Here is a 51,681-nt window from a genome sequence, read left to right as displayed (position 1 = left end):
CATAGCCATGCTGAGAATACATATATATAAAAACAGATTTCATAAATTTTTCAGTCATAGTTTACGGATTTCAAAGCATAATTTTCAGAAATTTAACATGCCAGACCCATTTTACTAAATACAAAACATATTTCAGAATTTAATCTATTTATCAAATAATTTAGAAATCACACTCGAAGTATTAAGTTACTTACCTCTTCTCGCTTGATTCCTACTTCAGGTAGACGGATCAGGTTCACCTGTTAAAGTTTAATTAATTTTTTGTTAATTTCAGACTAAGCAAAATTTAAAAATAATACTATTGGACATGGTCCAACAGAGCCCAAAGTTGGCCCATAATGGGCATGGCCTGATAGGGCCCATATCGGACTCGGCCCAATGGGCCCGCATAGACTCGGCTAAATAGGGCCCCCATGGTTGGCTTCTAATTGGTTCATTTATGCAATAAAATTTATTGCAGGGACTAATATTTAATTACAGGGTAATGTTCTATAATAAAACTTGAGTGAGAGGACTAAATAACTATTGTTGGGGACCTTTATGTAATAAGTCTTTCCTATAGGGATCAAATATAAATTACTGAAGATCCTATTTCTGAAATAGCATACTGCCAAGGGCTTAACTGCAAATAATCTGTTTACTGGTCTAATGGGTTTGGGTTTCGGGTTCGGGTTCGGATTTCAGTTCAGGTTCAGGTTCAGGTTCGGGTTCAGGTTCGGGTTCGGATTCGGATTCGGATTCCAGTTTAGGTTCGGGTTCGGGTTCTCGGGTTTGATCTGGGTTTCGGGTTCAGATTTTTTTTTTTTTTTTTAAACCGGGCCCATGTTGGGCCCATAGTGAACCGAGCCCAGATCGGGCCCACTGTGAACAGGTTCCATGTTTGGCCCTGTTCGGCCCGTAAGGTCGTCCTCCTCCCCCAATCCCCCCCACGGCAGGAGAAGACCGAGAGGGAGAGCGGAAGAGGAAGGGGCGGCGGCAGCGGCGGCGGGGTGGCCGGAGGCCACCCCTCAGTCGACGGCCAGCCGGCCGCAGTGGCGGCCGGCGGCCGTTGCGGTGGCTGGGGTCGAGATCAACCGAGAATGCTCTCGGTTGATGGGGCCAAAACAGATGGAGGAAGAGGGCTTACCGGCGGTGGCAGAGGCGGCGGAGGGATCTCGGCCGAGGGAGGCTCGGTCCGGTGTCAGGCGGCGGCGGCGACGCTTGAATCCAAGGAGATGGGTCTCAGAACAGGGGGTGGCCGCGAGGGGGATCCGGGCGGCGCTCGGTCGGGAGGGTACACCGGTCGGAGAAGAGGAGGAGGGAAGGAAGAAGAGGAGGAGGAGGAGGAGCTCGGGATGCCCTAGGGGAAGGAGTAGCTGGGGCTTTATAGCCCCATCGTAACGGTTCTCCGCCGCGAAAATCGCGGCGGTCAAGCGAGATCCACGGCCGTGAATCGGCCGTGGATGGACTAGGAGGGGCGCCGCGGGAATCTCGCGGCGCCCTTGCCTTGTTTGCCCCTCCGGAGGAGCCAGAGAGGATCGCCCATGCGATCCTCTGTTCCGGCTCCTTCCCCAAATGAATCGGGGCTGAAGTCGGCGAGGGCTGCCGACTTCAGCCCCGTATCTCACAGAGAGTGCCTCCTATCTTTAGCAAGTATGTCCACTTCATCTTCTTCTCCTACTGGGTTGTCTTCTTCGCGACTTGCACCCATTGGAGCCAGGCTGGCCGAGTTAGACGGAGTCCTCTCCGAAGCCAACCTCAGCCGGATTAGAAGAATATATAATATTCTGACCTTTGTGGGGCTTAGGTTCCTCCTTCTTAATGAGGGGGTCTTTGATCATAGGGCAAATCAATTACCCTTGCACGGGGATCCATATTCACCCATTATTGTCAAGATCAATTACCCTTGTATGGGGATCCATATTCACCCATTATTGTCAAGGTGTTAGGTACCTATGGGCTTGCCCCTATGCAACTCATCCCCAACAGTTGGTGAACGATCGTAGATTTTATTTGTTTGAGTAACTTACAAAAAAACTCCTAAGGTTTATGTTTATTATACTTACATCTAGTAATTTATAAAATCTATACTTATACCCAATTAAATTAATGGCATTAGTGAATCCATTTACCTCATGTGAAAAGTCAAAATTGTTCCTAATTGAGGATGAGGATGCATATATTTTTTATGTCCTTGGGTGGTTGTTATATCACATAAGATTATTTTGGTCATTTTTAAATTTTCCTGACATGGCAAATGGGTTCCTTTTAAAGTTAACAGTTTGACTAACATTCTGTTAAACTATAGATTAAAGTATTGGATAAAAATAAGCCTCAGGGAGTTAAGTGTAGATTTTTTATAATATTAGGTGTAAGTATAATTTACTTCTAATCTCAAAAAAAAAATTGTAATTTATTTTATTTGTTTTTATGCTTTTCACAACTTAAAATTTAGTGTAGATTTTTTAAGATTCTTTTATATTTTAAAAAGGCATCCTGCCAAGATTGGGTCGTGGTATCAGACCTTGAGGAAAAGCAACATATTTTTCTAGGCAAAACAAAGGCATTCCACTTAGGATATCTTAGGAGAACTTTGAGAACGGCTAAGGGAGATAATATCCTTTTAGGGGATCCTCTCCTAGAGAACTTTAAAATTTAACAAATGATGCTAGAGACAGATTCCTCCTTCTAGGCGACATGGCTTCTCTCTTGAAGATTCCCACAATATATATTCAGACCAAGGCTCTGTTTTGGCAGAGCTCTTCGTTCACCATTTGTAGAGATATATACCCGGCACATGGTGGAGGAGAGTGGAAAGGCTAGCAATCGGATGGGGAGATGAACCCACTTTCTTTATTCCAATGATGAAAATACCCCTTCAAATAATCGATCATCTCCAAGAAAATATTTCATATAATGATTCTTAAAAAATATTTTTACTAGTAATATTTTAAAAGATTAATAAGGTTTAATAATATATTAATATATTAGTAAAATTACATATTATTAAAAAATAACAAAAGTATTTATTAATAAAATAAATACTATATAAATTAATAAAAATATTTTTTTGGCTAACTAACTATGTAATTAATAACAAACAATATTTTAGAGGTGCTATATTTTCTAAATAAAAGAAAGTACCCCGCATATCGTGGGGGTTATATGCTAGTTTACATCATCTGTTTTGCATATTATATGTTTAATTTATGTGCTGTTTAATTTTTTATGGCAAATAAAATATTGTAGGGCCAATATCATTTCTTAATGAATGATTATATATGTATTCATACTATGTATTGCATATGAAGTTGATCAACATTGTTTATAAAGGATAGAAATTTTTAGTTTGATTGCGCGATGAGATTACCAAAATGACCTCGGGCATAAAAAACTTGAAATTTTTTATAATGTATCTTGATAAATATAATTAATCTAATAAAGCTTTTATAGTGTACAATTGGGTCAAAGCTATTGAAATGTTGAATCGCTCCAAAGCAGCATCTTCTTGATGGATGATTAGATGGGTGAAATTGCAAGTGTTCATTGGATCAAGTTGCACTTTTATGATGAAAGGTATGGTATTTGCTTGTACTTGATATGCATGACTTGCTAAGTTCGCCAACGATATTGAGATATCGCTAATCAGATATAGCATATTATGACACTCGCTTAAAAAAAGAATATAATGGTGCATCTGGTTATCTGCCAAAGTTAAATATAAACAATTTTAATTTATTTTGGATAAAGCATAATGACTAATTAGTCTCATTACTTAATGATAACATGAACATGTATTACTTATTTGTAGCATTAGTTCATATAATTACTGATAGCAACATAAAAAAAATTCCTTTTCTCAATGGATCAAATTTCTTGGAGAGTCGCTCAAAGGACCGTGGCAGTGTGCAGCGATGTGCAAATAGACTAGGGTCATTGCATGAGAGCTTGTGGGGTTGCATGGATGGTAGAACCTAGGAGAGCTTGGACGGCATGGTCAGCCATGGCTTCAAGGGGCCTATGGGGCATGCCGACTTGGTGGCTTTATTAAGCGAATCTAGAGGATCATTTGCCTTAGTCTCATGCTTTGCATGGTCATGTCATCTAAGTTTGGTCTATGTTCCCAAAGGGCAGCATGAACACTTGCGATTCGGTAGCGCAATGGTTATGTTGTGGCATGATGTTGTGGCACGAAAACATCTTATTAGGTGGCCAGGACTTGGCTTATAAACAAAGCCACAGAATGCGCACAGAAGTTCCTAGCTACGATACACTCTTGATGAGGGTCAATGCTTTAGCATAAAAGGCGTGCATGAGCATTATAGTTGACCCGAGGGATGCATTGCTTACAAAATATGTCCATACTTGTTTCTTGTTGAAAAGGTAGAAATAATATTCTCCACAATATGCTGGGATTTGATTTAGTTCGAATATGTAAAATAATTGCAGGAATGAAAATAATTCCTATAATATGCCTCTTGATTGGATAAGATTTTAGATTAATCTTGATATAACCTCTTTGATTCAACATTATACATAAACTGAAACAAATGTGTCTTCTAGGTCGTTGATATACATCATTCCCATGGATTAGAGAGAATTCATTCTCGAGGTGAAACCCCATCTTCATGTGATCTTTAAAGAAGTCCTTGGTACCAAGGGCAAAATTACCATCTCCATCATAAGCACTATGCCGTCTCCGTTCCGGAACTTTTTTTTTTATTATTTTATTGAATATATTCATATTAGATGAGTATGGCTCGTTCGGCCTATCAAAAAATAAATAAATAAATAAATAAATCCTTGGTGCTGAATAATGAAGACCTATCTTTTTAAAAAAAAAATCATTATCATATTGGTTCAAAAATAATCTTTGCGCCATCTTTATCAAAGATGCAAATGTTCCACCTTTATCATTATCATATCGTATATCGCCTCTCAATCACATTGCCAAAGATGACCCTATAATATGTGAGAGAAATCCTTGTATATTACACCACACCGTAAGCATCACCAATTGAAAAATTAATAAAACATTTAGATAAAATTACCATGCTATCTTTTTTTGAATGAGGTACCTTTGTATGGTGAAGAATGCTTCTCTATTTTTGTATGAAGCTTATTAATGGCTTTTTGAGATATAATATTTTCATATTGTAGATACGTCCACCAAAATAGCATAGTTCCTCTTCCTCAACTTGAGGTATATGTATCGTTCACCGCAGGATAAAAGGCTCTGGCCTCGACCTTGAAGCTTAATAGTGGGTTCATTGCCTGCTGTATTCATCTAAGATAGGTTCACTAATTAACTCCCGCACTCACATGACCATGGTAAAGACTCAAACAATAAAATACCACCTATCAGCAGCTGGGACAGGAACACTAAAACATTAATTTATTAAATAAAGCGAAACAAAAAGGCATCGCAACACTCACAATAACGTCAAATCTACAGGGATCTCGCTGTCACATAGCAGCTAAAACGCGTGAACTCGCATTTGTTAGCATGAACCCGCTTTGAAGTAATATGAGAAAATTGGAGCTCAAAATGCAAATATCTCACTGAATATCTGATAACCACAGGAGAGGCTCAAACAATTGAGTACCACGGTACCACCCAACAGTGTCAAATCTGCAGTAGCTAAACGTGTGAACTAAATAAATCAAATAGAACACTTCCTCACATCAACCTTCATCAAAATATGGTTTCATCAATAACAAATAACATGAATACATTTTGAACAAGCATGTTGGATATAAATCTAGCACAGGTTTATTTATAGGAACTTCAAACGAACTGCCACATCACATCTAAAACTTCTGAACCTGAGTTGTACAAAGGACACCTCCTTACAAAGTCCAGGCTCGGGGTGGCGCTACCTGTCACCTTCTTGTTTCACTCAGGGTCTTTCCCTCAAAAAATTCACTAAGCATTCGCTCAAGATCTTCTGGAGTGTATCTGATGTACTTCTGTGAATTCTTGCCATTCTCAACCAGTGGCCTGAAAGGTAAAATAATTTGCTGACACTGGATCCACAGCAAAAAGAACTGTTCCAGGAATATAAACATAATAAAACCAAGTATTCTGTCTGCAAGGCACGAAGAATTATGGTGTACTCTGAAGGATGGTCTTAGACCAGGTGTGGAACCAGGAATTTACTCTGTAGGTGGGGTGGGGTGTGTGTGCTTGTGGAGAGGGGGGGGGACACAATTTTGTCCTTTCTGGTTTATTCTCACAATTAAAATGACAGCGGAGAAAAGACACATAGAGACTACAACATTTCATATGTATATTAGAAATTTGAGACATGCTGTATATAAATCTAATTCTTCTGATCATATCTTTAGCTAAAAAGAAGATTAACATGACTGAAAGAATGTGAGACAGACCTACCTGCCTTCTGTGCTAAACCAATGTTCATCCTAGTATCTTGCCATATGATCTTAAATATCTAAGAGTGGGGGTGGGGTCTGGAGCTGACATAAAAGTAAGAAGTCCGCTAATAGAAAGTAAGATTTTTATTGAATCTTACAATAACAATATCCAAATTTTATAGATAGCAATCTAAGTACCCACTTCCTTGTTCTAAATACACAAAATTTGACCTTTCTGGTTTATTCTCAAAATAGAAATGACAGAGGAGAAAAGAACAAATACAAATACTACTACATTTTCTCAGTAAATTAGGGATGCGAGACATGTTGTATATAAATCTAATTCTTCTATTCTTATCTTCAGCTAATAAGAAGAGTAAGATGACTAGAGAATGTGAGGTGGACTTAACTTCAGTGCTAAAACCAAGTTCTTCCTAGTATCTTGCCTTACGATCTTGAATATCCATGCTAACAAGCTGCTTTAGATGTTTCCACAACCATAACCAAGCAATATGTATTTGCTATATATTGTAGATGACACTGGCATGCTTAAAAGGATGGAGAAATGGTGATAAACTTGGAAATGAGATTAATAACCAATGGGATTGGAGAGGTGTCACTTTTTTTCTTGGTATCTGGATCATTTCATTAAAAAGAAGAAACAATTAATTCATAATACAAATGAAACTTTTTGTGTTGTAAGACAAATCTATGAATATTTATATAGATAGGGTACGACAAACCATCATGAACTGAGCAGTTTGGGCCGTACCAAACCAAACCAATCACGAAACAGGATGGTTCGGTCCCTTAAAACCCTCTCGAGCACCCCATTGATGCCTCCACCCCTCCATTCTCTCCCCCCTCTTCCACCATGATCAAAGCTTCTAAACTCTGTCATGTGTGTTATCAATCACTCAATCACCCATCTCGCTCCTCTTCAATGCTGACCAAGGCCGATCAATGCCTAGGATGCCCCTACCCCTCTCCCCTTCTCTTTCTCCCTCTCTCCCTTCCTCTCCTTGTTTTATTACAACACTTGACCACAATACAGTATAGACCCAAACTATACCGAACCAGTTGCTACTCAGTACGAGCCTCGATACCGGTGCAGTATACCTTGTATATAGATATATAAAGAGATGTGAGCTGCTTATAATGTGTACCTGTATGCATGTGTGAGGGAGATAAAAAATGGCAAATGGAAACAATTTCTGAACAAACAGCCAGCCTATTTCTCTAGGCAAAAGAGAGCGCATTTCTCTCCACTTTTTGGTAATTGTAATTTACTTATGGATTGTGATCATCTCTCAACAAGAGCTAACCAGGTTGTGATGCAAACACTTTTAGATGGGTTCAGATCCGAATGCCAAAATCCAAGGCAAGGATCAATTTCATCACCAGATTTTTCCAGTTGTGTGCTAGACATTTGAAATATACCCAGTTCCAAGGAGCCTAGGCTCTAGCATCGAGTGGATGAATACACTGAAACAAAGAAGAGTCCCAGAGTTTCAAGAATTGGAGGGGCGCACCTAGGGTGGGTTGGGGTGGGGATGGGTGGTTGCCATGGACCAACCCCTTCCTTGAGTCTGCCTCTGTATTAGACAAGTCATATAAGTTTGCATCTCAGCATGTTGGGACCTGAGTGGTAGATTAAGTTGGAAGCAGCTCATGTCAGAAGACCACAAAAACATGGATTTGATGGCATCGACCTGGGAGCCCAACCATGCTTCCAATCGGAGTTCAATATGACAATTCCAAAGGTTGGTTCCTATACAACAGAACAGCAACTAATCTGACATTTTATGTAATTACCCCAACTCTACAGCATTCCATTTATGACTACTAGTATGGTTACGCTAGCTATTGATTTCGTCAAGCAGAGTTATTTGCATGGGGTTACCTTAGGAGTACAATAGGAGATATTGAAGACCGACATGGCATGAATCACCGAACCTGCACTCAGGAAGAGTAATGCTTTGAGGTAACAAAAAAGCTAATGAGACCTTTAGTTTATTAGGGAAATGCAAGGATTAGATTGAAAAAATCCATGGGTTAGGACACCTCATGCTCTTGGCCACATCAGGCTCTCTAATTAGGTGCCATCTCACTCTTAGCCACTATGTTCCACCTCATGCTTGCTACCACCTCTTGCTTATTTAAGAATTGCCGCCTCATGTTTGACTTGCACCTCAAGCTAGTATTAAGTTGACACCTTATGTTGTTTTACCTTAGGCTGCTACCTCATATTTGTACGCCTCATGCTTAGGACTACTAAAAGAGCCATCTCATGCTTACATATCAACCACCTAGTTGAACTTGAGCATCTAGCTACCAGTACATTGGGATGGACACCTCATGCTCCAAGACCTATAACTCGGAGGCCTCTTTCTACTGTGCAACTTTAGAAATCATAGAAACCTTATAAAAGCAGCTAATGAAGTAAAAGAAAGAAAATAAAGAACAGAGGCAAGCAAGAAAGAGACGATGGTATTGTTTGATAGTTTGAACCTTTATAAATCTTCTATAGTTGTAAGTATCCTTGCATAGTTAATAATCCATTTTATAAATGACTATTTAATGTTACACCAGTTCAGGAATTCCATGTCTACCTCATTGTCCATAATCATTTTTGAAACCATATTCCTATTTGAAGTCTGAAGCACCTTGTGACCTCCAATTTCAGCAAATTGTTTGAATAATGAAAGTTAAAATGCTATCTATCTTGTTTTATATAAATTGAAGAATAGCTTTCATGATTTTCTAATCATTTTGCTGTAATAATTGTCCATTAAGTTAGTCTTCTAAACTTTGTTTTTCTATAACTAATCGACATCTAAAGCTAACAAAATTGAGCTATTCTAACAGAAATCTATCTTACTGTATTGAAGTGATTGCTTTTGATCTTCACTCAATCATATGGAATATCTGTGAATTATTATAATGAAATGAAACTTCTGGTCAGTCAAGGAACCCCTACGAACAAGTATAATAGTTGGTTACCAATGAGCCCTAGCCAGCAGGTATAATAGTTTGCATCAATGAACCCTTTACCAGCAAGTACAACAGTTAGTCTAAATGAACCCTTAGCTAATAGGCCTATTAATCAGTGAACCCATAATAATGGTATCATAGTTGCTTAATGACCAATTGTTACTGAAATGATTGAATATTTTCTTCTTAGGTGCTAGTGTATTCAAGTATTTTCAAATGTCTTTCAGTGTATTCAAGCATTTCTAAGTGTATTTCAATGTTTTATAAATGAATTTTTTCAACAATTTTGCACAGAATGGCAATGATGACACTAATTATTTCAATAAGCATTGATTCTTACTGCTTTTATTATTTTATTTTTTCTTGATTTTACATTGTTCACTATATTTGGGTACTTCCTTAGCAGTGTAGCTCATCATTGAACTATGATATTTCAAGGTGAGAAAATGGTCAATATTATGCTCCTAGGAAGCTTAAAAGTGCTTTTGGTGTCCATAATGAAGCCACGTTGGTGACAAGCCAGCAATTCTGGATGCGGGCAGAGAGGGTTGTGAAGGTTATCAAGCCTTTAGACATCGTGCTTCGGGCTGTGGACCGTGAGAGGTACCCACAGATGAGCTTCCTTATCACATGATGATGACTGCTAAGGAGCAAATCAGGCGGATCTAGTGAATTTCTATAAGTACATAGACATCATTGAGCAGAGGTGGGGCTACCAGAGGGTAGAAAGCTACATCTAGTAGGTAAGAATATACATTAAAATAGTTGTTCATTGTCTAGTCTTATAGTTGGTCACGTCATACTAAAACAATTGTAACTTGTATTTGTAACTTACTACTTGAACCCAAAGTTTCAATACAACATCCCTTGATTTGCAATGGACAGTGAAGTTCTGTCCACCCTGTGCAATATGACATACAAGATGGAGCCTGATCCAAATGTAGCGTAGTGTCTTAAGGAGGTTAGTTAATTTATGTGGAGCATGTCTTTCATAATTTTAAATTTATTCAACATATTATAACATCGCAGGCCATATCTCTTTTTCACAAACAACTATTTAGGGAGAGCTTCCACAGCTTTGGTGAACGAGATGTTATGCTCAACAAGGGCAGTATCATATGATTCCAGGTATATTACATATGAACAATAGCTATTAAGTGGTGGTTGATATTTTATAGCTACCACCATCTTATATGTAATTTTGTTCAATGCTTTTACAACTAAGTGGTGTTTCATTTCAGGAGGTCTGCTCAACATCTTAGGTGGTTTGCTCTCTGAATCTTCTCGTAGACGGTGTCCTCCAGTGGCTAGGAGCGCAACTGCTTCATATTTGCCCTAATCTATCAACAAACAGAAGAACTATCTCACAGAAATGCCTAAGCGATCTACCTGCACTACAATCTAAGGTTGAGGGGCTTAAGTGTATCGAGGAAGTGGAGCTCAAGCATAATGATCCACTCCACAATGATTTTGTACAGGATGATGAGGGTACGATGATCGGTTGGCTTAAAAGCCAGCAGCAGGAGCCAAAACTTGACGACCTAGGATCGCCTCTAAGACCAACTAACATTGTAGCCGGCGAGACTAGGGTGGATGCGGAGGAAGACAAAACGTAATATCCCATGCTCACATCCAATAGATCAAGCAGAGGGGTTAGTGGGAATTAAACCGTTAGATGATTCCATATCCAAGAGATCCTCCAGCGATTTGATCAAGAGATGCTCGAACGAGACCACCATACTACATGGTCCAGCCAGTCAGAAGGGCATAGTCGATCATTCCAATAAAGCCAGTCAAAGGGGTGGGACAGGAAAGAAAGCAACTGAGAAAAAAGGCAAAGCCCTACGTCATGGTCCAAGAAGCCTTCACGCTCATGGTCACATGGAAGTAGAAATGATGATGTATCTAGTGGCTAGGGAGGTCAGACCACCACATATGGTTCATAGCTCGAGAGTAGGATTTGATTCACCGGAGAGTCTCAATTCACTCACGCCATGTAGGATAGGGACCACGACGCATGGCTAAAAGACCACAAGCATACGATTGCATATAGAAGATGGATTTCTCGAGATCATAGCGGACACAAACAAGGCTGCCACAGATGACATAGTATATAGGGTAGAATCCCTTGACGTATCAAGTTCGAAATCCTATATGGAATTATATGGATATGGTGCTGGCTACTTATGAATATGGTGCTTCGGAAACGTCATCCTCCAGTGACTGCCATCCTACATAGCTTGAAGCACCTTATAGATCGGAATTTTCTTTCAAGCTATTTGGACAGGTCGCTCCACAGCCACAGTATCAGGCAGATGACTCCTCCCAAAGCAACACCATCACCCACAGCACATACAGAGACCATATGGATTACGTATTTTATAAGGGCCCCACAAGCTTACAAGAGTAGGGCGCTATGTGGTTGGAGAATTGGGTTGAGGCCCCTGCATATGAAGACAACCCCGATGTCCACAAGAAATATCACCATTCGATGAAATTTTAGATGTAAGTATATAAGTTGTACTTAAATACATCTAATTGACTATATCATTATATTTGGTATTTCACTAATTGATTTAGATGTTGTATGTTGCTTTTCCTGGCGTACGAAGCTTGGATCGCTTAAAACATCAAATTAGGGTTTTAACCCTAATAAAAATATCAAAGACATCAAGAAACATCAAATTAGACTTAAAATCAATCAAAAGGCAAAAAAAGTATTACTTTTCATTAAATGTTAAAAAAAATAAAAAAACAAAAAAAATAAAAAACTGGCATGCAACATCGTATACCGGCATGCAACATCGTATATCGGCATGCAACATCATATCGTGTGTCGGTACCATACCATACCAAACTAGTAGATAACCGACATGGGGCAGGGCACAATACCAAGTCAACGTACCTTGGTTGCAGCCCTAAGTTTAATTCAAGTAAAATATATTCATGTCTACATGCATAAATGAAAATATGGATGCATATGGATGATAGTTTTGATAGTATAAGTCTAACAGAATATAGAATGAATCATTAAGAATGCAATGACTCTAAGAATACTCAAGAATAGAAGGCCACATGTAGAGAAAAACATACCCAAATCGTTTAATAAAAGACCTATATGCAGGTAGTAGAACTTCAGCAACTGCAAGCCTCAAAGACTCGCGCAACTCTTGATCTGGGACTGTCCATTGACACTGCTTTTGATGGAGCTCCTCAAACTGCATGTTGAATGACTTAAATCTGATGATAGCAAGGTGGGTCAGTTTTGTGATACATTATAACATTATTAGCAAGCTGGAAAACCTAATCTACTTCCTGACCTCTCTTTCACAGCCGATCTTGAGACTCCACTGCTGGTGCCTCCATCACTTCCAACCACACTACTACCTCCCGATGAAGTCAAACCTTGACCAGAGAGGCTCTGCAATACCTGGAGTTGATGAAAAAGTACAGTTATACAGCCTGAAAAGTATTTCTGTTCAATATATGAGGATATTCTGTTTGACCATGGTGACCAATATTTTTGGCTCACTGAAGATCCTTAGATAAAACCATTGATATTTTGTAACTCAGCAATCCCCACATTAAATTAACAACAGATATAAATCAACCAATAATTTAAATTTGAGAAGAAGCAAATGAGACATAGGAATGTGCATAAGTAGGTCATCAGTCGGAAGATGAGATAAAAAATCACAACCTCAAAACAACCATATCTATAGCATATGTTCGCTGTAGTCGCATCTTCAACCCACATAATCTTTCTACAGTTTGATATACGATAAATTTCTTTGCAGTATGGTATGTCGTACCGGCCCGAACAGAATGGTATAAGGCGTACTGTACCATACCAATTTGATACCGGTATCCGGTACGGGTGGCATACCGACACTCGGTATGCCAAACAAAATTCGTATTGTACTGTACCGACACTGTGCTAGCGTGGCACCGATACGGAGTTTGATACCGAGACGACGAGCCTTGCTTTGCAGGATCAAGATATATTGATATTAAATTATTTTGTTAGGGTTATGGATTTGTAGAAAATGAGCATATATTTATTCCATTATTTCTATTTAAAATGTTAATTAGAGAGAGAAAAAAATAGATATATCAAGTACAATAAAAATAATAAGCAATCAATATGAGATTGTACACAGCTAAGCCAAGCCAGGAGCCCATTGCATCAGAGAATATTTAGTGCTTAAGGATTTCCACATCCACTTTTTTGTGCACATGGAAAGACCAAAGTCCATGTACTCTCCATTCCAGCATCTTGTGGATTGATTTGTAGGTCGAACATACATATCAGGGTTGTTAGGTTGTATAATTCTGCTCTTCAGAAACTGTGGTTGATTAAAGGATTTGGAAAATTATAAAGGAAGCACATCCAGCACACTCTAACGAGATGCATCACTAAACTCTCTGATTTATTTAGAATTCTAAAATCCTGCACTATAGTTACTTTAGCAGATTATTGCAGATTGCTAGAATTTTGCTAAATAAATCATGCAACATTTAAAATTTACTCTATATTTTCAAAGAAATGGTTGCATTTTTTAAAACTGATATATCTCAATATGTACAGGAGCATATTGATTTAGTATAAGTATATAATAGCATACAGTAATAGCATTGTCCATATAATGTTACCAAGTGCGGCTAATAATTCAACATCTAGTGTGTTCCTCCATCAAAATCTACTGTGACTTAGAACTCAGTATGGCTCAAAAACATGACTAGATCACTAGCTCATATTTATTTTTTTTTCTGAAAAATATTATCCAGGTCTACAATTAAGGCTGCAAGCAGGTCAGTTTTAATAGGGATTTGCAGACCCCAAATCCAATCCATATTTGAATCAAATCAAAAAATTGAATCCGAGCCTAACTCATATCCATTTAAGATGGATTTGAGATTTCTATTATTGATCCATCATTTTTCTTTTTTTTCAGTCAAATTGTTTGAGGAGAATCCAAACAAAACTACAAAAGACAGCATAACTTTGTTAATTATATCAAATTGTTATTCAAGAAAGTAACAATTACACAACATATAGACACTACCAACAACTCATTCCAATAAAATTTGATTGATAACCACAGTTATTATAATCAACAACAAAACTTAGTGATTAACAAAACAGAAGTTGCTATTGAAAGTAAATTATTTTTCTCAAATTCAAAGAGGGTTGTAAAACATGTAGGGTATTAGTTTCAGGTCAGTTGGGTTTGGTGTTAATTTAATAGTTGTTCCTAATGATTGAAATCCAATTTATTTTCAAAATGGGTCGTATTTTTCAATCCAAGCCTAATCCAAATTCAGATTAGACCAGGTTATTTTTCGATCGGTTCCTGACTGGAAGTCCGTCAATCCAATCCACTCATGGGCTTCCTGCAAAAAAAAAAGAAAAAACAGCAACAGACAAAGCACCAGGGTGTAGGACAGTGCTACCATAAAATCAACACTGAACACAAGGTAGGATATTTTGAATGCCAAGGACATTAAAAGAGCATCAACCTAAAGTATTTGAACAAAAATACATGACATTTTCGAAGAGGGACACTTGTATGCTGAGTTAGGTTTAAGAAACCAAACCTTCGCCCAAGCAACCCTTCTATACTGATTTGCATTTTGCTGCACAATCCTTCGATGCCTTTGAATCCAGTCATCACCCAGTAAGTCCTTTGCTTCTGATCTGAAAATAATAAAGAGGCATTGTTTTTATCCAAATTAAATGCTCCAGTCATCTAATTGTATAACATACCTGCGCACAGATCTGACCATATAGTGGATGTTATTCATCAGAAATAGGTACATCAAAGCAGGATCCTTGTACTGCTTTGATTTTCCATCCAAATTAGTCTGAAGAGCTTGCATAATATGCATTGTTACAGATGCCAGTTCGGAGTTTGAATCATCCCCAGGTTTAAAGTCCTGGAAAAGCTGCTTCAGTGTTGTTTGATAGCTGTAAATGTTTGGTTAGTTGCTTTCTCAAACAGCTACATGGTGCATTTTATCTTGCTGAAGATGAAAGGTCACGAAATAATCAAACAAAGCAACAGGATAATTTCATAATCCACAGATTAAGCATATAAATGAGTATCTACAGAGCACAAGATATTTGTCAAGTAACATTGCATGCATATGAATAATTTGAAATACATTTAAAACAGGTCAAAGAAAAAATTTTCCAGGAGAGGAGAAAAGATCCAGAAACAAATATAAAATGGAAACATTTTCTTCCAAAATAACCATCCCTAGCAAGAACTCAATAATTCCATTAGCACTAAGTTTTACATGAACAAAACGTCATATCAGCAGCCTGTTGATTGTATGAGCAATAACCCAATTAATCATGATCTTAGATCCCATATATGACTAGTTTCTGCGTAAGAAATTTAACTGCTGCATGAACATTGGATTCATTCATTTTTAGAGTTTCAAAGAGGGCAAGAAGAGTGAATCTGGAAGATCTCTAATGCCAAGAGTTTCAATTAGAATATAGCTCAAGACACCCCCTCCAGAAGCAACATCCAAATCATTTAAAACACAATTTCTGAAAGAAAAGAAGGGCAAGGCATCTCCAATCATTTCTTAGTACATATTCAGGCATGTGCCTGCCCCTAAGGGTAGTCCAGTCAATGGTTTAAAAGTCATGACATGATGGGTGACATGTCAACCAGTGGCCAGCACGGCACATGATGTGTGACATGTCCCATGATGCGGCAAGCCAAGACGCATGCCTTGTTGTGCTGGAACACTCATTTGTGCAGTAGATCACTATCAACTGGAAGCAACCCAATGTTGCATGCTGGTGTTGAATCAGAAAGTTACAAACTAGCCAGAATGGACAGGCAAGACAGCACTTGAAGCCCTGTCCAGTAACAATCATTTGTTTCATATTAAAAGATATTGTAATAATAGCATTATTCATGAGCATAAACAATGTCCTGATCACCCAAACACGAGTTTTCATGACAAAAAAAGGGGAGTGGATACATCAGTCCTTTTCATGTTTAGTAATAGCTTCCAACATGATTGAACAATTGTGTGACAATGTTTAGACCTAACTCTATAAATACACCCTCTTCTATACTAAATGCATCTTTGTGCATTCTCTCTCCAGATAACATTTAAAAAGAGAGAGAGAGAGAAGATCAATCAAAAATGAGAGCAAAAGTTAGCAATTCATATACAATGTGTACATGTGTAAGGCCAAAAAATACTAAATTTATACATTTCAATAATTGACGAGATTACAGACACCCATTAAACAGCCTCAAAGTCATGTCTAATCACAAGACTGGCTGTCAAGAATCATTCTTATTTAAAAACAGCATGTTCCAAAAGAAGGCAATGGTTCTCAAGAATCTAAACAATGGGCCTTCACAATATTTTCCCCCCAAACATACCTAAGTTAGAACATGGTCCACTTACCCCTCGACCCCTACACTGCCTTAAAACCACCTAAACATCCTTAATCATCTGATAACCTAACCCGAGAACTATTATTAATCTCAACCAATTCTATAAAACATCTTCAAACCCTACTCCTTCTAAGAGCACCAGAACATAAGATTGGATCTTGAAGACAGCCAACAGAGGACATCAGCACAACATCAGGATTTCTTGCACATGGCCCACTGGCCCGATGAAGATTTCACGCTGAAGTTTGACTCATCTATTAATCTTTGGTCGAGTAACTTTGGCAATGCATCATGTACAAGAGATCATGTTTCATTGCAAGCTGGATTATTGTCAAGTAAATTCTGCATGCCATCTGATTCCAGACCGATGATATCCTATACCACCAAATCCTTAGAAACCTACTTGCTTCTTATATCACCATTTTTGCATGGATTTGACATTTTTTTGCATGCACTCCAATAAAGTTGCATTCAAAGACATAACCTGACCCACTACATATGCCTTTTTCAGACCTTACTCACTGTCCTCCTCTTTCTCTCTCTCTCCTCCCTTGGATGGTTTTTGGTCTGACTTGGATGTGAACCCTGCGTACCTACCCTCCTCCCCCTTGCCTTTTCAATTCAAGAGGGTGCCTCCCATTCACTCTTTCCTTTTTCCTTGTTCTAGCCAGGCATCACCAGGCTAGTGGGGCAGCCAGAGAGTAAGAGAAAGAGTGAGGAAGAGAATGAATAAAAAAAGGAGAGAGAATGAGGAAGTGAATTAAAGAGGTGAAAGAAGGAAATAAAGAGAGAGCTAGGGAAGAGAAGAGTTGAGTTTGAGAGAACAGGGACCTCCTTTAAAGTCTAATTAAGAGCTTCTTATCTTTATTTTTCAGTCTACATCTTTCATTTGCTGCCAACCCAACTCTCTTTTATCCTCGAAGTTAGTTTGATATGAAGCTTTAAGTAGCAATTCCATCTATTCATTTTTCACGTTCTTCAAATTCATCTTCGGAGTCCAGCAAACTATTTCATACTTGGACCCTAATACATCCTAGAATTTTCAGAAGGACAAATATCTAATTTCAGAATCCAAACTGAAATACAACCATGTGAATCCAAGCAGCATAAAATCACTAATAGATTGAAACAAGAGGCAATCAGCATGCAATAATTGAAGCTAGAAGCCATGAACCAGTTCAACCGGCACCAGATCCAGTAAATCAGCATTAATCAACCATGAACAACAACTTAAAGATTTGCATGAAATAAACAACTTCAATAAAAGTAACTAGCATACAATCCACTAAAGTGCATGGCCGAGAAATGAAAATCATATCTAAAAACTAACTGGCATCCAGAAACTGCTCAAACAAGAATACAATATGTTCTCTCCAGCCCTAGAAAACAAATAATGCCGAAAGGTAAGATGGTAGGTGTGTTTGAATCAACAAGGGAAGTGAAAGATGTAGAAGTCAGAAAGAAATCCAAGATAAAAGAAATCTCACCAAAAAAAAAGAACCTGGATGTACAATAGTATCTACATCCATTTGTCCCACAAAGTTTTCAAAGAAAAGTAAAGAGATAAGGAGAGAGCATCGCAGTCTTTTCTTATCTAAAATCGATTGCTTGATCTAGTGTTTAGAGCACTGAAACTCAACCCGTGCTGCTCCATAACTGATTTATCAAGATCCTAAGCAAGATACACCATACCATACCGAACCAAAAAAATACAGTGTACCGTACTGAACCAGACAATACAGGACGTACCAAATCATACCGGTTCGGTACCAGGACGTGGTATTGGAGGCATACCAGTACTCGATATGCAGAACTAGCCCCCGTATTGGGCATACCGACATACTAATAGGGTAGCACCGGTACAAGGCTCAGTACTGAGACGATGTACCTTGATACTAAGGCTAATTACTTATCTCGGTGTTGCATGACGGACAATGTGGACATCATTTAAATATGTTGTACACTCAAAAATAGAAGAAATAATGATGAAATCCCACTAGGGAAACAAAGAAAGACATGATCATTCACCTACATCATGATGCCCATGTCAGACCAAGAACCCAAGTCCTCTCTTAACAGCTGAGTTCTATACGAACACTTTGTTGCAATTTTTGGTAGAAACATGCTACCCACTGTGTTGGTTTCTGCACTTCAATGCCACATTTAGACATGAATCCATTAGACCTTAGCAACTTAGTGTTAGGCTGTGCGGATAATATACAGCTTGTTGGATCTTGCCTCATTCTAGATTTGATATGTCATCCAATCCAGCACAATCCAATCTGAAGCGATGGGTACAAGATGGTAAGTTTGCAGATATAATCAAATCTAGTAGATTTGGTGTCAGCACACAAATGAGATAATTCTTCAGACACCTCTGAGATGCATAGTTGATAATATTTACAGGATCATGACTAGGACACATATACTAATGCATGTTTTTTGGGGGATTTATTATTGAAACCCTTCGAGCTTGTTAGGTTTGGCAGTGGACATTGACTCATCTTACTAGTGTTCAGACCAAATACGTTAGTGTTTTAAAGGCATATACACGCATGGTCGGCAGAATCATCCCGAACCGGGCAGTTCTGCCCGTTCCAAGCCATATCGGTGGCTCACTGGTACAGTTCGGGCTATAAAAACAGCACGCTGCCGGAGCCAGAGAAGAAGAAGAGAAAGAGAGAGCGAGCGGGGGAGGGAGGGAGGAGAGGTAGTGGACGCCAGCGGAGGGCCGGTGGAGGCCGCGGGGCCCAAGGCCGCAGCTAGTTCTCCTGTTTCAAACAAAACAAGGGTCCGGCCACAGCTAAAAAATTTTGAGATTTTTTAAGTGAAGTCGGCAAGCGATATGCCGACTTCACTTAAAAATTTCAAAATTTTTTAGCCCCAGTCGGTTCCCCTGCGTCCGCCGCCTCTCCTTCTCCCTCCCTCCCCTGTTCTCTTCTCTTTCTCTTCTCTTTCTCCGGCTCCGGCAGCGCGCCCTCTCTCGGTACGGGCCCAGCATAGCCCACACCGAGTCGTCCCGCTGGAGAACCGGTATGGTGCCCAGTACCGGTTCCTCCGGCCTTGTGTACATGTGTCACGTTCCAAAGCTCCCAATGAGGATAATGATTTAAAGATAAAGAAGATTTAGAAGTGTATTTGCTTCTTGATTAAAGTAGACCTCTGGTCAAAACTTGAAAATGAAGATGTAGATATGAGTAAATTGGAGCAAGTTTATGCTTGACAATTATACAAACAATACAACGAGGGAGAATAATCTAAAATGACTTTGGCATATGCAACATCATCCAAAAGCGACAACCAGCAGGAGTAGGGGCCTCAAGTTCAAGTTGAAGAAGTTCAAGTTGAATTATCAAGAGTGAATAAAAGACTTCGAATGGATGTGATGAGAAGCATTAAAAAATAACCAAGAAAGATTTTGAAGAGTCCATTTTAAAATATTTGACACGGGATACCACTCCATGGTTGAGATAAGGCCTCTATAATTCATAAACCAGACCTAAAATAAACAGAACAATGCTTTTGTTTTTTGCCTATAGTCACGTTCCAAAAACTAACTGAAAATATAGCTCTATAATAAGTAAATACAGCATCTGTATCGAAAGATAATAGATAATTCATATTTCCTACTTTACAGATAAAGCAACAGCTGCAATCGTATTTAAGCTATATTAACAAGTAAATAAAAGGGACTAGCAAAAGGATTAAAGGAACATTTTTATAAAAAAAATTTATGACCGTAAACAAATAAACTCAACTCAGATACAGCCACATGCAAGAACAGGAATAACTATAGTCAAATTCCTAGGAAAACACATGAATTATGAAAGAGGTGCATCTGTTATTGCTAATAAATTATGTAATTTTCATGGCAAAATTTGGTATCTAAAGGTAGAATAAATGAAAAGACTTACTCAAAGAGGAATTTCACATAATTAATGACATAGCTAGTTAAAGGGTGGACAGTTCCATCAGCAACAGTTGTTTTTGTTGCATCTTTCTCAACTGCCTCCTCAAAATCACCAAAGGTTTCCTTGGCAGTTTGAGCCAAGTGTCTTGTCAAACCCAATGCAGATTCTCGCATTTCAGAACAAGCTTTGACCTCAAATATTGTTTCGACCTGACCAATCAATTAAAGGCAATAGTCATGAATCCCATCATTTACTATTTGGTGAAAAGAATGATACTTTCCAAATATAAACAGCTCTCATACATATGCCAATAAATTAAATAATTGGGATGAGCTTAAAAAATGTAAAGCGAACAGGTATAGCATGTAAATGACTATAGCCTCATACCAATTACCCAAAATGTCAATTCCCATAAGTTTTATTAAAGCAATAGCAAATCCAATTCCAACGTTTCATTGGGCATATCAATCTTACATGATATCCTTTATCAGTTATTATTTGTCTGTTAAAATGAGCTAGCCCTGTCATAGCCCTACTCCCCTTACCAAATTAAAGCACACATAAGCACAAACCTACACATACAGATAAAGATATCAATATATACATGCATATATTTAAAAATGGCAGCCTAGTGCACAAGCCTCCCTCAACTGCTAGGTCTGGGGAGAGTCAGATTTACGCAACCTTACCTCGTGCGGAAAGGTTATTTCCATGTTTCAAACTCGTGACACCCAAGTTAAAATGGAGCAACCTTGCAATTGTGCTAAGGCTCACACTCTGCGCATATTTATCTATTCTATATAAAAATAACAATTTTGAATTTGAAGAATATTCCATTCTAATATCATCTATCATTTTTCTACCCAAAAGCTCTTCCATCTCTCTTACAATACATAAGTAATTCCTATTCAAATAAATTTGACTATTTTTTAAAAATTAGATATTCGAATCCTAACTTTAAAAATTAATACGTAAAAATTGTATTCTAATCAATCTTTTAAGCAAAATATGCCATTTCGGTACCAGGCCCGTACTAGTACCACCTTTTACTGTGTCGGTACGCCCGATGTGGGAGCCGATTCGGCATACCGAATGTCGGTAAGCCTCTCGTACCACATACCGGGTTCAGCACTGATACAATACGCCCTGTACTATCCAGTTTGGTACAGTATACATATCTTGCTTTTAAGAGTGACAACACAAGAAAAAAATATAAGAAAAATCCCACTATTCTTTTAAAGTTATATATAATATAATCTAAAATTTTATATTTATTTTTCTTCTCAAATATGCATGGCACACATGAGGTTGCTAGTACATAAAAAATGATATTGACACATTTAAATATGTTTAATATGTCTTGCTGTTTCCCAAAAAGCCATTAAGAACTATATAAGAAAGCCTTATGTAAACATAAAAATACATCATGTCTTCCCCTTGCGACTCTCTGCCTCTTACAGTTCTCCATCTGCACGCTTGTCAAGATATGGCATTTCTCTTGCATTTGCTTCCCCCTTCTCATGAAATTCAAAGCTCTCTACCTATACACCTGGTGGTCCACTATTCTGTTTGAAAATAAAATAACTTCATGTAGTCTATGTTCTGCCAACAAGGTAGCAAAGTTAATATAAACATTCTCTCTAACATTTCAATTTTTCTTACAAAACTCTAACCCATTTTGTCAATATGGAGTCTAGAAGCACTATATTTCCTTATTTTGAGGGAAGCAATTTACAAACTAAATCTTTTCTTCTTCCACCACTCAGTTTTTTTATTGATATTCTCTTCCCAGTTACATGCATTTCCAATCTTCTTTCACTTTTTAAATTTCTAATTTTTTATTTTTTCCAACATTTTAGCATTGTTGTACAATGATTTATCTTCTTTTAACTTTAATCTCTTCTTTTTCCAAATTGTGTATTTCAATCTAGTACCTTCATTTGTCATTTTTTTGGGTATATATTCATCTTTATTATCTAATTTGAAGAAGTTTTCATAATTATGTCATTTTTCATATCATCATGAATTCCTGATATTTCTTAGTCCATTTTTTATTTCTATTAATTCCGCCTTACTCCTTTTCTTTAATTTTTTTTCATTTTCAACTTTGTTTTACAGAACCTACAATATATGTGTTGCTTCTAGAGAACATCATCAAAAACAGAGTAAGCAGCAGTACAAACAACTCCAAAGCAAAACCTTCATTGTTTAAAATGTTTTTATGCAGAACATAAAAATACATTTTTTTCCATGCAATAACCATCTCAGTTGATGTTAAAACATATCATAATATGATGGTGTTGGATTACAATCAATGTTGTCATCAGCAATCTTCTAGGCACTAAGGGGACCATTTGAACAGATATTTAGTTACCCTTTTAACAGATATTTCCAAAAATAGTATTTAGTTATAACATACAAACAACATTTTCCAACTTCCAAGAATTCCACTAATAAATCGTACAAGTCAAACAAATTACGCAAATTCATTAGTTAAAGGAACAATATTAGTTAATAGTACTTGCATAGTATAAAATATAATAGTGGTAAGTTAACATGTTGCTTTGAGTCTTCAAACTCCAGAACTTTTTCTGAAGAATCTATGAAACAGCAAGAACTATAGAGTGAAACTCAACTTGATGAAACTAACGTCAAGATTTTTCAAATGCCCAAGCACTTTAAGTATCTTGACTGTGACATGGAACAATGCTGACAGAACCCATGATGGCAATTGTGCGATCCCAAATTTATAAGAATCTGACTCATAGTACAAAGTTCAAGAACTGGCACAGCTTTAAATGATAAATACAATATGTACAGATACTTTACCTACTCACATAACAAATTGGTAAGAGACAAGGCTTCAGAAAGCATTACATCACGTGAATGTCGTGTGTCATAAGGACAGTATAAATTTTGTCACATAACTGTGGCTGTTGCACAATGTAACTAAAAGTTACAACAAGCAACAAGATCACCACCACCCAAGTCAGGAGGTAAAGTATGCTCATAATTGTGGTGTTCAAAGAAACATATATTATACCTCAGGTTGAAGTTCCCTCATTATTTCATACATGTCTAGAAGAACAAACAGCTTTTCTGGCGACCTTTTGCTTTTAGCAATAGCCTCTCCAAAACTAAGTAGCACCGCTACACTGTTTGCAGTTACTTCAGCAAAACACTGATCCTTGAGAGACGCAATGCCTTCAAAGATTTGATCACATAATTGACGTTCCCCAGCAAAAAGCAGCTTGACCTGTTTCAAGCATGGTCAAAATACTTGAGAAACAAAAGCAATACACTCTAAAAGTGATTTTTATACAGATCATTACTGCAATTCGCATGAAGTGAATCCAATTGCCAATTTTGGCCTCTAAGGACTCCCACTGCAACTTCTGCACCTCATCTTTACTGAGTTTTTCCACTCCCAAACTTGAAAGGCTCTTTTCTAAAGCCGAAGCACGAATTTCCCTGAATGGAAAAAGCATAATGCCCTGGACATAAATACTTTGTACTGAATCAAAATAAAAGGTCTCATGAACATGGATATACGGTAAAACATTAAGTTCATGTAATTATTATGGTTAAGGTTGCTCCTAAAGGTGTACAAAAAGCAAAGTTAGAAAACAGTATCTTTACGTAAAAAACATGATACAATCAGGTTGTGCAGAAAGTAATATTTTTAAATGAGATGACACCATGACAAGATATGTTCATATCAGTAATCATCAAGGGAAGCCATCTGTTTAAAGACATGCTTAAGGTTTACAAAGTTAACATGCATAGTCACTGAAATTCAACTGCTCAATCTTCGAGTAGGCCCACAAAAAATGCAAGGCAGCTACAAGAAACTTGGATATATGTGGACATATCACAAGCTATTTCTTGATCAAGTGAGGCCATCAAATAGGTCAGAATTTCAGCTGGTGCCCACAAATGTAGCAAGCATATCAGCCATCATTGTGGTCATCATGATTGTGAACCTACTTCATGTGAGGCCACTTAGAATGCATGGCATCCTCACATCAAACCCATATGCATTGGGTACTAAGGTAGGGGTGAAAGAAAACCAACCAAACTGCAAAACAGACCCAAGCCAGTTATTTCGGTTCGGTTTGGATCAGGTTTGTTCACAATCAATCTGTATTCAGTTTGAAATTTATTGGAACCGAAAAAATCAGTTCAGTTTCTGTTTAATTAAAAAATAAAAAAAAACCTTAAACCAAACCAACCCGCATATGTACCATACAAATTGCAATAGGCGAGCCAGCTCGACATACCAGTCGCACCAAAACCAAACTCTCGCTACCGAGCTCGGTGATAGGCCTTGTGAGGATTCTTTTTTAAAGCGAGAAAAAAGAGTGTAAATAGTCGATGTGAGACTAAATAGAACCGGCACCATTCAACTCTTTTAATCCCAATATTTCTGAGTCGTCCGATCCATGGTATGCCGTACCGGCCGGTACGGGCCGGTACGTACCGGTCCGGCCTGAAACCGGTAGCGGATCAACGTGGAATCCGGTACCGGTAGTTTATTGTTGAAGAACCGGTACGGGACCGATACGGGACCGGTTCGGACCGGTACGGGACCGGTACGGAACCGGTGCGGGGCCAATTTCGTACCAGTCCGGACCACCACCGGTACACCGACCGGTACCGGTACGGCGGACCTTGGTCCGATCAAACATCAATGGCTATAGTGACCACATCCCGGTACACACACACACACACACACACATATATATATATGAAGCCTTTAAGTCTTTAACCTAGCCACCGCTCTTGCCTCTCCCCCACTCTCCTCACTACTCGGCCTCCTTCCCTCCAAAAATCGCTACATCTCCCCCCTCTCACAGTTCCCTACGAAACCCCCGGCCATTCAAGGCCGATCCGCATTCCGACACACCTCCTTGATCTCCCTCATCTTCATCCCATAGCTATTGCCCCATCCCAAGCCACAGCAATTGCCGCACATCCTCAGCCCTGGTGCCTCATCACCCTCTTCATTGACCCCCTTTACTTCTACCTCCTCTATACCGGTGTCCTATGCATCAGCCAAATCTAGAGGAGAGGTACCCCTATTTCTCCTCTGCCTCCTCTAGTTCAAAGGCTCGCCATCCAAGCACCATCATCACCATCTCCCACACTCCCTTCTCTATCTCGCAGTCTTGAGACCACAGCCAGTCGCCGTCGATCGCCAATCGAACCACAAACCAGCTCTCTTGTTTCCAACCACACCAAACCTCGATGCGACCAAAAGTTGGACCAACACCACCCTCTATCCACTGCCAGGTCTAGCTAGCATGCAAGCCTAGGTGATTGAACGGCAAGAACCCTAGCCAACTTCCCTTTTGTTTCGCTTCTCGTTGTCTGCGGCCTTGCTACATTAGCGCCTCCAAGCCCCGCCACCATCACGACCTCCAAATCCCTTGCAACCGGTAAAGCCACCGACCTCTCTTGTCCCTCCTTCCTCTCTTCCTCTCCCTCCCCTCCTCTCTTCCTCTTCCGCACCATCGCCTACCTCGCACACCTCATCCTAAGCTCAACCCAATAAACCAAACTAAATTGTTTGGATCGGTTTGAACTGGATTTCGTATTAGGTCGATTTAGTTTCGGTTTCGGTTTTAGGAAACTGATTTAAGTTGGTTCGGTTTTAAAAGTACCTCTAAACCAACCCGACCCGAACCATGCACACCCCTACGATGAGGTAGGTTCTGAGCCAACATGCACTCAATGTGAACTTATAAAATTAAAATAGGGTTACTTCTATATGGTTGAGATCTTTGAAAAATGGCATGTTATTGCTAATAAATGATGCAAAAATCTCAACTCCAAAGGAATAACAAAGAACCAACAAACATAACCTCGGCCATTCGGGATTGGTTTTATGAATCAATTTTCATCATTTGATCATAATGAGATATGTTAGGTTGCACATAATGGATCCCAAAGCAACACAAGCCATGAAGTCCACATCGCATACAAACCCAAGAAGCTAATATAATTTGCATGTTTGCCTACCAAATTTTGGAAGTGACTCGAGTTCATTAAGTTAGTATGTCTAGACTTTTGCCATTATATCTGACTAAGATGATCCTAAGTCCTAACTAAATGTAATGGCATATAGCTAACTATAGTAGACCACATTTGACCAAAGCTAACTAAGTCATCTTTGCAACTTCAAAAGCCTACAATTGGTTTGTTGCAAATCCAGAACTGGATCTTATCTTCCAAAAACTCACTTTCAGTATTTCTTACACTACATATGACAAAACTAACCATAAGTATTTCTTCTAAATCATTAACACAACTCCCATTCAAAAATCTCATATCTCCCATCAAAACTTCCTCCACATTATCACATCTACCTATGATGCTATGGAAGCTGAATTTGTACAGTTAATTGTGGGCAGAGAAGGATTTTTGAAAAGAAATCTGCAGAATGGCAAAAATTTCTTGTTCCTTGCAATACGGTCATGTTTTCCAAACTAAGCCTCTCCAGTCACTCTCTTTAATCTTGCCATTTCAGAATCTTTTGTGAAATAGCAGACAGAAAAAGATCCTATATCACCTTAGATAAGACTAGGTTAATAAAACACATATAGAGTCATCACCAAATTTACGAAATACAATCTTGAACTTACTGGAAAACTGATTACTAGCAGTGGAAGCAGATTCTACATAAAAACAGTTAACACATGTTCGGATGGTAGTCTCTCCTCATAAAGTTCACAAATACATGTATCCAAATTTCACCAAAATCAATTTATCCTTGCTCTTACTAAATCAAATAATTACCTCACTGGCATTCCATGTAGAAATAGTTAACACATGATAAGATGGTAGTCTCTCCTCATAAAGTTCATACATACATCTATCCAAATTTCACCAAAATCAATTTATCGTTGCTCTTACTGCATCAAATAATTACATATCTGACATTCCCCTCCACACTTTTCTACAAATTTATAGATGTCCTCATCACCCTATTAAGAGCAGACATATAATCTATGAGCAGACAATGTTTCATTATGTTCCACTTCCTAAGGATAGGTATCTTTTCATTAATACTGCCATTTGAACCTCCAAATAAACACCATGAAATTTCCATATACAAGTGATACTAATGTTTAGACGTTTTCTAGAACACATAGTTACATTTTAAAACAACCCAAATCTAAATTTGTACATAAACTGAACTAACAATAGTTTGTAATAGTGAAAATGCCTAATGAATAATTCAAAACTCTATACAACAATTAGATATTTATTTCACATGATATTTTTAAAAATTTATAAAAGATTATTTCTGCTCATAAAATCAACATAAAGCACTCATCATGTTCTCATATAAAACTGGTTGTCTGTATCCCCTTCAACAAAATAAGAAGAAAAATAGTTGAACGAAGGACATCCAAGTGAAATCTATACCTGTAAATTTTTAAACATTGCTGTTGGTATCCAGCTTGAACCAACTGTTGAGCTAACTTGTGCAGCAGAGGCAAAATCCTAGGAGCAATGAGAGTTGGAGGTGTGTATACAGCAGCTTCTGAGTTTTTGGCTTGATGCTCAGAATTAGTGGTACCTGATGGGTTTTTACCACCATCATCACCCTGCTGCACTGGTGACCCTGATGATGGTCGGAGGGCATCCGGAAGACAATCAAAAAGGCAATCAGGTTCCACTGGTTTGCTGAAACCAAATTGAAAAAGAATTTGATTCCAGAGCAAAACAGTTGCAAATGAATTCACTTCTTTCCAATCAAGCACAAGATACTACTTATCAGATATTAAGGGGAAAAAAATTTATAGTTTAAAAGCATGTGCAAGATAAATCAGGCATTAAACGAACAGAAGCATTAAATCACAGGCATTCCACATCAAACAGAAAACATGTAACAAATTAAAAAGATTATCCTGCTAATTACTTCTACACTAAACTGGTGGATCCATATCAATATTTAGAAGGTTTTTTCTGTTATGTCAAGGTTAAACTTCTACAACTTAGCAAAGAGATCGTTTTCTAACTAAAATTCAACTGAAGTAGGTTACTCATAACTTAATTTGTCTGCAAGACTGGATCCTTCTACAGGGGAACAAGTTGCTTCAAAATTTGTAAGCTCTGAAAGTGGAAGAACAAAAGACTGAATATCATCAACCAGATGGTTTTCCCACATTATTGTTGTTCTGTGGTAAATTATGGGGCTTGTCACTTGCAACAAATGTCCAGAGATCATCTCTCATTTGATGAGTACCTCTCTCGCATCTTAAAAGGAATTAAATACTGTAGTGAATGGATGGTCTTGTCAAAACAATCCATTAAGAATGTTTTTTTTTGGGGGGGGGAACGGCTACTTTACAAAGCCCTTAAATAAATATTATCCAATGGCATCAGACTGCAAAGTATCCCGAAAATTCCCGGGTTGAATAGAAATAGTCTCCCACAACACCGAGATTGTATGATCTGTCGCATAGAAAGTCATCCAATTTGTTTGCCTCTTTGAAAACATATCCAATGGATAAAGAAGAAATATTCGATTTGAGTCTCTAAATATCCATCATCAATGGATGGGCAGACCTCTAATCCTCTGCTTCTGTGGTAATCCACAATATAATTGTTCTGGAATTCCCTTCTAGAATGATATGATCCGCATGTAAGACAGTAATATATGATCCTACACATCATTTAATTGAAAATGTTTGTTCATTGGTAGTGAAATGATGGGAGCCATGATATGGACACCATGATGGTCTTTATTCATCTTTTAGTGTTAAACCTTGCACTATTTTGCATGGATATTTAAAATAACACAGTACCATTATATTTGTCAAATATGATGAATAATAAATGGTTAGAGCAGTAAGTACGATCCCACAACTTAGGGCGATAAACAGGACATGCAGTTCCATGTCCAAATCCTAGATCTAAAATCTAAAAAAGAAATTGGACAGATGCAACCTAATGGTAATATTTTCATAATTAGTTAATTACCACAACATGATGCATAATTGTTGATTGCACCCCCAACATAATCGCATCAAGTATTGCTCATATAGATTTAAACATGAATTATCCCACTTAAAACTTAAAGAATTGGGCATTCAATGCTAGTATCAAGAAAACAACAATGACCTAAAATAAGAACGAAAGAACAACAACAACAAAAGAATTCACAGAATGAAACCTGTGCTTGGCAAGAAGTCCCCTGAATTCATCCTCCAGCTTCAGAATGGCCTTTCCAAGCAAATTATTGACATTGCTAAGTACTCCATCACTGCTCTTGAAGCTTTTATTTGAGTTAAAAAAGCGCAAGACAACTCTCAATTGATCAACTGCCTCTAGATAACTTTCTATGTCCTCATGCGGTCCCTTCAGCACTTTGATTTCCGCCTACACATTTGACAGATAATCAGCATTGAAATGAAACCTCTAAACAGACCAGCACCACATGAGATGAACTACAAGTTGCTTAGCTTTGAAATAGTCAACACCAATGTTTTGGCACAATAAGGCCATTTTTTTGATGTCCAGCAATATTATTAACTACTAAACAGCAAGTATACTATGCCTCCATGTATCCCATATTATATGCCATAACATATTCTCAACCAAAAGTCACTTATTTTTGTTCCATCTGCGGACAGACGCTCGGAATTAAACATTACCCAATGTCTTGACTGCACCCAGGCGTCCTTGTAACCATTTTCATTAAGTTTTTGTCCATTACACACCTTAGCTTAGTATACTTGATAGCATTAACACTAAACTAAGGGTATTTCGCAAGAAGAGGTCGAATCTCAAACACATATTGCCTGTGCCTCGATTCAACAAAATGCATCCAAGCCCTTCACATTACTGGGCGACAGAATACAGAGACAAAATCAATTTTTGAAGTAAAACTAGTGCACAGAGAGAGAGAGAGAGAGAGAAGGGGGGGAGCAACCTCCCGTGTGCGGTCGAATTGGCCCAGTATAAACTCCGCCGACTTGAGTGTCTTGTCGATGTTCTCATGCGCCACCCGGACCGCATGCGTTCTCACCTGCATCACGCAGAAACGAAAGTATGATCAAACACTTCAAAAGAAAAGAATGGGAAACCCTAGAAATACCAAAATAAAAACTAAAAATCTCAACAAATCGACACCAAAATCCACTAGCATGACAGATGTAAATATAACGAAGGGGACCTGAGTGGGGCGCATGGCGGCCTCGAGGGCGGAGAGGCGATGGTCGAAGGAGCCGAGGATGGAGACCATGCTGTCGGTGATGGTCTGGCTCTTATGGAGCGACTCCCGGAGGAACGACGCCCTCTCCGTTAGCGTCTCGATCGCCCCCATTGTTGGCGATCTCCTCCTCTCTTCTTCGAACGACGGTATCTCTAGATCTCGAGGAAGGGTGGAAGTGGGGTCGCTACCGGCTCTTCCAGGATGGAAGCGAAGCGAAGCGGGGCGGGGCCCGGAAGCAGCGATGCTTTTCACTTACTGTTACGTCCTTGGTCTGTCTTTTGTTTGTTGAGGGGTCCCTAGCGACGCCTAACCGGTGCTGCCTGGCTGGAGTATCAGGAAGGCTGATAGGGCTGACTCAACATATTAACTTGATCCATATTCAACATGCCATAAATAAGGTTTGGATTTGAGCTAAATAGATTTAGATCGTAGCCAAGTTGGCAGGTTAGGCTCGTGTTTCAAACATCTAACCAGTTAACCTATTCAACCCGTTTAATATTCCGATTAAGATAAATCAAATAATTCGTTTAAGACTTATTTAACCTATTTAAAATCTATTTAACTTGCTTCTATCCTGTATAACCCAACCTGCTTAACAAGTTTAATCAATTTATATCTATTTAACCTGTTAAAAAACCCACTTAATCTCTTTAACTCAATTAACATGATTTGACCTGTTTAATAAATGGGTTATACAAGTCAGGTTACATGTTTAATATGCTGGTTGGATATAGGTCTAAATTTTTAACCTATTTAATAAATAGATTGGATTTGGGTTGATAAATTTTTTGATCCGACTTGTATTCAATACAACTTATATCTGATCTAACCTGACCTAATTGCCACTCCTAAAAGCTGGGCAATTGAGAATTTTAGATTACACTGTTGATTGAAAGCGATTGAGAGCAAAGTAGTCCGAGCCTCCAAAAAGGGTAGACACAAGTCCACAGGTGAGACATGCGAGGTCTATGTGAGATATTCGAGTGTGCATGGGGGGCAAGCACGGATCACAAGTAGGGCAACACACCATAAAAACCAATCTAATCTAAGCCTAAATTCCGCCAGTGGGGGTGAGCACACATCACAAATGAACTATGCAACTAGAGAAATATCTTTGTTTCGTACAGTACGAAAAGATATTCAAGAATGTCAACAAACTGATGCCTAACAGGGCCGATCTCAAGTAGCATAATGCACTGTAGAATTCAATCCAATATAAATCGAAACTCCACCACGGGCACGTCGCAAATGAACTACAAAGCTAGAGAAATATCTCCAAATCGGACCATATAGAGAAATATTCGAACATGCTAGTGGACCGTTACCTATATTAACTGAAGTACACTGGCTACTAAATGTATCTATTAACAACATCTATGAACATTTTAGCAATTAAAATGGTTGGGCTGACAAGTATGAAACTGTTACTGTCCACTATTTAGCAAAAAACATTATCCAACAAAGCAAAAAAGAATTGTTGGAAATATTGATGAGAATTCTATTCGAGTAAATGAACGCATGGATCTTTCTAAGTTTGGTTATGGCAAAACCAACTTTGGTGATTCTTTTCTCGCTAAGTTATAAAGCATGAAACTTTTCTTTGCTCAAAAGAGCTTCCATTAAAGGAGACTGAAATTGGAAAATTACAAAACAATAATAGTTAAAGGAAAAGAAAGTTCAATAAGCATTCACAATATTTTATTGTTGATATGTAAAGCATTTAAGTTCAAATGAAATGCATTTGAATAACAGAAAATTAGGGATATTTTAGCCTTTACAAGCTCACATAAATTTGCAGTTTCATACCATCTCAAAAATTTATCATGCACATCATGTCTCCATATCTACTTCTTACAAAACAACCAACTCTATAATATTTATTTGATAACCTCATTACAAGTTATTCTGTTATATTCAAGCTTCCTGCATCGCTCATATGTCATAGGTCATGATGACTCCACTTGTGAATGTTTTTCTTTTTTCTAGGCTTGCTTGGATGAGTCTTCGTGATAGAAGGTAGAATATGAATCTCGTTTGAGGCACTCTAGGGCTCCTCGATATGAAGAATTGGATTGAAACTTCGGCATATGTTACTCAATATACTTCTTCCATAAAAGTAGGTGCATTCCTAGAGGTTAACCTTGCATGAGTAGTTCATATCTTCTACGTCATATATCATGATATTTGATGTAAACATGACAACCTCCATCTCTCTTCAATGTTTCTCTGCAAGACTTTCTCAGGATTACAGGAAAGATGTGTTTGGATACTATAACCTCGATTCCATCAATCATATATTATTTGTATAATTTGGAGCATGATATAATCAACCATCTAAGGTACGGAAAGATTCCGAGCCTCTAGGATTCAACTATTGAAACACTCTACCACAATAGATGTCATGGTCCTCAGCATGGATCTAGAAAGATTGCATTTGCTCAATGCTCCGACTTCGTATGCATGAGAAAATTTCTTGTTCCTGGGGCATCAACTATTAGTTTGCTAATTAGCTTTCTAAAAACATTCAGCCTTGAAGTATAGACAGCAGCATTTAATAAATTCAAGAGTCTCTTCCTCTTAGCTACGTGATAATGAACAAGCACCTACATGGAGAATTATCAAAGAAGCACATATGGGGCCAACACTATCGTAATATACATAGATATTTTAAAGTTGGAGTTTAAAATTTTGAAAAATAATGCTATAAACCTGATTTTTGAAGTTATCTTTGATATGATAGATACAATATGAGTGGTAACTACCAAGAAAGAACTTTGATGTTGCTTTAATAAATTCTTATAACTGCTAACCATGACAGTCACCGCAAGTATCTATCACTCCTTTCAAAATCCAATAAAACCACTTCCAATTGTCATCTATTTTTCCATCAACCACATCACATGCTATGGAGAATATATCATTATTTGTATCTTTGCAAAAAACACCAAGTAGTACTCCTACATATTTATGCTTTATAAATGTTTCATCCATGAAAATCAGAGGCTACATCCTTTTATGAAATCCTTGATTAAAGCATGAAATAAAATGAATAGACGGGTGAATCGATTTTCATTGGTTTCACACTCCGCTATGCTGTCGGGGTTGGTTTGAAGAATGACATCACAATACTAGCATATCCAGTCATAAAATAGTGATCTATGACTATAAAACTCCTTTATAGCGACATCTTTCTCATGCCAAGCTTTATGATATGATAATTCTACACTATATTTTCGACGAATATCATTTACCATATCAATCAGCCTACAAAATAGTATATCTTGAAGTTTATCTTTTACAATATTACAAACCCAATGCTTTGAAGCCTTAAGATAATATCAAACTTGCAAACCTCCTCCACATGTATGATCATAATTCATTATTTTAATTGAAAAGTTATCTTGATTTCCAAGTCGAGAAGCATAAATATGCCATCTACACCCCTTGTATGCATATTCCACGATCACACACTGACGATCATTCTTCATAAACTCAAAATCTCTACAATTTATGATGTAGAAGTTGTGAATTATGTTACAAGAGATTTCTATATCCTTTAACTCTTGACCATGGATCGTCTTAAGCATCCAAAGTATTTCTTTGACTTATTCCTCTTCAACTATAGCTCTTGTCTCTTCAACAACTTGACGAAAAGTACTTCAGCCGCCAAAGGAGGTAAAACAAGGTGAGCTATTTTTTCAAGCAATTTTGCAACGGATGCCTGCTCAATATTTTCGATAGCCCACTATGCCTGCAACATAAAGAGACAATTTCTTCAACATATTAGCAAACGATTTTATACTCAAAATAGATTATACATATATAAATCATAATTATTATGTACATGCAGCCACTAGATATGCATAACAAAACTAATTAAAAACAGAATACAAAAAAAAAAAAAAACCAAGAATTCATATGTTACTTTATGTCAATCACCATGTAAGTGCTTTCAGTCAAGCTTGACTGATAACCATCTCAATTATTACTACATTTAACTCGATATGTACTTCATGCATATTCCTAATATCTTTGTTGGCTCTGGCCGCCACAAGTATATTAGGATTGTTTGGAACATAGAATTTTACATCTATCACCGTAAGAGATAGATGCTTTTATCTCCCCACTATTTCATTGTAGATATGAACGAGAGTTGTCTTGTGAGATGGAAATGATGAGCTTCATTACCATAAAAGCGCACAGTCATGAAAACCAAGCTACTTATGTCCTTTGAAGCCATGACCGTTTGAATGCTGGATGAGTCTTTTTGAAGAGCAGGGATGAACTTTTTTTAAGAGATTTCTCTTTCCGAAGGAGGAAAAGGTGATTGTGAAATATATCTGTCTAGAGTTTTTTTATAGATTTTTTAAATGAGCTAGGATAAAAGAACAGTGCAATAGTGCCGGTGCGTGAGTTTTTTACAATTTTTTAATTGAAAGAGAAAAAGAGAATGACGAAACAGAGCTTGTGAGGAATTTCTCTATACAATTTCTTAATCATGGATTAAAAAAGAATGGTAAAACAGAGTATGAGAGATTTTCTGCAGTTTTTTAATGATGCAGGAAAAGAGAATGTTGAAACAGAGTGGGAAGAGTTTTTCTACAAATTTTTAATGCAAGTTGGGATTAATTTTCTACAAAAAATTTTTAACAATCGATGAAAAGAGATTGATGAAATAGAGTGATGAGGATTCTTCTTTAGGAACTTCTTTTAAGGATTGATGGAATAAGCAGAAGGATTTTGTTGAGAGAGGAAAGAGATAACCAAACGGGGAAGAAAGGATTTGGGAGTGCATGGGTGTGCGTACTTTCCTTAACGGAATGCCCAAACGGTGCTCTCCTGTCGGGAAACGTAGGCCGGGGTTATCACGGGTTGGAGGTATCGTTGGTTTTTTAACATTTAAAATATGATATTAGAGACTGCGAATTATAGCATAACATGCTCTGTGGATCGGAAATAGGAAAAGCGGTCAGCTCCGTAGATTTTTGTTGCAGATTTTGATGCTTCTTCTGCTTCGCCTTTCGTTTTTCCTCAAATTTTGCGTGCTATAATACTCAGGCTGCTTTCTGTTGGAGGGTGCCTTCAGATTTTGTTTTGTTTTCTCCTTTTTTTTTCTCTGTTTCCAATTTACAAAAAAAAAATAAACAGTGGCAAATGATATGATAAACAAGTAACAAAGCCATCCATTCCAGCGTGAAGCTTGAACATAGTACATGGTGAGTGTCTGTCTCTTTAGTCCATGCAAGTTCATAAAATTTGGAGAGGTTGGGAGCTTTAACACTGCTAGCAAAGCTAAGCATGAGTAGTGCTGTTAAGAAATAACTTGGATGCAAAAGTAGGCAAATAGCTCGGAAACCTTTCACCGATTATTACTTGTTAATATCAGGAAACCTTTTCTCACTTCCTCCAATTTACATCAAAACGAAAACAGGAAACCTTTGCCCATCCTTTCTGAACATAATCAAAAGCAGCTCACACAAGATGTTTTGCACGTGTAGCAGCCAGACTTGCCTAGCAAACTTTTGATCACCATCACTGCCGATTTCCATTCTCTCTACGTGAGATCACGAGCATCCTTTAGATGTTCCTTTCTTGTGTCTCAGTTACTTGTTAGGTCTTAATTGATATTTAATAATTTAAATGAAAGTTTAGTGAAAGCATCAATTGAATTAGGGGGACCGGGTAGTCCATGGTTTGCTGGATCTAGTAGGCATCTACGTGACCTAGAGCTTCTAAACCTTGATGGGTTGTGTTGCCACTGGAACCCATCCGACCAAGGCACCGAGCTGATAGAGTCACTAGAGAGTTCGGCTTATCTGTCATCTAGATTGGAAGGATCGAATAAGAGTCACTGCACACCTCCACGGTAATGATCTGGCGGCCGTTGCGCTTAAATGACGATGGCTGAATTGATTGCCCTTTCCCACTCTCCACATTTTGACCATTCTTAAGAGCTACAAGTGCTCGGGCACCGATCGGCCCTTGTGACTGATAATATGGCTAACATTTCTTGGTTTGATGAGTTCGAGCTCTTGTTTACCCAACTCTAGCTCCTTGATTGCCAATTGCGAGGTATCACTTAATTTTTTCACCATGCAATCCTTCTATTTACTAACCGATAATCTTTTATAGTTCCTTGGCAGTCTTTCTATCTTCCATCCTAGCTAGAGCCAGAGCCGAGCTGTTGGCCCAATCAGCTGATGCTTGTATTGGCCACTCATCAATCGATACTACTATAGAAGCGAGGATGGCCAAAAAGTTATTGCAATGCATCCTACCCATCCTGATTGACGGGCTTGTCTGCTCAGATAGTATGGATGAGTTTTTGAACTCAATTTCAATCTTAGAGCACTCAGCTTACCTTTCGGCAGATCAGGCTGATGATCTTCAACATAGACTAGCCAACATCTATGATATTCAACATCCATTGGCCAACTTGATTAAAGAAGTAGGTATTTTGAAATCACACACAAATGAATTGGAGGTCAAGGTCAATTCCTTAGAAGAAGAAATCAGGTTTGCTTTGAATACATACACTTCGGTCCAGCACAAACTTCACCCTTGGAAGGATTTGGTTGCATAGCACAGCTGACCGACACTTGTTGAGCGGTACAATTCATGAAGGAAGAACAACTAGAGCTAGAACACAACAACAAAGATAAATATATAACCTTGGACGTAGGTCAGCAACAGCTAAAAGTATGCAAATCTCAACTCCCAACCCTTTTGGATAGGGTAGTTGCTTCCGAGCTGATATCCCAGGCTCTTCAGGAGTGGGAGAGGATCAAAATTATTATGAGAGATCTTTAGGCTGCAGTCTAGCAGAGTAGGTTATAATTATTTGTATTGGCCTCTTGACCAACAACTAGTAGAATATCTTCTTGCTATCTAATATATATATATATAATTATTTTATTTTTTTTGCTTTCAGACCAAATTTATTATTTCGTCCATCTTCCAACGATCTTTTGCATAGTATTTGGATCCATGTTACTCATAACCTACATGAGAATTCTTGACTAATCGAATGGTCAAGCTTTATACCTTGTGGGATCTCCAAGTATAGATAAAATGACAATGTCTCCCAATATCTGGCTTCAATGCGCATAACAACCGAGCGATACATAGCATTTTCCTTGATGTGGTTGCCCTTATAATGTTTCCCCCATCCATAAGGGGACGACTGATTTCCTTTACCAAAACATGCACTCCTTCCTTGGTCCAACATGATCTCCTATACATAATTTAGGCATCTCGGCCAAAGAATTCTAAGAATACTGGATAGTTTTCGGCTTTATTTTCTTGATTGCCTAAAAGCAAATTGTTGTTCTGCTTTAAAAATTAATAGGCCAATTTTCCTTCTTCAGCTTCTTTATTGGTCAAGTTCACCATAGTCTTTATCATAGCCTGTCGTGGCTAGTGACTTTTGTTGTTTAACAACAAAACGAAACTTTTCACTATTATTCTGATATGATCCAGCTCAAGGACTTTGACAAGGACAAAGAAGATGCTCAAGATGATGTGGAGATTCCAATTGGGCCAATCACAAGAGCTCGGGCCAAGAAACTTCAAGAAGCTGTCCAAACTTTATTAACTCAAGCCCAAAGAGAAGGTTCTAGTCTACATGAAGATTTGAACTTGAAGATGGTTAATATGTGGCAAGTCCATTTCGACAATATTCAGCCCAATTAATTATTTAAACATGGAAAAGAAGAGTCTAATCCTTTCAAATTTGGACTCCTCTTTATGGTGCATTTATCATAGGCTTTTAGAAGGCTGAAGGACATTTTTGAGGCTTGCAAATGAAGGTTGAACCTAGTCAAAATGGTTGGGAGTTTTGCTGCAACTTCCCAAGGTTAATTAATTGCTGCCAAGACTTTAAGTAGTATTTCTTTCATCTTCACCAACTTTCATTTAATGTTTTTCTAGTTGGTTCAATGCACCCAAGGCTTGTTTTACCTATAAATACTTGGTGTTTTCACTTGTAATCAAGCAATTCCGAAATATAATCTTTTTTTGTGAGAATTTTCTCTCTATTGTTCTTGTGTAGAACTTACGGTAGTTTCAAGTACAACCACTTGAACCTCCAACCCTTGATAATATTGGTTTCTGACTCTCTATAGTCACGGGGTCAATATTCCTAATCCTTTGATAATATAGGTTCTTGCTCTTTATAGTAACGGGGTCTATATTCCTTTCCTTTTAACCTTTTTGGACGATCTGGGAATTGATTTTTTAAACTATTGTTGTTGGGTCTCACGGCAGGTTCGTTGAAGTTTGCATCATTTGGTATCAGAGCCAAAGTTTCCAATCAGGTTACCTATCCCTTATTTGCTTTTATATTCTATCATTTATATTTTTTTCATCCTTTGCATCATTTGATATCATTTCATCCATAACCATTTCATTTCTATTCTCTACCATTTCTTTTCGTGCTTCATCTTTGTTGATATTGCTGTTGTTTCTATTATTGAAAGAAAATCATAAAAAGAGGAGACTGAAGTTGTAAAACAAAAAAAAAAAAGACAAAAAAAAAGAAAAAAAAAAGACAACAAAAAGGGGATCAAAAGGAGTTAGAAGGTTAAATGTTTTGAAAGAAAAGAAGGAGAAGTTTGCTTTTTATTATCATCTATTTCTCATATTTCATCTCTATATATCCATCATTCAACTTTTCATATCCATTTGCTTTCTTTTCATATTCTTTGCTTTTCTTTTCATATCCATTTCTTCTCATCATTTATGTTCCTAAACTCTTCACACGTGTTGCTTCCATATTGACTCCACTCAAAAATCTGTATTTTTAAGTGTGTTGGTTTTTCATTTGCTTTGCTTTGAAATTTACCTTAGTTTTCTCAAGAACTTTTAAGAGAAAATTGAGTAGTAAAAGGCAAGAGTGTGTGAGATCATCAGAGGGAAAAAGCCAAATCATTGTGTGCAAATACGAGTGATTGAGTGAAATATATTTGAGTGAAACACGTGAGGGAGTGGTGAGGTTCTTTTCATTTTTACAACATGTCTTAAGGCGGAAGTGAGGAAGCACCAATAGACACCAAATTGAACATTCAAGCTCTACAACAACAATTCCAGCGGATGAATGCCCAACTTGAAGAAATCCGAGAACGATTAGATCATAATGACCAACAAGTGAATCAAATACAGCAAGGCACTATGCCACGAGGGAGAAGGCAAAACAGACGTCCCTCCATTCCTCTAGCTGATCATGTTGATAAGGTGAAAATGAAGAATTTGATGATGAAACCTCCCTAGCTTCCATACGAAGACAAAGAGATCATAGACCAAGACGACATCGCCAGCACATGCATCAAAATAGAGATGTTGTCGATCGCAACACAGGTTCGATTAAACTTTCTCTCCCACCTTTTCAAGGTAAAAATGATCCTGATGCTTACATTGAATGGGAAAGAAAAGTGGAACTTGTTTTCGATTGTCATAACTATTCGGAGGAAAAGAAAGTTAAGCTTGCAGCTATTTCTTTTACTGACTATGCAATTGTTTAGTGGGACCAATTGGTTCTAAGTCGAAAAAGAAACCGAGAGATTCCAATTGACAATTGGGATGACATGAAAGCTGCCATGAGGAGAAGGTTTGTTCCTTCACACTATTATAGAGACTTACATTTGAAGTTGCAAAGTCTTAAACAGGGAACAAAATCTATTGAAGAATACCATAAGGAGATGGAAATAACCATGATTCGTGCCAATGTTGAAGAAGATAGAGAGGCAACAATGGCTAGATTCATTTGTGGTCTCAACCGTGAGATTGCGAATGTTGTGGAACTACAACATTATATGGAAATTGAAGATGTGGTCCACATGGCTATGAAAGTTGAGAGGCAACTTAAAAGAGGAGGAAGATCATCATCCAAGCATGAAGCTGCTGGTTCATCTAATTGAAAGTCCAAATGGAGTCCTACTCCAAAACAAGAAGAAAAGCCTACTTCTAGGCCTAAAGAAGAGAAAACTATGACCAAACAATCTGAAAAAGGTACTTCTTCCAACCAAACTCAAAAAAATCGTGATATTAAATGCTTCCGATGTCAAGGCTTTGGTCATATTTCTTCTCAATGCCCAAACAAGAGAACCATGATCTTGCTAGATAATGGGGATATTGTTTCTGAAGAAGAAAATGATAAAGAGTCTATGCCACAACTTGAAGATGCTAGTGATATAGAACAGGCTATTGTTGGTCAAGCCTTAGTTGTTCTTAGAGCCCTCCATGTTCAAGCTCAAACAGACAATGATAAACAACAACGTGAGAATATCTTTTACACTCGCTGCCATGTCAAAGAAAGAGTTTGTGGTTTGATAATTGATGGTGGAAGTTGTGTGAATGTGGCAAGCAAGCTAATGGTGGACAAGCTAGGGTTGAAGACTCAAAAGCACCCTCATCCATATCGACTTCAATGGCTTAATGATAGTGGAGAATTAAAAGTCACAAAACAGGTACTTCTATCTTTTTCCAATGCAAGCAAGTCACATATTGCTTGGAAGACCTTGGCAATTTGATAGGCGTACCCTCCATAATAGTTACAAAAATAAGTACAACTTTACCAAGAATGGCAGAAACATCACTTTGGCTCCTTTACCCCCTCATCAAGTTCTTGAAGAGCAAAATCAAGTCAAGAAATCTATAGCAACCAGTGCTAAACAAAGTAAGGATGAAAATGAGAGTACAAAAGAAATTGTGAGTAAAGAATCTGATGAGAAAAGTGAGAAAAAGAAAGAGGAAAAAAAAGTGAATTTCTATACAAAAGAAAGAGAGATTAAGAGAGCTATGGTTTCACAGAAGCAAATGATGTTGATCTTGTATAAGGAAGCTTATCTCTCAACAACTAACCTTGATGATTCTTTGCCTAGTACTGCCATATCTCTTTTACAGAAATTTCAAGATGTTTTTCCAGAAGAGATGCCACCAGGATTGCCACCAATTAGAGGCATTGAACATCAAATTGACCTAGTTCCGGGTGCCCAAATTCCAAATAGACCAGCTTATAGATGCAGCCCCGAAGAAGCAAAAGAATTGCAGAGACAAGTTGAAGAGTTGATGAACAAAGGTCATGTTAGAGAGAGCATGAGTCCATGTGCTGTTCCAGTTTTGCTAGTTCTCAAGAAAGATGGAACTTGGAGGATGTGCATTGACTGTCATACTATCAACAAAATAACGATAAAGTATCGTTATCCTATTCCCCGTCTTGATGACATGCTTGATGAACTCCATGGTTCCACTATCTTTTCTAAAATTGATTTGAAATCTGGATATCATAAAATTCGAATGAAAGAGGGAGATGAGTGGAAAACTGCTTTTAAAACAAAACATGGACTTTATGAGTGGTTAGTTATGCCCTTTGGATTAACTAATGCACCCTACACTTTTATGCGCTTAATGAATCATGTCTTGCGTAAGTTTATTGGAAAATTTGTGGTTGTCTACTTTGATGACATATTGATTTACAGCAAGAACTTGCATGAACACTTAGGGCATTTAAAGAATGTTTTACTTGAGCTAAGAAAAGAGCAATTGTATGCTAACCTTAAGAAGTGTACATTTTGTTTGGACAAAGTTGTGTTTCTTGGCTTTGTTGTAAGTACTAGAGGTGTAGAAGTTGATGAAGAGAAGGTAAAGGCGATCAAAGACTGGCCTACACCAACTACCATCACCAAAGTTAGGAGCTTCTATGGCTTGGCGGGATTCTACCGAAGGTTTGTTCCAAACTTTAGCACTATAGCTGCTCCATTAACAGAAATCATCAAGAAAAGTGTTGAATTCAAATGGGGTGAAGCACAAGAGAAAGCATTCAACACCTTGAAAGAAAAGCTAAGTTCTGCCTCTTTATTACTTTTACCAGATTTCTCTAAAACTTTTGAAATCGAATGTGATGCTTCTGGTATTGGTATAGGTGCTGTCCTAATACAAGACAAGAGACCCTTGGCTTACTTTAGTGAGAAGTCGAGCGGAGCTGCCTTGAACTACTCCACCTATGACAAAGAACTCTATGCATTGGTGAGAGCATTAGAGACATGGCAACACTACCTATGGTCAAAGGAGTTTGTTATTCACACCGATCATGAATCTTTGAAGCATTTGAAGAGCCAAGGTAAGCTTAATCGAAGGCATGCTTGTTGGGTTGAGTTTATTGAGATGTTCCCATATGTTGTCCAATACAAGCAAGGTAAAAATAATATTGTTGCTGATGCTTTATCAAGAAGGTATATTCTTCTATCTACTCTTTCAGCAAAATTTTTGGGATTTGAACATATCAAGAAGTTGTACCCATAAGATTCTGAGTTTTCAACAGTTTTTGAAGCTTGTGAAACAAAACCTTTTGAAAAATTTTACAAGCAAGATGGGTACTTATTTCGAGAAAATAAGCTTTGCGTTCCGAAGTGTTCTTTACGTAAGCTTCTTGTCAGGAAGTCTCATGAGGGAGGATTAATAGGACATTTTGGTATTTTTAAAACTCTGAAAATTTTGAAAGAACATTTCTTTTGGCCTCACATGAAAAGAGATGTTGACAGAATTTGCAACAGATATGTCACTTGCAAAAAGGCCAAATCAAGAGTGAAACATCATGGATTATATAAAGCTTTACCTATTCCTAGTCACCCTTGGACTGATGTTTCTATGGATTTTGTTTTAAGTTTACCTAGAACTAGAAGGGGAAAAGATTCAATTTTTGTTGTTGTAGACCGATTTTCTAAAATGGCACATTTTATCCCTTGTCATAAAACTGATGATGCCGTTCATATTGCTGAATTGTTTTTTACGAAAGTTGTTCGTCTTCATGGTCTCCCTAAGACAATTGTTAGTGATAGGGATGTTAAGTTCCTTAGTCATTTCTGGCGAGTTTTGTGGGGTAAGTTGGGAACAATTTTGTTATTTTCTACTACTTGTCACCCTCAAACAGATAGTCAAACAGAGGTTGTGAATCGGACTTTAGGTACTTTGTTGCGTGCTATAATTAAAAAGAATTTGAAGACTTGGGAAGATTGCATTCCTTTTATTGAATTTGCTTATAATAGAACTGTGCATTCTTCTACTTCTTATTCACCATTTGAAGTTGTTTATGGTTTTAACCCATTAACTCCATTGGATTTACTTCCTTTACCTGTTAACAAGATTACCAGTTTAGATGGGAAGAAGAAAGCTGAAAAGGTGAAAAAAATCCATGAAGAAGCACGCTAACATATCCTTAAACGAAATGAGCAAGCTGCTGCCCATGCTAATAAAGGAAGAAAGGAAGTCATTTTTCAACTAGAAGACTTGGTTTGGGTACATTTTCGCAAAGAGAGATTCCCTAGCCAACGAAAATCAAAGCTCAATCTACGTGGGAATGGTCCTTATGAAGTACTGGAAAAGATCAATGACAATGCTTACAAGATTGATCTTAAAGGTGAGTTTGATATTAGTTCTACCTTTAATGTTTCTGATCTTTCTCCCTTTTATGCAGATCTTGATTCGAGGACGAATCCTTTTCAAGAAGGGGGGAATGATATGATCCAGCTCAAGGACTTTGACAAGGACAAAGAAGATGCTCAAGATGATGTGGAGATTCCAATTGGGCCAATCACAAGAGCTCGGGCCAAGAAACTTCAAGAAGCTGTCCAAACTTTATTAACTCAAGCCCAAGGAGAAGGTTCTAGTCTACATGAAGATTTGAACTTGAAGATGGTTAATATGTGGCAAGTCCATTTCGACAATATTCAGCCCAATTAATTATTTAAACATGGAAAAGAAGAGTCTAATCCTTTCAAATTTGGACTCCTCTTTATGGTGCATTTATCATAGGCTTTTGGAAGGCTGAAGGACATTTTTGAGGCTTGCAAATGAAGGTTGAACCTAGTCAAAATGGTTGGGAGTTTTGCTGCAACTTCCCAAGGTTAATTAATTGCTGCCAAGACTTTAAGTTGTATTCCTTTCATCTTCACCAACTTTCATTTAATGTTTTTCTAGTTGGTTCAATGCACCCAAGGCTTGTTTTGCCTATAAATACTTGGTGTTTTCACTTGTAATCAAGCAATTCCGAAATATAATCTTTTTGTGAGAATTTTCTCTCTATTGTTCTTGTGTAGAACTTACGGTAGTTTCAAGTACAACCACTTGAACCTCCAACCCTTGATAATATTGGTTTCTGACTCTCTATAGCAACGGGGTCAATATTCCTAATCCTTTGATAATATAGGTTTCTTGCTCTTTATAGCAACGGGGTCTATATTCCTTTCCTTTTAACCTTTTTGGACGATCTGGGAATTGATTTTCCAAACTATTGTTGTTGGGTCTCACGGCAGGTTCGTTGAGGTTTGCATCATATTCTCTTCATAGTTATTCCTTTTCGTTTTGCAAATGGCTTTAATATAGCAGCCGCTTGGCATGAAGCTATCTTCAACAAGCCACATCTGTTTTTATCCGGATAAGACTGGAGTTGTATGGCCACTTCCTATAGAAGATCTACCGGTAGATTGCTTGCTATCATTTGACAAGCATCCATCATCTTCTCAGCAATACAATGGTAACTATGCAGCAAAGTCCCATCAAGCATGCCATAAAAACCTGTTGATATCTTTCTCCATCGGAGGAAGACAGGGTTCGTAAGTTAATGGCAAGACTGATAGATGTGCAGGCATACCACTATGTTCAAGCAGCCAAAAAGAAGATAATTGAAGGACGGATAATGAAAGTAGTGTGGGTCCAGATATCTTGATCTTTAAGAATTTTGAGTACCATCACACCACCATTCAGAAGATAAATTTGAATAGAGTATAACCAGAGTTATGGTAGAAGAAAACTACGTTACAACTACTTCTAGGATAGAGTCCTACTGGTAATCTAAGATAATGTAAGTGTAAAGTAAAAATAATCAAGATAAAACTGGATTAATTAATATGCCCAAGGTCCCTTCTTTTAGAGTACCAATCACTTATTTATACTAGAAAATAATCAATGCTTAACCATGCACTCTTAGCAACAGTTTACTTTTATCCTTGATTTCTGGCAATTCTGGTAACTGACGTTACTTGTCCTTCCACTACACATGTTTGTTAAAACTGCAACCAGACTTTGCACTGCTATGTAAGATCGATAATTGCACCCAGTCGGGCTTAACTTGCCATTAGCCTTTATTGGGCCTATCTCAAAATATTTTTTCTCTAGTTGGCCTATCGTATGATCTTCTATGCCTCTCTAAACTGGATCGGACAGCTCACCTTATGGCTTATTTATTTACTTTGGTGTATCAAACAGACCTTTCACCAGCAATATGGGCTATCATACCAGCTCTAGATCTTGGCTCAAAGCTAGAGGTTCCTGTTTGCTCCTACTGTAGAGTTGCCTTGTATATGATGATCCATTGGTGTTAGGATATGATATAAATAGAACCTGTTGGAATATTTCAAAATTCCGAGTCTGCCCTTCTTTGTCTTTTGTCTTTTTGTCTAGTGTACTTTCTTTAGTCCCACATTGGAAAGGAACAAAACTCAAAAGATCCCCCCCCCCCCCCCCGCGGGTGTGGGCTTGAGCCAGGTTTCTTTTTGCCGTTTTATTTTTGAATTATTTTGTTTGATAACGTCGCGTCTTTTGTTTTGTTTTATCTCTTGATAAAACGTCGCGTCTTTTAAAAACGCCCGTATCTTTTCAAAACGCCTCTTCCTTTCTTTTTAAACCCTATCAGATCCGAGGATTAAGAAAAGAAATCTTATCTTCCTCTCTCTCTATTTTTCCTGCGTTCCCGAGAGTCTTCTGTTTTCTGTGTTCCCGAAGAGGACTTCTCTGTTCTATCTTCCTGAGCGGTTCTGGGCTGTTCGATAGTATCACTGCATCTGCGGGTGTACGCTTGGAGTGATCCAGTTGTTGTATCCTGGAGGATAGGCCGCCATTACCTGCTACACCGAGATCCATTCTCCGAGGGGCGCGATCTATTCTTAAGGACAGTGAAATCACGCCTCAACTGATAAGTTCTTCCTTCTCTCCATCTATAATTTTTACAACAATCTTAAGAATAGATAGATCGACATGGATTCTGCTATGATTACTGCTAGATCAATTTCTGATACTTCTAAAATTGAAAGTTTCAATGGTATGTATTTTAAGAGATGGCAAGAACGTGTTTATTCTACATTGGATATGCTTAATTTTGCTCGGTATTTAAATCAGTCAAAACCGATAGAAGGGTCTGATGATTTTGACACTAAATTCAAAGAGTGGGAACATGGAAATAAAATCTGTAGACATACAATTCTGAGTACACTGTCAAATGAACTTTTTGATGTCTACTGTTCATACAAAGAAGCTGCAGAAATTTGGGAAAATCTGAATAAAAAATATGTGTTAGAAGATGCTGGAGTACAGAAATATGCTATAGGAAATTTTCTGCACTTTCAAATATCTGAGGATAGGGATGTGTCATCACAAATCCATGATTTTCATAGGCTGGTTACTGATCTTAAAAATGAAGACATAATACTTCAAGAAGTTTTCCTAGCCGGCTGTCTGATTGAAAAATTACCTGAGTCTTGGAAAAATTATAAAAATAGCATGAAGCACAAAAGGAAACATATGAGTCTTGAAGATGTTATTGTTCATATTAGAATTGAAGAACAAAATCGAGTTAGAGACCGAGAACAATTGGCCAAGGAAATGACTTCCAAAGCCAATGTAATAGTCAGCAAACCAGGTGGGTCTCATTCAAAGTCCAAGAAGCCTTATCTCAAAAATGATAAGAAACCTAAGTTCCAAGGTCCTGGTTTTAAAAGAAAAGGAACTTGTTTTGTTTGTGGAAAACCTGGACATTATGCTAATCAATGCAGGTTTAGAAAAAGGAATGATATATCTGCTAAACCAAATGCTAATTTGGTGGAGACAGATATTATTGCAGCAGTTGTATCTGAAACCAACATGGTTATGGCAGCAAAGGACTGGGTGGTAGACTCTGGGGCTACTAGACATATTTGTGGCAATAGGAGTGCGTTTACTTCCTACACTCCATTGAATGAAGGCGAAGAACAAGTGTTCATGGGTGATTCGAGACCCTCGCCAGTGGTTGGCAAAGGAAAAGTACTCCTCAAGCTAACATCAGGAAAAGTCCTTTCCTTGAATGATGTGTTGCATGTTCCTAATATCCGTTGGAACTTAGTATCTGTATCTTTATTAGGAAAAGCTGGAATTAAAGTGTATTTTGAGTCTGATAAAATTGTAATGACTAAGAACAATGTTTTCATTGGGAAGGGTTATTGTAACCAGGGTTTATTTGTCTTGAATGTAACCGAAACTATGAATGAAAATGCATCATCTTTTGCTTATTTGATTGATTCTGTTGATGTATGGCATGGTAGATTAGGACATGTTAATTTTTCTTATATCAAGAAAATGAAAGACCTAGGCTTGTTAAATAATATTACCTTTGGAAATGTGAATGATAAATGTGAAGTGTGTGTAGAATCTAAATCTACTAAAAAGAGTCATAAGTCAATAGAAAGAGAAACTGAATTACTTGGATTAATACATTCTGATTTAGGAGATTTGAAAAACACTCCAACTAGAGGAGGAAAAAGATTTTACATAACTTTTATTGATGATTATTCTAAATACACTAAGGTATATCTACTTAGGACTAAAGATGAAACTTTTGAAAAATTTCAGCAATATGTTACTGAAGTAGAAAATAAATTTAATAAGAAAATTAAAAGAATAAGGACTGATAGAGGAGGAGAATATGAGTATAATCTCTTCAATAAATTTTGTGAAGATAAAGGTATAATCCATGAGATTACCCCACCATATTCTTCTGAATCTAATGGAGTTGCTGAACGTAAAAATAGAACTCTAAAAGAAATGATGAATGCTATGTTAATAAGCTCAGGAGTACCTCTTTATTTGTGGGGGGAAGCTATTCTCTCTGCTTGTCACATTCAAAATAGAATACCTTATAAGAAAATTGGTAAGACACCCTATGAGTTATGGGAAGGTCATGTACCTAACCTTACATATCTTAAAGTGTGGGGGTGTTTGGCCAAAGTTCTATTACCTGAACCAAAGAAAAGAAAGTTGGGACCTAAAACCTTTGATTGCTTATTTATTGGTTATGCATTAAATAGTGTTGCTTATAGATTCTTGGTATTAAAATGTGAATCTAATATTATGGAACCCAACACTATAGTAGAATCTAAAAATGCTGATTTCTTTGAACATATCTTTCCTATGAAACTAGGTAAAGGAAAAACTGACTCTCAGTCTCATAATAAACAAGAAAAGGAGGCACATGAAAATTATGAAATTGATTTAAGAAGAAGTAAAAGAACTAGAAAAGAGAAAAATTTTGGAAATGATTTTTACACCTTTCTTGTTGATAATGAACCTCAAACTTATAAAGAAGCAATAGCTTCAGCTGATGCACCTTTTTGGAAGGAGGCTATTAATAATGAAATAGAGTCTATTATGTCTAATTATACATGGACCTTAGTTGATTTGCCTCCAGGTGCTAAATCAATTGGTTGTAAGTGGATTTTTAAAAGAAAGTTAAAACCAGATAATTCAATTGATAAGTTTAAAGCAAGATTAGTAGCAAAAGGATACTCACAAAGAAAAGATATTGATTATTTTGACACCTTTGCACCAGTTTCTAGAATTTCATCTATTAGAGTACTCATTGCATTAGCATCCATTCATAATTTAATAATTCACCAAATGGATGTAAAAACTGCATTCTTGAATGGAGAATTAGATAAAGAAATTTACATGGAACAACCTGAAGGTTGTGTTGTTCCTGGTAATGAGCACAAAGTTTGTAAATTAGTAAAATCCTTATATGGATTAAAACAAGCACCTAAACAATGGCATGAAAAATTTGATAAAGTATTGGTATCTAATGGCTTTCTAATTAATGAGGCTGATAAGTGTGTTTATAGTAAGGTTGTTAATAATGTTGTTGTGATCATATGTTTGTATGTTGATGATATGCTTATAATGGGAACTGATTTGAATATAGTTATAGATACTAAAAAATTTTTAGCTTCAAATTTTGATATGAAAGATATGGGTGAAGCTGATGTAATTCTTGGGATTAAAATAACAAGAAGTTCTAATGGACTTATGCTATCACAAGAACACTATATTGAGAAAATTTTAAGAAAATTTGAGCATTATGATAGTAAACCCGTATCTACTCCATATGATGCTAGTATACATTTAAGGAAAAATAAAGATAATGGTATTTTACAAATAGAATATGCTCGCATCATTGGTAGTTTAATGTTTTTAGTTAACTGCACTCGTCCTGATATTGCTTATGCAGTAGGAAGATTAAGTAGGTATACTCATAATCCTAGTAAGGACCATTGGAGTGCTGTTCATAGAGTACTAAGGTACTTGAAAGGAACCATTAATTATGGTTTGTTATATCGTGGATTTCTAGCTGTACTAGAAGGGTATAGTGATGCAAATTGGATCTCTGATTCAGATGAGATGAAATCCACGAGTGGATATATCTTTACTCTTGGTGGGGGTGCAGTATCTTGGAAATCATCCAAGCAAACATGCATCGCTCGGTCTACAATGGAGTCCGAGTTTATTGCCTTAGAAAAGGCAGGTTCTGAAGCTGAATGGCTTAGAAATCTTGTGGGAGATATTCCATTATGGAATAAACCAACACCTTCTGTGTCTATTCTTTGTGATAACCAAGCTGCTATATATCGAGCTAAGAATAAAGTTTATAATGGGAAGAATAGACACATAAGGTTGAGACATAATATTGTAAGGCAGCTGCTTGATGATGGGATTATATCTCTTGAGTTTGTAAAGTCAGAGTTGAATTTGGCCGATCCTTTGACAAAACCACTAGGTAGAAAACTAGTGAGTGAAACATCGAGGGGGATGGGACTAATGCCTATATCAAAGTCAATAACGACAGAAACCCAACATGTGTGATTGGAGATCCCATGAAGAATGTTCATATGGGTAATAACAAGTCGCTAGTTGACTGTGAGTACACTATCGTATTTAATTTTGGAAAATCCATCCCTATGGTGTAGATAGTGCAAACTGCAGTAGATAAGGATGAGGTAAAGCTCTTAATGGATACCATAGTCCTTTAGGATGGTGTGTATACCTGCAGTACACACTTGATGGATCCACCTATATGGGTGTGGGAGTGGGGCCGCTTCCTATGAGAATTAGGAAGTTCTCTAAAGCACTCATGAATATCCAGGTAAGGTGCATGGCCTATTTGCACCAACCCGTTTAGAACAAGCCCAGAACTTGAGAGGTCAATATGGGCTATGAGTCACTGTTTTACATAAAGGACTTTTGGTTCATAGAAATTTCATGTTTCACCAAAAGTTCTGTAAGTCATACTTACTAGTCCTAAAAAATGGTTCATAGTCTCAAAGACACCAATTTGATGCATTGAACTCTCGCGCTCGTTAACTTATTATTGAATTTTAAAATATGTGGGGGATTGTTGGAATATTTCAAAATTCCGAGTCTGCCCTTCTTTGTCTTTTGTCTTTTTGTCTAGTGTACTTTCTTTAGTCCCACATTGGAAAGGAACAAAACTCAAAAGATCTTTATATAGTATTCAACCTTTTAACTTGGTGAAGCAAAGAAAGAAAGTAGCCCACGCGCGCATGAGCCCAATGGAGGTCCAAGCCAAAATTGGCGAATCCGATCCGGAAACGTTTAACCGGGCGCGTTGCGATTATCACGCGCAGGGGGGACCCCCCGCGGGTGTGGGCTTGAGCCAGGTTTCTTTTTGCCGTTT

At 37.6% G+C, this 51,681-nt stretch overlaps 2 protein-coding genes across 2 annotated transcripts; one reads left to right on the top strand and one right to left on the bottom strand.

Annotated features, from left to right (window-relative positions):
- Positions 1–5,612: 5,612 nt before the first annotated feature.
- On the bottom strand, positions 5,613–31,159 carry LOC103724081 (exocyst complex component EXO70A1-like). Its single transcript, XM_008815236.5, has 12 exons — positions 30,876–31,159; positions 30,633–30,728; positions 29,874–30,079; positions 28,121–28,381; positions 24,022–24,160; positions 23,733–23,945; positions 20,693–20,898; positions 15,116–15,316; positions 14,947–15,046; positions 12,669–12,778; positions 12,442–12,588; positions 5,613–5,980 (listed from the first exon to the last, which is right to left on the bottom strand). Exons 1-12 carry the CDS (start codon positions 31,023–31,025, stop codon positions 5,863–5,865), a joined length of 1,947 nt encoding a protein of 648 aa, XP_008813458.4. The 5' UTR covers positions 31,026–31,159; the 3' UTR covers positions 5,613–5,862.
- Positions 31,160–46,940: 15,781 nt separating this feature from the next.
- On the top strand, positions 46,941–50,849 carry LOC149751620 (uncharacterized). Its single transcript, XM_089926223.1, has 2 exons — positions 46,941–48,255; positions 49,648–50,849. Exons 1-2 carry the CDS (start codon positions 46,941–46,943, stop codon positions 50,847–50,849), a joined length of 2,517 nt encoding a protein of 838 aa, XP_089782349.1.
- Positions 50,850–51,681: the final 832 nt, after the last annotated feature.

This window comes from Phoenix dactylifera, chromosome 11 (genome assembly GCF_051530095.1).
Source record: "Phoenix dactylifera cultivar Ajwa chromosome 11, Ajwa_hap1_PhDact_Kaust_v1.1, whole genome shotgun sequence".
NCBI lineage: Eukaryota > Viridiplantae > Streptophyta > Magnoliopsida > Arecales > Arecaceae > Phoenix > Phoenix dactylifera.
The sequence above is the reverse complement of the archived record's forward strand: the minus strand, read 5'-3'. Positions and strand labels throughout refer to the sequence as shown.

Bases quoted from the DNA above. Each gene is read 5' to 3' on its own strand.
- LOC103724081 (XM_008815236.5), bottom strand. From the start codon at position 31,025: ATGGGGGCGATCGAGACGCTAACGGAGAGGGCGTCGTTCCTCCGGGAG. The intron at 24,161-28,120 runs GTATAGATTTCA...TTTTCCATTCAG, and splicing joins CAATGTTTAAAAATTTACAG to GGAAATTCGTGCTTCGGCTT. The intron at 12,779-14,946 runs GTTTGGTTTCTT...CATCAACTCCAG, and splicing joins GAAGGGTTGCTTGGGCGAAG to GTATTGCAGAGCCTCTCTGG.
- LOC149751620 (XM_089926223.1), top strand. From the start codon at position 46,941: ATGGATTCTGCTATGATTACTGCTAGATCAATTTCTGATACTTCTAAA. The intron at 48,256-49,647 runs GTAGATTAGGAC...ATGGAGAATTAG, and splicing joins TTCTGTTGATGTATGGCATG to ATAAAGAAATTTACATGGAA.